Source organism: Lycorma delicatula, chromosome 2, assembly GCF_047948215.1.
Source record: "Lycorma delicatula isolate Av1 chromosome 2, ASM4794821v1, whole genome shotgun sequence".
In the NCBI taxonomy this organism is placed as follows: Eukaryota; Metazoa; Arthropoda; class Insecta; order Hemiptera; family Fulgoridae; genus Lycorma; species Lycorma delicatula.
The window spans coordinates 16,922,496-16,985,799 of NC_134456.1; the positions used below are offsets into that span (position 1 = coordinate 16,922,496).

The following is a 63,304-nucleotide window of genomic DNA, read 5'->3' on the forward strand; positions in this document are numbered from 1 at the left end:
TGTTATATATTATCAAATACATGCTTTACAATATTCTATTTTAAAATATCTATATCATTTTCATTTAATACTTCATAACTTTTAATAGAAACATGATAAATAAAAGAAAAGGCATTTTGAAAAGCCATGTGAGTTCACAGGCGACTGTACATTATATGCAGACAAGAGAAATTGCTCTGATCTGATTTAACTAGTCAAGAACAAATATTATAACAGAGTCCCATGTGCATGTTCAGTTTATCATTGGTGAACTTTTTTTATTTATTTATTTTTTTATTTTTATTATTATTTAATTTCTCAAATTACATATAGTACATTTATATAGTACATAACACTTTTGCCAGGAATAATTTACAAACATAATACTTCTGATTAATATTTTTAAAAAATCTACAATCTAATTATAATTACAGTTTTGAACTTATCAATCCTTAAATTTTAACCTAACAAGTTTTACCCACATCTCATAATAAAATATAGGACTTAAGAGGTAAATATAAATATAGGACTAAAATAAAGTACCACATAGTAAAAATATAGGACTTTCGAGGTAAAGCCTGTTTAGTTTCATCTTCAGTAAAAAACTGGTTATAACAGCTGATATGCGTGCGCGTGCGCATACACACACACACACACACACACACACACACACTTGTGCAAATACATTCCATTATCCAAAATTAATCAAATTCCACAACAAAAATTAATTTCCTAAAGAGCAGCTGTATTCATATTACATACTACAAATGTATGAAAATTTAAAGAATGTGATCCTTTGATTAATTTAATCCGTGTGACGAATCCTCAATAATTTCTATGAAAGTTATTCTACTAAAAAATTTATACTATTTTTTTTTTTTTAAATGTATATATATTTCTTGCCTTTCTTACTCCATTTGAATGTTTATTGTAAATATTAGGTTCCAAAATGCCATACCATTTCATACAGAATATACTGTCTGGCTTAGGCACAAGCAAATAATCAGCATTCATATATCTATAGTAATTTTTCAATTTTATGTAGATTTCCACTCTTACTGTAGAATAGCTCTTCTACATTATATTCTTGTACATAAACATGAATTTTTCAGTAAAAAATAAAAGTTGTGATTATTCCATGTTCCCCTTTGTCAAGGAAAAACGTTCTTCCTTGACAACGATTGAACGTATGTTTGATTTACAGATACCTCCCCAGTATCCTAATAGCAAAAAATCTGATGTGGACTCCATGTCACTTCCTTGTACGCCTATTAAATTACATATACACATTTCTTTAAATGATAAGTACATAAAATTTTATTACATTAATAACTTCTGATATTTTTTATTTATTGTTATTATTGAATTATTATTTATCATGAAAATCTTTTTACAATCAGAGGTTAATAATACAAAAAAGTAGATGAAGTCTGATTCGAACCGATGTGCCTTCTCCTTGTAAGATCCAAATATTTCATTAATTAAAATTTTATTTGACTATAACTCTGGAAACAATGAAAATAAGTACCACTCATGATACAAGTTGAAAAGCTCTCAATGAGGGCTTATTACTGCAGTTAAAAAAATATCCAAAATTCAAATTTGTTTGGAGTTTGGGCTTTTTTGGACACTTTTGGTTCAGTTGATTGCAAAAAAAAGAGGAGGTGCACAACTAGATGTTACAACAGTCCTAAATTAAAAATTTCAACATTCTACGGCTAATCATTTTTGAGTTTTGAAAGATATAAACATACATACATACCAATGTCATGTTGAAACTACAAATTTGGATTCAGGGATGGTCAAAATAGACATTTCCGTTGAAATCTGAAAACAACAATTTTTTGCGATCATAATACTTCCTTTACTTTGTACAAGGAAGTAAAAAGATACAAAGTATCAATTGCAACCCCATTACACATATATAAAAAAAAATTAATTCATTGATTATCTAAATTACAGTCGATTATAAACTACAGTTTATATTTGTTTTTATTTTCTCGACTCGGTAACATGTATTTTTAGTAAATCAACTGAACTGGCATTAGGTGAAAATTCGTGACACTGTAAATCGTTCCATTCATCCACTACATAACACAAAGCTGTGATATCAGCAAATGATGTTTCATGTATATAGAAGTTTATATATTACATAGACCATTTATGAAAATTAAGCAAAGTATTGTTCTCAGCACTGATCCTTGCAGTATATCATGTAACATGTTCCTAATTGTTATAAAAAAATCATCTATTTTCATTCTCTGTTTTACTTGAGCATTGTGATTTACTCACTAATTCAATGACTTAAACTACAATGCATTCGAAAAGTAATATACACCTATATAAACTTCATTACATGTTGAGGGATTGTATTACTTATGAAGTGAGTAATGCTTTCTGGAAGAGTTGGTAATCCTGGGTTGTGTTCAGTTTACTTCTGCGAGGTTTGTCAGGCTGGTGACCTAGAGGGATTACCTGGTCTATATGGGTCTACTGGAAGGGGGGAAGATGCAGAACAGTAAGAACCTTTGCCTTTTAAGTCAAACCTTTAATTCAATGAAAATAGATAATCTATAAATATATACATATAAATAGAAACGATAGATAAAAAAAAAATCGGATACTATTCAGCAGAATAACTGCAAAAAAGAAAAAATATCCCATAAAGTCTTATAAACTGCATAAAACAATGGCAATATTATTAAAATTAAGCGATTAACAGCAGGCAAGGATAATAAAAACAGATACAACAAATGGTTTAAAGTGACCAAACAATTTCTTACAATAATTTTTATCAATTTTTTGATACGATTATCAATTTTTTTGATTTATCAATTTTCACAACAATTTTTACCAATTTCTTGATATGTTACTCTGTGTGACGTGTCTCTCAATGAGATTGATCAAATTAGTATATCTATTTGCTAAACTTAGGCACCTTGTGAGCGGAGAACACTCAGAAGATCTTCTTACACAAAATAATCAGAAAACTCTTACATTTTTGTCGAATCTGAACTTAATCTGCTGATTAGATTGTAAAAATTTATTAGCGAATTTCAGATCCGTGAAAGTTCATCGATTCTTATATAATTTGATGCCTAGTACATGGAGTATCAAACAAATTGCTGACAAATACTCCAGATAATCTCCATCTGAGTGTATTCAAAAACATTTTCTGGACAGCTTTTCTGCTGAGATTGCACCTCCTTAAGTTCAAACTTTAATTAGCAAGCGTAAACTTTAATTAGACAAAGAAACTTTAAAACTAAAAATTAAAGAACTTTAATTAGTAGTGTAAACTTCAGTCAGCAGCATAAGATTCTGTCCAGCCCACCAACTTCAATGGAAATCTAATGCTGTCCATTTTTGCAATTATGGTATGATGCGGTACATCTTATCAAAAGCCTTTTGAAAATTTAGGAAGACAACATCAATGTAATACTGCTTTCCCACGATTGATTCTACAGTCATAAGAAAAGTGCATAGAATTAATATTGTAGATAGATGAACTACAAAACCATACAGCTCTTGAGCTATAGTAGGTTCAATAATATGAAAGTAAGATTTTAAAAATGATGATCTCTGTTACAGCGGGAAGACTTTTAGGACAGAAACCGATCAAAAATTTGTTATTTTTGAATAGTTATCCTTCTTTGGAACTTGACAACTAGAGCTTTTTACCAACTCAAAGGAAAAATTCCAAAGCTTAGAATTGCAATAAATATATCAACCAAGACAGGCAACAAAATATTAGCGAGTTCTTTAGTTGTAAATGTTGGTATATCATCAACTCTCACTGCTGCTTTACCATTAAGATTTTTAATCGCCGGTTTTACATCTTCTGTTATAATTTTAGGTACTTATGACTAAAACATTTCAATATAATCCAGAGCACATCGATTCAAAACCAGCCAATACTTGAAAAATGGACTGGAAATATGCTCCATATTTATGGCATATTTCAAAAGGATTCACAATAAATTCATCAACTGTCACTATGCAGTGTTCATAGGTGATCAATGTTCCTTTACTTATTTCCAAAATCTGGATGGCCAAATGTAATATTATTCTTAATTTGCTTAGCCTTTATCTCTGATCAATAAGTGTCTAATATTTTCTGTAATCTATTAAATATTTCTAATAAATTTCTAAGCCATACTTCTTTTATTTCTCGTGAACAATTTTCTTCCTTTGAACTGGCTTAATTAAACCATATCTTCTGAAGGTATCTCTTCAGACAAATGTAATCCAATATGCATTTACTTTACACTTAAGTTAAATTATTCACTGCCTCTTCAAGATTCCCATTAAAGCCCATCAGGGCTAGGAACAGGGGGAGGTGCGGTGACCGGAATCGTCACAAGGTGGCTGTCTTCCCCTGCGGGGGTTGGGATGTCTCTTCAAGATCTCCCGTTAAAGCCCATCAGGGCTAGGAACTAGGAGTGTGGCAATCGGAAGCATCACAAGGCGGTTGTCTTTCTCTTCCCTACTGGATTGGTAAGTCTCTTCAAGATTCTAAAAGTCATAAAGATCAACATTTCAACTTTAAAGTAATTGTAAAGGCCAATGAAATCGCCAGCCGGATAGAAAAAAGATCTTTTATTTTCTTGCTTAATAAAGGTAAAGCTACAAATTATTATTATTGTTAGGTTTGAAGAGCAGTAGGGTGGTTAATTGGCATAAACAGGTAGCACAAATATCTAAAATAATCAATGGAGAATTTTGATTACCTAATAAAATGGTTGAAAATTTATATTAATTTTAAGAACATTTTTAAGGTTTTTCAATAATTTGATAAAAATCTATTTTCTCAGAAACAATTTAGAGTACAACTTAACTTCAAATTTTTTTTTTGCAAACAAAAAATTATTAATACTTAAATTTTCTTTAAGTCCAAATCTTTCGTGATAAATGGGAATGTTTCTTTTAAAAGGTTGTACCATAAATCTATCCTAATGATGTTTATTTATAATGAGTATGCTTTATAGAATGTCCTTGGGTTAATTTCAATATTATTTTTATTTTATAATACCGATGTACAACATCTTAGATTGCAATGATAAACATAGTTAAAAAGTTAAAAAAAGTATTGTTTATTTTAAAATGAGATATACAGAATCTTCATAAAAATATGCAAGATTCTATACCATAAATTTCTGCCTATGTTACCTATACATTTATTACATATTATCTATATACTATTCTATATATTTTGTCAAAAATTGCAAAATATGTTACACCGTTTTAGAAGTTTGATTTTTAAGATGAGCTAATTATTATAATAATATTTTACTACGTATTTTGATGTAGCTCAAGAGATTATTACATTCAATAATCATCCGACTGAATGTAATGAAAATGTTAAGATCGGCAGTTAAGAAAATCCTGTTACTGCAAAGAAGAGGCCATAATGACAGAGGAATAATATTAATATTATGATATAGCTTAAGAGAAAATATAATAATGGTAAGGAATATTTTACTAATAAAGGAAAGTATATCGAGAGACAAATGTTTCGCAATTTACTACACATGTATAAATTAAAGTGTTGGGAGAAAGTTACTGAAGAACAGAGAAGTTTCTGAAGAGAGAGGGTTTTACAAAATGGGCATAATACCTAATTGCAAAAAGCCTATATTATTGGATTTGTTGTTAAATTATACTAAAAATTACATCCTATTACAGAGGTAGCAGAGATACTGAAGGAATTAGTAAGTAATATCTCCAATTATTAAGAAAAACTGTAACTATTTATAAGATTTTCTTAAAAATTTTTTTTTAAATGTATGAATTTATAATGGCTGTACTTCAAGAGCACAAAAATTTTTGTGAAGGTAATGCTCCTGGGAGTGACATGATAGGGATGCAAACCTCTTGGAACAAACTAGATGAAACACGAATGAAAATGGTTTAAGATAAAATAGCATTTTTCCTATCTTACCAATCTCACTACAGAAGAGCTCTTAATCTGCATAGAAAGTATTTATGAAAAGCTTCAACATTTGAATATATAACTCGTATTTGAAATTGTGTAATTTAGGACCGATGTCAGAAGGAAACTATCATAGAACTTTTAATTTACAATTTCATAAGGCTAATAAATATTCATATGTTAAATGTAACATTTAAAAAATGAAAATTGGTTCACTTGAAAACACAGAAGAAAACCAAATTTGAAAAAAAACTGAAATTAGCAACTACATAAGGCAGATCTTGTTCAACAAATACTGAAGTATAAGCAAAAGATGTTTTGAAATCAAGTGTGTACGCATTCAAGTATTGATATACTATTACTTTCCAGGCTTCAGTACTCTATGGCATATTACAAATGCAATATATATGTTTACAATCTCGGGTTCCCTGAACTATTCAGAGGTAACGATTTCATATATTTTTGGGATAAAAAAGAACCATCTCATGACTTTTAAGAAATACATTCCTGAATAATTGAACACTTCAACAAAGGATCTTTGGCAACACACATAATGCGGTCATGTTCAGCTATTGCTGTGAAGGCCAAAATAAAAATATTAATCTAGCATTACTATCTTCTATACATTATATACAAAAAAAAAATAATGTTAAAAATCCTTGATTAGAAGTTCACGGTAAACGGGCAATCATTCTACCCAAACGATGCTGACTTTAAAAGCCAGAACTACATACATTACAAAAGATTGGTAATCTGATTTTTGAAAATGTAAGAAACCATTTTATTTATAGATTATGGCTCAAGAAGAATTTTTTCAATATCAATTCTTGAAAATTCCATCACAAGAAGAAAAGAATGAGATACGATATCTATTATTTTACCTTAAAATACAGCGGTTGAGATATATTTAACAACAATCCTTGAAATTCTTTTATAAGGAATCCCTCAATGATAATCGGGTGTTTGACAATCTACAAAAAGAGTATACCATCAAAAAGAGGAAGACATCCATTGGGAAGAGGAAGAATCTGTGTAACATTGAGAATGAAGAACTATATTTACGTACAACCTTGACCAGTTAAAAATAAATAAAAGAAGATATGTTAAATATCTTACTGTTTACAAAACTATAATAGTACATAGTTTGTTTTTCAACAACTGAAAGATGATAATGAGAATATATTGGCAGAGAGATTTCTTATCGCCAACAAATTTATCTGATAAAAGACTTAATATTTTAAAACAGAAGAGTTAACTGTGTTCTGTGTTATGTTACGTTATAAATATACAGTTTTTTTTTAAATTTAAAATGTTTAACATGTTATCATTTCAAAATGTGAAAACATAAATGGTACAAATAACTTTTACTCGATTATTCACAAAAAAATCCCAAAATATAAAAAATTAAATATTTACAACACGTGTAAATATCCGTTGTGGTATTGCACATAATGTCAACATTTAAAAATAATTTATTTATTTATTTATGGTATTAGTTCTAGTAAAGGCTCTGATATCTTACAAATGGAAACAAGTCTTACCCCACTTTTCTTTTCGTTAGCTCATTTATAAAATTAATATTAAATTTTAATAAAATGTAATCCTGAAATATGTAAGAACAATGTTTCTCAATCAGTTTAATTTTAATTTAAAAAAAAAATTTGTCTTGTAATACTGTGCGACTTGGAATAACAGTTTTTAGACAAATTATTAAACAAATGCTGTGATTGTTTTTTTTTTTTTTGGAAAGAAAAAACAATAACTTTTACAGAAGAATGTATATTTTATTTTAAAAGCATATTGTAAATATGATTGAAATAGAAATAAATTTAATTTAGCTTTTATAAATCATTTTACAGACGCGTCTGAGTCATCAAAACAAACTGTTTTTAATTTGTACACGAATTTTGTGTAAATTACTTATTTTGATGATTTATTTCACTCTAGAAGATCAATAATATCAGAAAATTAAAATAATTTTCTGCTGATAAATAATACTATTGTAAAATATTAAATAAATTTTTTTACAAAAGGATATTCATATCCTTACATATTCATATACACTACGCTCACGGGATACGACTAGCGCTCATGTTAGACTCCTTAGTCCTTGTTTCAAGATGGGTCGGATAAGAATCCGAAGTTGAAGCGTCGCCGACAGGTTCACGCGGGATGGACGGAGACCTTATCGCCAACAGCACTGAGGACACGAAGGCCTGAACGCGCCCATGTTCGCACAGCCACTTGCGGTCAGACCGAGCCGTGGCTCCGTTCCCGCATCTTCTCGTCATACTGTCGGGCGATCGGCCGAAGGTCGGGAGTCTCAGGCCGGCCTTCGCACGAGGCGGGGCCGGCCTGAGGACACCTTCCCTGTCCGTGATCGCCAGCCAACGGGTCGCGACGTCCTACAGGAAGAGAAGTGCGGTCCTCCGACGCCAATTGTGCTAGTGGATCCGCCCTATGCCGCGGCCGAGACCGGGCTTTAGGCGATGCCATCTTGCAGGAGACGTGCGAAGAAAATGTGAATTTTTCCTTTCGGCATTTTAGATCTTTTCCGTTTACCCCTGGGCGGTCATAAATTCTGAATTTTTTTTGGAAAATTGTATTATATTTTTCTTTCCAAAATCAACATTTTTTCCTGAATTTATAATAATTTCATTATCAAATGCTCGCCAATCTTTTAATTATTTATCTGGAAATATGCTCTTTAAGTGAATATACACGTTTAATAAACCGAATTATATCTGATATATCAATATCGTTCTGACGTTCCGATAACATTTCTCTTACAGTGTTACTCCAAAAGATTTCGTGTCCCAAATATAGAGTTTTTAGTTTGTTAATTGTAATTTTTACATACCGATGAGGATCAACAATTTAACAATTATTAAATAGCTTATTTTTAGATATTTGCATAAGGATACAAGTTCGTCTAATACATCTTTCAGGGCGAATTTTGCTACCCGATATTATAAATTAGTCAGAATTTTTTCACAATAGATCTATTTACAAATGGGATCATTGCATTCTGCTATCTCACTTTTATTATAATCGATTAATGAATGTATCGTAATCTTTTATTAAAAGCACCAACTGCGAAATACCTGGATAACCATCTAACTTTATTTAATGGTGTAAACGATATAACATTATGCTCTAACATTTGAATTAAGTTTTTTTTATGCTAGATCGGTGAAATATTGTGTACACAGTTCTAATAAAAGTTTTTGTATCCTGCATAATAGATACATTTTCACTTGCATCATCGAATCCTAAATCTCGCCATGTGCTAAACAGTGTCGTTCAGCAAATATATAATTTCTATTTTGAGAATTGCTGCTACCCCATTTTTTTCTTCCATTCCACGAACGGCTACTGTGCCTCCCTCGAAACAGTATATATATATATATATATATATATTGTATGCATAATATGTATAATATATTATGTATACATAATAATTCACTCTTCACATAATAAAGACTGGAACCAATTTTCTGGATATGTTATACTGATAATAAATAAAATATTGTTATGAAAATGAAGAAGAAAGTGCATATAAACATAGGTTCGTAAACGCTACGTTAGCGAGTATCGGTTGGCAGAGATTTCGCCCTGATTTCTGCGCCTTCGGTAAAATGAAGCCTTACTGTTATTCTTGTTTATTTATTTGTTATATGAAATCTGAAGTTCAAATTTAGAAGAATAATAGCTCCCAGAACTACAGTTTTAGTAGTTTTTGAGAAATCTGGAGTGAAAGGCAAAAGATTCGCATCGAAAAACAGACTATTTTATGATAGTGGTAAAATAAATCTGTAAATGGATAATAAATTCATAAACGTTTTAAACAAAAAACAATTTGTGGATAATTTAATTCTAGATAAAATTATATAAATTAAGTCTACCGAAACTAAACAGGCAAGAAAATATTGAACATTTATTTTCAACGACAATTAATTTGCCAGATATATTGGAAAATGTTCTTTGATAAAAAGAAGGCAAATGATTTTCCAGTACTATACAGCAACTTCACACCTTTCTGTAACAGTTAGATAACACTTAAATGCAACATTTTTAAATTAGTGGATCGGACAAGGCGGTCCTATCAAATGACTTCGAAGGAAAGCATTTTCAAAAATCGCTATTTTTTTCAATTTGCCAAGTCAGATTTCTTATAAAACCACTATATTTGCCACTTAATTTTAGTCCTAATAATTACAATCAGGTTTAATTTTACCGAAAGCGCCGAAATCAGGGCCAAATAACGAAGAATTTCGGAACCTATATTTATACGAACTTTCTTCTTTATTTTCAACAATAGAATATTTCATGAAATTTATTTATTATTTGTTACAGATTATTTTTTAATCAATCTAATATGAAAATATATATTTATGTATCTTGAATTTAAAAAAAATAAAAATTATATAGAAATTTTGAATCCCCTACCTCTCTTTTTCTGTTTAGCCTCCGGAACCACCGTAAGGTAATTACTTCAGGATGAAGATGATGTCACTCCAAACGTACGGGTAAACGGGTACTTTTTTGCTTCTCTCTCCCAAACGTATGCAAGTTTTTCACCTGGAAATAACTCAAAATAGTAGGAAATATTGATATTAGCGATAATCAGATCGGAGGAATAACAGAATATAACCATTTATATTAAAATTTTTATAACAAATTTATTTATTTTATAAATATAATCTTTATTTTTCTGTTTCCCTTCGGAACTATTGTAAGGTATTACTTTAGAAGATGATGAGGATGATATATACGGGTGTAAATGTAGTCTTGTACAATATCACGTCGACCGTTCCTGAGATGTGTAGTTAATTAAAACTCGACCACCAAAGAACACCGGTATCCACGATCTAGTATTCAAATCCGTATAAAAGTAACTGCCTTTACTAGGACTTGAACCTTAGAACACTCGACTTCGAAATCAGCTGATTTGCGATGACGAGTTGAATACCCACCTCCATCCATTTATGGGTCATGATAAATCCCTCCATCAGAAATCATACGGTTTTATTTTTCCTTTTGATTTTATAATAAAAATAATTCATCGATCCTCTTTTAGTAAAACAAATTATTTAAATAAAACGTATAATGTATTTTATTTAAATAATTTACTTAAAAATCGATGTAATACGGAACCTTTTGCAAATATATAATACTTTAATTGTTAATTATTAATTAAATTTAATTTTAATTTTTATATTAAAATTATACTTCGTTATATTAATTTTAATTTAACACAAGTATAAAAGGAAAAAAAATACATTCGTAATCATAATTTGGTAATATATTTACTAAAAACAATAAATAAAGATTTTTTTCTCTAAAAAAATATTTCATACCGTGAAATTTTAACTTTTTTATTTAATTTTTTTGTATTAGTAATATTGATGTTACCAACACTGTCTGTTGTTACTATTTTTATTTTACATTAAATACATAAATAAAATTCTACACAATAAAGTGCTTAATTTGAATTTAATACTGGTTAAAAAATGTACTGCAGTGAATTTTTTTTTAAAAGTAATTCTTGTATAAATGTTCTTTTTACATGTTTTTTTTTTTTTTTTAAGCAAATATCTGTTTTGTTTTGTTATTTAAAAAAAGAATATAGTATGAACCCGTATATTGCAATTTGTACGTTTTTAATTTTTTGCGCATTAGTTAAAATTATATTTTGGATTAGTAATATATTAGATCAACTAATTAATTACCTCGAAAGAACAGTGGTATGTAACAAATTTTTATTTTAAATTTATTTTATTTTTAATTATATTAAATATTATTATTCTAAAAATATAAATATTTTATGTTCAATTAATGCTACATATAACGGTTAATTAATATAACGGAATGTAACTCTGTTTTTGGAATCGAATCCCGGTCAGGCTTGGAATTCTCATAAGCTACGAAATTCATTTGTCATAAAGTAACTATAGTAGAATAAATAACGTATAGTAAATAACTAATTAAATAACTTATAGCAGAATAAATAACTATTCTATCGTGAACATATTTTGTAGGTTATTTCTTGTATCAGCCGCATTAAATTCCACGTCATTTAAGGGGTACTTTTGGTATCTCCCCTCCCCCTCCCTAAAATTTGCAAAATTTTTCACCTGGAAATAACTCAAAGAGAAAATATTGATATTAATGATAAAACCAGGTTAGAGAAATAATCCTATAACCATTTATATTATCATACTCCAAATAGCAGGAAATATTGATATTATCAATAACTAGGTGGGAGAAATAACACACTAAGATGCTGTTTTATACCGGTCGTTTTAAACATTCTCCATATGGACATATTTTACATATTAAAAATATAAGCATTAATGCTTATAATTATAAATATAATTAACCAAACTACGCTCGCTAACCTAGACTAATTAACAGTACTGTTTTGATCATTTAAATGGTAAATAGTAGCAATAATTACTGAATTTATTATTTAAATACTCAAAATATTACTGTTAATTAGTCAAGGTTAAGTTTGGTTAAATTATATTTATAACCTACCAGTTATAAAAATAATTATAACCGGTAGGTTATAATTATTTTTTTTTGTCTTCAGTCAAATGACTGAAGACAAAAAAACAAAAAAAAAAAACAAAAAATAACCTACCGGGTCGGTCTAGTAGTGAACTCGTCATCGCAAATCAGCTGATTTCGAAGTCGAGTGTTCTAAGGTTCAAATTTTAGTACAGGCAGTTAACCTTTATATGGATTTGAATACTAGTTCGTGGATACGATGTTCTTTGGTAGTCGGGTTTCAATTAACCACACATCTCAGGAACGGTCGACCTGAGACTGTACAAGACTACATTTGCATTCATACATATCATCCTCATCATCCTCTGAAGTAATACCTTACGGTGGTTCCGGAGGCTAAACAGAAAGGAACATATTTATAAAATAAATAAATATAAACGGTTATAAAAATTATAATATAAATGGCAGTATCGGGTTATTTCTCCTACCTGGTTATTGTTAATATCAATATTTCCTGCTATTTTTGAGTTATTACCAGGTGAAAAACTTGCAAACGTTTGGAGAGGGAGAAACAAAAAAATATCCATTTACTCGTATGTTTGGAACGATGTAAAAGTGGAGTGACCGCTGTACAAAAACTGAAAAATTCAAAATTACAAAACCTATCGGTTCTACTTTCTTAACTTTTCCAAAGATTTATTGCTATCAGTGCCCCACATTATTTTTTTTATAGTTTTAAATAAAAACATAATAAAAGGTCATAAAGACTAACTCAAAAAATGTGGTGTAAAGGGTGTAACTCGGTACAAAAAAGTAAAAAAATCATTAAAAAATTTTAGTATCTTATTTTAATAAACCGTAAAATACTTATTGGTCATAAAGAGAAATAAATATATGAAATAAGCTAAATTAGGACTCCTCGAGTTTTCAACATTTTTTTTTTGTCTTTTCAGTCGTTGATTTGTTTCTAATATAAAATAAGATTTTTTATTTAAGCCCTTCATACGAGACATGAAAGATATTATACAGCGTGTCTCATGAAAAATCTGAAAAGAATTTCAGGATTTGTTCTACAAATTAAAAAAAAAAATTCTTATAAACATCCGAAAATGTCGTTTTTGAGTTACAGCTCGCGAAAAAAATTCGCCCTGATTTCTGCTCAAAGGATAAACTGAAGCCATACTGAACTTCTTGGAACGAGTATATTTGATGGACTTTATCTGAAAATTTGAATATTAAAATATTTCTAGAAATTCTTTTAAAAAATATTCTAAAACACAAAAAACTGATGTCGTAAAAACGTTTTTTTTTTAATTTTTATTGTATAAGAACTCCGAACCGGTAGTAAAACAAATACACAATTTTTGCAACTAAATTTAAAAAAATTTAATTCTAAGGAAAATCCATTCAAGTACACCGTACCTTATGTTCAGTTATGAACATAACTAAATTTTCATTCTGTATTTCAAAAATGAGAATCATTTTTGCAATAGAGAAAAAACATCGTATCACATGTTTTTCAACGACTAATGTTTATTATAAAGTATATGAAGAAAGATTATACATACCTTTATAAATATTAATTAAAAATATTTAGTTCATTATTTAAATGCTAATACTTCCACTGGTAATTCTGACTATATTCAATGCATCGAGTAGTAGAAAATTGCAGTCGTAATAATTTACTGCTTACTATGGCTGCAATATACGGGAGAATTATTTTTAAATTCTTTTTTCCGTAACATTTCAGCGTAGCTTATTCTGTTTATAAACTGTATGTCAAAGTTATCTAAAGATAACGATATATACATCTGCTTTGTTCGAAGCATTTATGTAATCGTTAATCGGGTCTAATCCAGGGCGTTCAACTTAAAAGAGGTCCCCATCACTTAATTTCGTCCATAAATAATAATTTATCGGTAAACATTTATATAATAATCTATATAATATAATAGATTTATAATAATATATAATATAACATATAAGTTGAAAAATGGTGCCAACAACTACTATGCGCTTGTCAACACGTTTGACCATGTTTCTAGCTACTCTTGTTAGCTGTCCCCTGCCTATTTCCTGGATGGCATCGGTAATGTTTGTCTTCAATTCCTGCAGGATGTGTGGATTTTTCGTACCGACGATTTCTATTAAGTAACCCCACAGAAAGAAGTCCTGGGACTTGGTGTCCTCACTCCTTTAAAAATGATTCTTCTAACGAAAAAATCCTGTAGCATGTCCATAGTAGAGCAAGCTGTAAGGCGAGTGGCGCTTTCCTGTTGTCACGGTCATCCTCTTGCAGTAAGCCTGTGAACTGAGGGATAATTTATATTTTTACGGGTGTAGGGGAGATTCAATAAAAAAATGTGCCGGTTTAAGTAGCATATAACACACTCGCCAAGATGAAAATACGCTTCTTCAGTGAAGAACGCTTATCTAAAATGCCAATTTTGTCTCTAATGTCCAATTTGTCTCTTCAGTTTATTCACACCAGTTCTTGAACCGTGATAGTAATGAATCCTTTTACTATTATCAGCATTAGTTAGCTCACGGAAAACGTTCATTCGGTACAGAAAACATTTCAGCATTCTGCTTACATACTGTAGGCTGAACCTAGTGGAAATGTTCTTTTCAATGCTTAGTCTCCACAAAGATTTATGAGAAAATCTATCTTTTAACTGTCGCTTTAATGTCGTATACGATCTGTATCGTTAAAACTGACCTGTTTCTAATCTTAACACAGAATCTTACGAAATTGTGTAACGTACTTCTGAATAACACTTTTCAGTATTGCTTCCTTTTCAAATTTCTTCCTGAACTTTTGCCGAAACGCATGAGATTTTTTCTCTAATTCTAATTCACGATTACACGTTCTTCAACAGCTAACCGCATTTTAGCAAACAACAAGATTACCCAACCTTGTTCAAAGTCATTGCCGGACACAGACTGGCAATACCCAAACGTGCAGGTAATAAACAATTCTTGCCATTCCAGCTCCAGTCGTAGCAACATCTTCCACATTTTTTTACCTATCTCACACCAGTTTAAACATTAAAAAAAAAAAAAAAATGCATTAGTATAAACAACCGAGTGTGGGGGCCAGTTTTAAGTTGTCATTTTGTACCTTCCTTAATGCACTATTTTACCATAGTTCTATGTTATTTCATTTTTTCTATTTTTTTTTTTTTTGTTTTACTTTCATTTTATTTCTTTTAATAAATATGTAATCTTTAATATTAGTAAATTTATGCGATACTATTATTCGGTTAATAATTGTAATATGAACGATTCTAATTTGTAAATAAATTCTCTTTAGAGTATTAAGTGCCTGAAATGATATAGTAGTTTCAATAAAATTTGGAAACTTCATTTATATTATAAATGTATTTCTTAATCTTTTTTCTACAGATGAGTAAACTAGAAAAAATATTCGAAGAGAAAAAGATAAAAAGCTTGTCAAATAAACGTAAGTAAAATATACTCGTACGTATCTTTCAAATTAAAACTTAAGATAAATTTAGAAATTAAAAGAACATTTTCTAACTTAAAAAACCGAACAATTCTGTGTTTGGTGTAACAAGTAGTTAATTTGTTGGTCCCCTTAATTGTCTCTCTAGTTGTCCGTTTGAAGGAAGAAATGAAGACAACGATTGATTTTGTTTAAACAAAGGTGATAAAACTGCATGAATTATTCACTGTTAACAATAAAAAAATATAGTTTTTAAATTCAAACAGATTTTTTTTAAATTTATAAATAAATAGATACACAAAAATAAATAAATCTTTTTATTTTGATCGGTACATAATAATACATTATTATGTAAGGAACGGGTAGTTAAGCTACTCTATAGGTAATAAAAATAAAGTCTCTCTGAATTGGAGTGGATGGATCTAAGAAAACCGTGGTTATCTTAGCACCATCGCAAAATAAATCATTATTTATTTGCGAATAAAAAAAATATTATTTAAAATATATATATATAACATCTGAACACCTGAAATAATATTCAGGTAAATACATAAGATTAAATACAAAATGATCACAATTTAGATGGCGTTAATGGGAATTATATGAACATATATTCATGTACATGTTGAACATTTTAATTAATATTTACAAATTAATTGATAGAATAACAGTTTTTCTATAAAATAAAATCTTTTAATGTTAAATAAATTGATGGAATGTTTTAAAAATAGTTTTAATTAAAAATGGCAGTGGAAGCACAATAAAAAGTTCTTTCCTTGAAAGCTAAAGTATCGTTGTCGATTGACAAAAAAGTATTTCTGTTGTCTGATTTTATAGAAGTGTATAGTTTTTAGCAAAGATTTGTAAAAATATTAAAACAGTTTTTACATGTTAAATATCGGTTTACTAGATTCATATCTATGGGTGCCAAGCAATGATCTGACAGTCCATTTTTGTAACTTGAAAAGTTCTTCGATTTTGAGCGAGCCCCAAGAAATGATATTACAATTGACAAGTAAATGTAAGTATAAAAGTTATTTAATTACGATGATTAGCTTATAATTTTATTATAAGGCCCGTGAAAGCAGAACAATATCGGTTGATTTTATTGAAAAAGAAATCTAATTGATCATCTCAAGAGTAAATCAGATCTAATAGAATTACGGCAATTACGCCTTATCGACAAATGAAAAATTATTCTTATCATTAATAGGAATTCTACCTACATGATCAGAACGTGTCTAAATCACATTCTTTGTCTCTAAAGTTTACACCCGTCCATTGAATCTTTTTTTTTTTCTATAAAAAAGGATGGTACGTGGGTTTTTTTGTTTGTTGTATGCGCTCACATTTTCATTTTAGCTGCTATTGGCGCAGAGCGGATCACGTGGTGCGCCGGGCGGCTGCGCGTAGCACATGAATGTTTCATTCGTTAGAACAATTTATACTTTCCAAATTTACAATTTACCTAAATTATATTTGTGTTTTGGGGATAAAAAAGGAAAACGATGAGATATTAGAGCTGTGTTAAAAAATCACAACTCAAGAAATAGCTAAAAATTTTCACGATTTTCAAGCTTTTCGTTGTAAAGTTTTTGTTGTTGTTACGCTAAATTCATGAACGTTATTTAGTTACAGTAAAAAAAAAAGTAATAAAATCATGTGTAATGAAACATAAATCGTGCAACATATTCGCGGCGGCGAATATGTTGCACGTATTAATCTCATAAGATCGTTAACCTAATACTCAAGTCCTTTTCAATAATTATCTTCTGATAAAAATTATAGTTTTGTCATCTGTGAACAGGATAAAAATGAGTGGTTTTAAAATTTAGAAATATCTCATAGATAAAACGATATGAAAAACAAAGGACCGAAGACACTCCCCAGAGATATTTCGTGTTTTACACCTTGAAGTGAGATGAACTTTTCTTGAGATGAAGTGAAAGGCTTTTGATAAATTATAAACAATTTATGTAGATCCCTACTGAATGCGAGGCATTAAATAGTTTGCTTAATTTTGTTTTGATCTACTCAGCGGTCATCTTCTTTATTGCTATCTGTAGAGTACGGAATTTTTTAAGGTTGGGCCTAAATAGTGGCTGAAGAGAATCTACATTCAGAATCGTGAAATTAATTAAAAAATAGTGATTATAAATTTAAAACAAATGTAGGATAATATAAAGAAAATTGCATACCTAACCTTTTCTTTTTATTATTCTAATTATTACTATTATTTTTTGGAGCAGAATAGGATGGAGTTTAGTTGCCGTAAGCGGCCAGAGCACGATAAAATAAAAATGTAAATAAAGCAGTGGTGTTAATTCTTTTCTGTTATTTTTTTCCAGATAGTTTTCAATTCAACAAGGATTATTGCAATATCTCTTTATTAAAATCAGAAAGGTACGTAAGATTTATTTTGGAGTCTTATTAATGATATGTATAGAAAGTTTTAGAAAGGACGCAACCCGATTAAATGCGAATCTGTAAAATATTTTCAAAATGCATGATGATTCACGAAGAATGTAACAAACTTTCAACACATGTTCTAATGGTGAAAATAAAGAAGTAAGTTCATTAAAACATAAGTTGAGAAACACTTCGTTAATGTGTCGGCTGGTGAAAGATTTCGACCTTATTTCTGCACCTTCGTCTCGTTAACGAAGCGTTTCCGAACATATATTTATATGAACTTTCTTTTTTATTTTCACCAGTAGAAGTCATGAAATTTTCTTATATTCTTCGTAAATCACTTCGTATGACAAAAATTTTTAAATGTTAATATCGTAAGTTTCACTTCACAAAAGTTGATGGAAGTGGATTTCTCTAACCTAAATTTATGCCTTCTTAACGTCATTTGCAAACCTCTTTTCTTGATGTCTGTCAATTAATATCTGTGCAAATATTATATTTTCTTACATTTAATGCTAATCTTCAGTTTGTTAAGCAAATGTTAAAGAAAATTACGTTTTTAAAATATTTCCAAAACAAAAAATTTAGTGGAATTAGATCTCAGCAATTTCAAATCTCATGCCTTTAGCAGATGACAGGTGGAGGGATCTTTCTAAAAACCAACAATGTTCGTTTATTTAGTAACCACGCACGTACACCTTTATAAATAAAAAATAACAGGAAATAATATACCAAACACGCATCATTTATTTTGACTGCTTGCTTAGCTATTCCTAAATGAAACTAATTCCGTCACTAACAAAATAAGAACATAGTTTATAATTTATACTATTTTCATCAGAAAAAGATCGGGACCAAAAAAATAGTTCATGAACAATATCAACGCGATATAATTTTAACTATTTTAAGAATTTTGCAATTTTAGTTTTTGTGACAGTTTTATCCATAATAACTTGAGTTTTTTTTTGCGTGAGTGAATGGAATTTAAACCCTAATTAAATTTCCCAAAAAGTTAATAAGGATAATCGGCCTGATCCTTTCAATTTTTTGTTCTCTCAACTTCATGAAATTTTTATATAAACGTAAAGTTTTTGATTTATTTTGAGCTATAACTTATACCAAACTGAAAGTAATGGATATTGGAATAAGGTCTGGGTACCGCAAAATTATTTAAATAAGTTATGTGCAGCTAATTAGGTTGCTGTCTAACAGATTACACGAAATTTGCCCATGCGAAAGTTATACATCCATATCGTAAAGGTTGCGTCCTTCTTCAAACATCCTTTAGTTATAAGAGTAAAATTAGTTATTAAAATGAAAACTCGCACTTTACATCCTCAGCAGTCTGCTTACGCTAATAACTTGGCATACTGAAAACATCAAATACAGTTACAATAAATAAAGTTATGTAGGGTAAAATTGAGAATGACAAATTTTCAGCTCTGCGCTTTAAATTGTTGTCACTGGGTTGTTCACCTTTGTTCCTTTTACTCCTACAGAGCTTACAATCTGTAGGAGACATTCATTTAAGTCTTATCGAATATAAATCCTACATTTTTATTAGAATTTTTTTATTTACACCCGCTAAAACTTTGGAAGTAATTTCCCAACTTCTATAAAAAAAACTATTTATTTATTATTTATTCAATCCATAAAATTACGTTCTACGAAAAAATGTATATTTTGTAATTGGTATTAGTATCTGTGTGCTGCTATTTAACAGGACCTTCTACAGTACTGGCTCTCCGTACTTAACTATTACAAACTAATATTTTTGTATGAACATAACATCTTTCTTTCTTAATATGATGAGCAGTTTCCTTTTCGTCTTCCTCTCGCTTTCTACCACTCCTGTAGCTTCTAAGACAACCTTTAACAAACAGTCCTTCCGCAACACATTTCTAATCCGGTTTATTTTTCTATTTTATAATTAATATTGTATAAAAAGAATACAAAATCAATGAATAATGAATATTACATACCTGATAATTAATAAAAAACTATATAGGTGTTAAAAAATTAAAATAATCAGTATAAAATATTTACTGTTTAATTAACATTGATGAAATAGTATCGCAAATAAGTATCGCAAAGGAGAATTGAAGAGATGAAGTACGATCACTGAATAATGCTTCACAACTTGAAAACTAAGCGTGTTATACTTCTAAATACTTATCACAATTTATAACGTTGTATTTTGGATTCACTTTATTTATTTATTATTTTGAAAAATATACAAAGTGAGCAACATAAAATTGAACCCATAATGAAACCGCTATCCAACACTATTTGTGAAAGACTCACACAACTAGCGCGACTAGTGGATGTATATGTTACTACTGATTGTTGCTGCCGTTTATCAGGTGGTTACATATCTATGCGGTATAAGTTTTGTTGCAGTGCAGTATTGTGACTGCAGTTGTGTTTGTGTAAAATTCTAATCCAGAAGAGGATAACTATAGTTTAGGCCTATATTCGTTCTGGATCGTTTGAAGAATCACTTCAAGTATACGTAGAAAAATTTCCGAATGCCTATGTTCCCAGCGAAGAGTATTTTGTTATGATTTAGTTAAAAAATGGCGAACAACTGGTTCGATTTCAAATGCAAAAGGAAATAGGTAACCTTCCGTTAGGATTTCATAGACCATTTCCGATATTGAAAGGGGAATTACTGCCAATCCAAAAAAAATCATTACGCAAGTTTTCCAACACTCTGGTATTAAATACATATCTTGTCAACAATACACACTGTGCAACAACTGAAGGAGACGGACAAACCGAAACGACTTGATTTATTCCAACTAGCTTCTCGAGAACATTTTTGATGGACAGATGGACCTGACGAGGCATTTCATGTCAGACGAGGCATTGTGACCACACCGGTCGCCACACCACCCCTTCCATTCCTAGCACTGATGGACTTTACCGGATGTTGTCTTTTAGACTCTCTAAACCTGATACATCACAGTCCCATCAGTTTGACCTCTGTCAGGATACCACCGATGAAAATGCCTCCCCCAGATATTTCCATCTGTGTATTTACACAACTTACTATCACCTTTGTTACCGGTTTCTTCCAACCACAACCACCTACCATAACTTAGAACCCTTATCTATCCTTACAACCTTCTAACAGATTCGCAGAAGCACGATCCCCCGCCCTTTCCTCTTAACACTGAAGGTTTCACACAAAAACCCTTCCCATATCTAACTTCAATATTAGACTAATTCACTTAGATCATTACTTGATTTTGAGTCTACACCAAAAATTCTACTTTTCCCAACAAAATCTTAATAATAGGAGTAGAACTACAAAATGGCAATATTTATCGCTGTGATACATTTTGTTCTTGATTAGGTTCCAATTTGTATTATATTTCAGCCACCCCTTATACATTACTTTGACTAAAAAAGAGCTTATTTACACTTCATTCATTAACAAACTTATGTAACCATTCTTTTGAAGAATGCAGAAATTTACTCATAGTTTACACTTTCCTTAATAAACTGTGGCTTGGATCTTAGGACCAAAATAAAATTCCTTTTAAAAGAAATTTTAGTTATTCATTTGTTTAAACTCTTGCTTGTTATTTTTTCAGATTGTAAAATGTTTAAACATTTCACTTTTAGATTCGGATAAAAAATAATTATTTATAGGCAATAAACATATATTTTCTTCCACATTGAACTCACCATAAATGTAATGTCTGCTTCTACTAAAACAATTTTTAGAATTTTATAAATAAACAAATTCATAAGAAGTAAATTAAGTTCACAAAATAAGGGAAAGAGTTGCATATTAGTTAATAAATGGAAAAATTTGTTGAACGGTATTTAGTGACTTTCATAAGTAGCACCGCATCAAGAAATTCCATATTGTAACTTAGAATGGGATTGACTAACAATAAATCTTGACTTTAAAAAATAAAAATGTAAAAAATGAAACTTAAGTCCTTATGCAACTCAGTTTTTAGTTTATTAATAGATGAGTCCTATTTAGGTTTTGATCAATAATAATTTATCCTAAATGTGTACATCTTTTCAACCTACTGTATCAATACACAATTCAATACTGTTCTCAGTACATAAGAGAACAATAAATCTATCAGAAGGTTTGAACACCTTACTATTCTAAAAATCATAAATTTAGTTATCAAATTAATCAAGTTATCAAATTCAAATGCTAGTTCAACTAGCATTTGAATTTGCCCTGTTCATTTTGCCTCATGATTATCAATGATTCCAGGAAGGTTAACTCATAAAGAGAGCAAAATTATCAACAAATACTACAAGAAATACTTCAAGTCTAACAAGATAGATTAATCAGTGTTCTGCTATTTAGTAGGTCCTTACACAGCATTGGCTCTCCATTGTCTTTTATTTTCAGATAACCTTTTTGTATGAATATTACTTTCTACCTTAATATCATAAAACAGTTTCTAGCTACATCTTCCTCTCCCTCTCTCACCATTCATTGTATCCTCTAAGACTATCATTAACAAACAGTCTTTCCGTAACACATGTCCAATCCAGTTTCTTTTTCTATCTCTCAAAGTCTGCACTAGTGATGTACTCTCTCCCATTCTCAACACCTCAACATTACGAACTTTGCTGTTTACTTAATCTTCTTTATCCTTCTCCAAATTCACGTTTTAAAAGCTTAAAATTTTTTCTCATCTTCCTTGCATAAAGTTATCTCCGCCCTATGTATTGCTACACTCCACATAAAATATTTGGCGAGTCTTTTCCTCAGATGTTTATCAAGTTTACTACACAACAAGCTTTTCTTTTTATTGAAAGCTTCTTTTGCCACTATAATTCTAGGTTTTATTTTCTTTGTGCGTCTCGTATAATCATATGAGTAGATACTCCTAAGATATTTAAAGGACTCCACCTGTTTAACTTCTTCTCTTTCAAGGTTATCTTTTTCTTATCCTCGCCAACCATAAATAAATTAATCTAACAAGATATAAGACTTTGATTAAGTAGTAAGTGTGACAATGGTTTTAATGTGATTTGAAAAATTAAAAATACCCAATAGAAAGTAGTGGAAGATTCTTTTTTTTTTAATCATCACTTAGTTCATTGCTTTGATGCTATTGTCTATTGTTTCCTGTTCTGCACTAATAAATTTATCTCGATGTATTTATTTCATATTATATTTTTGATTGTGAATAAAAATTCATGATAACCTTTTTAATATTGAAATTATTTACTTCTTGTGTAGGTTTTACATTATACATGATCTTTTTCCATCGAAGGAACTAAACATGGATGTCTTAATATTGAACTAATTTGTCTCTTTAAAAGATTCTACCAAAAATTGTTCTCCTCTCCTCCCAATAGTCTATTTAAAATTTGATCAACACAATTAATCATCAGTATTCTTTATTCTTTTACTTCCTGTCTTTTCCCTGCTGGCCATGTTTCCTATAACTACTACTGTACTTGGCACAAATATTTTTACTTTGAATGAAAGCTCTCCTTGCTTGTTCCACTCTATTTTTTACATTCGTTACATTCATCCTTTGTAATTTTACTGTCTAGATAGAACAATTGACATAAGTTCTAGAATATTATCATCTTTCTTTAATAATTTATAGTACAGCTCAAGGCTGTTTGTCACAATGCAAAACGCCCATCGGTTTCATAAGTGTCTTCATCTAGCAATCCACGCTTTCCCATAACAATAACACAACATTACTCATTACGAGTCTGCATTTCGAACTTGTACATGAAACAACTTTCAAAGAAATAGGTGAAGATAATTTTCTGTCTATTTTATATTAAAAGATTCCATAAAATTAGATTTAAGAGCTTGTGATCATACTACTTTTACCAGTTTTTTCCAAAATATCAGTATCTGCCTTCCATCTCATGTTATCCAAATAATTAGAACTTTTTGTCAGATTTTTCTCTCCTGAGATATATTTTCATTACTTTATTTTTTAATTCTTCATTACTTGTCCTTCTCATCAGCTTTTTTGATCACCTTTGTTTTATTCTTATTTATTTTTTAATGGGATTCTTTTTTTAAGAAAAAATCAATGTGAAAGAAAACTAAATAGAAATATTTCAAAATAGAATTTATAAATTATTTCAATACAGGTTTTAGGGAATTTATTGTTAAAAATAAATGATATGTTAATATATGTTTGAGATAGGGAAATAGTTACCTGATTCATTATTCATCAATGGGGAGAATTCTCCTGCTTCATTGGAGAAGCTAATCATCAAAATTAATGTAGGAACTATAGAGGTCTATTTTGTTATTTTACAAAGTGTTTTCAAGGGATCATCTTTAAAAAAATTGAATTTATTACCCGAAGGACATCTACAAGAAGAGGAGTAGTGTATGTGGTATGTGGTAGTATATGTATTATATGTATATATAGTATATGATATATTTTTTATGGATTATATTTTCATTCTTAGCCGCTTGATGAAAACGTAAAAAACATAAATGAGTGTTTAATTTTCAAATTTATGGATGACATAAAAGTTTTCATATAAAAGGAAATATTCAGAAATACGGGAAATACTATAAAAAAATAGAAAGTATATTGCATCATACTAAAAGGATTATTCAGAGTACATGTAGATATACTTGGATGTGTACATTAGGATGATATGCAGAAGAGGAAAAAGCATGTTGTAAGAAATTAGAGAGGAATGTTCATTCTCCTTAACTGTTTATAGATGTGGTCTCAAACTCTATAGTAGTGTGGAACTCACCCTTGCAGGCCTAGTCATTAGAACCTCTCCCCCTCTACAACACGAGATGTCAGGTCCACCTTACTGTATTATCACAGCACCCTGTGTGTCTTGTTTCCTCCCCACCGCCATTACCATTGCTGGCCATATGCCTCAAATCAATCAGGGTCCTATGGTTTATTTTTTTATAACCTAAACTAATTTTCTTTTTTTACTTCAACCTTAGAGCCGGAACTGCTTAATATGACTGTAGCCCCCAAGGAAAAACTTGAAAGGAATCATTCACTTCTGGACTTCTTCCACTAACTAAGTTCAGGTGAACTTAACCGACATCAGTTGATGATCTTAATGACGTTCAACGAGCAACACAATCCCAATGATGATCTTTGGGATAAGCAAGCCGAATTCTTTCTTGCATGCTTCCCTTTGCTACAGAAACCGATTGCACATGAACACCACGACTTCTATTGCATTCCTTCCCTGTAATAAGTATCTGTATGCTGATGGGTGTATCTTGAAACACATGTGACTGGTAAGGAACTAGGTCAATTCATGACCCGGTTTCCCGTGTTTTAGGATCAGCTATTTCTGAAGATCTGGCATCAGTCTGTAAGTCCATCGACCTTTCCCAGACTGTTGCCATAAGTTTCATTATTAAGGATAGTACATAATTATTTATTTTAAGGTAACTGATGACTCATATAAGATCACCTAAAACCATTATGGTTCTATAGCTTGAAATTTTTTAATTTCAAAGGTTATTATTGAAAACATAATTGAATGACTCAAGAGTCATAGAATAGGCTATATATAGAATATAAGCATTATGATTTCAATAATATAGACATATTATTTTAGAATGTTGAAGGATTAAAAAATTTAGAGGAAAAAACTATTAATCTTTTTATGTAATACCTTTGTTGCAACACGGTTTTTTAATCACTTATGTGTAACGCTTAATTTTTTTAGAAGATTTTAATGTTTATTGTTTTGTTTCAGAAAAATCCGCAGGGAGAAACAGCGGGGGATCGTTGTTTTCATAAAGTAAATTTAATTATACTGTTTATTACATTTATCCAGATAAAAATATGCACCTTACATAACAGATTTCAAAAAGTAGATTTAAATCTTATAGTAATCAGTTGTCTAATTACAACTAGGTCATTCAATGATGGTACTAGGGTCATTCAATGATTAAATCGACAAATAGTAAAAGAGTAAAAACAATATAACAGTAATAATAATAATTTAATAAACTGAAACTGTCTGAAGTTAAAGACAGCAAACCCTGACAGAAGATCACAGCTATCGAAAAAATAATTCCTATTACTATTAACTTGCTTATTTCAAAATCTTGGCTCCATTTGAAACATTTATTGTGAAAGAACAAATTTTTTTAATAAGATTTTTATTTTTTGAAGGATAAATTTAGCTGAAAATCACTCGCGGATATTAAAATAGTACGGTAAAAAATGTATTAAATGCGAATTGTTCTGCAAGATAGAATTGTTGCAAAATTTCATTAATTATGTTATTCGCAAGGAAATACGCATAAAATAAGTTGATTACTAGAAAATCGTTAGAGGTCTGAGCTTCTACTGGATTTCCAGCCGTATTGGAATTTCAGGCAATGAGCACGCTGATAGTGCGACAAAAAAGGGTTTGTTTCCAGTCTTCTTTTACTAATCGCGTTGTTTCGGACGTTCTTGTCTGTTTTCTGAAGAGGGGGTGGTTCGTGATGAGTGGCAAAGAGAATAAAATGCTACCGTCAATAATAAACTTCGTCCGGTTAAAAACGTTCACCGGTAGATTTCTTCGTGCAGGAGTAATCACCGAGAGGAGGTTATTATTTGCCGTTTGCGGATAGGGACTAGACTCGCTCATGGACATCGCATGACCCAGACCGATGGACTCAACCCACCGGGTTGGTCTAGTGGTTAACGCATCTTCCCAAATCAGCTGATTTGGAAGTCGAGAGTTACAGCGTTCAAGTCCTAGTAAAGCCACTTATTTTTACACGGATTTGAATACTAGATCGTGGATACCGGTGTTCTTCGGCGGTTGGGTTTCAATTAACCACATATGTGTGGTTAATTGAGAATGTACAAGACTACGCTCATACATATCATCCTCATTCATCCTCTGAAGTATTATCTAAACGGTAGTTACCGGAGGCTAAACAGGAAAAAGGAAGACCGATGGACTCGTTTGTGTTCGCTGTACCTGCCAACTAACGGTACACCACATACTTGTGGACTGTATCTGTTGTGCAGCATTGCGTCGGAAAGTTTAAACTAAGTTCTAAAATCCCAGATAATTTAGGAAAAAATATGTTATCGAATGTCTTACTGTTTCTTAAGGCCGTCCGTTTTTATTCAATTACTTGATCACTACTATAGTGTATTTGTCTAGTTATGCAATTTGGCGTATGTCAGGTGATGTTCTAAGATAATTTTTAATATTGTATTTCACTGTGTGTCATTTCGCCTTTAGCATACGGGATTTTTACATCTATATTTTACTGTACGAGGAATATTTTTCGTTATGATTTTGCCCGTTATAATTGTTGACTTTGTTTTACGTTATACTGTAATTTCATTTTCAAGTTTGGTGTTGTTAACTTAAATTGTTTACTGTAGTAATATTGCGTCCGGGCGCTGATAACGACACTTCGTTGTGCGCTCAGAAAAAAGGACCTAGACTGTAGACTCAAAAATCACAGACACCCGAATTAACATTTATACAGAACTTATACGACGTTTTTTAGAGGAAGGTAATATTTTTTTTAGATCGTATAAAAATTTACGATGAGACTTTGGATTCATCATTTTGATGGAATGGAAACATCAGAGAAATTCAAAACCTACGTAACAGCCGGTAAGGTATGTTAATAATGGTGTTTGGAGACTACAAAGCTCCAATTTATTGCAATTATTTGGAAGAACATAAAATTAACAGCAAGTATTACTGCGCAGTAATAAAAAATAAACTAAATTGTACCGATTCTCTTTCAAAAGGCATAATTCTTTTGCATAAAAATTCCGCCCCTAATTCATTCAAAAGATAAGGAAAGCTATTCAAAAGGGGTGGAAAATTGTTGCCACTTCCACGTTACCGTGGAAATTACTGAACAGCTATGCGTTGCTGGGCGATTCGCCGATCACTTTTAAGCAAATCGTCCACTTCCTTTCGACCCAAAAATGAGCAAAAACGTTCTTATTGACATAAGTCCTATTTTGCTTTGTTTTCCTTCTGGAAGCACAAAGCGGCTTCCAAAAGGAAACAAAAAAATTATTTCTCAGGAACGGATAAACCTACTTTAATTAGATTTGGAAAATCTAAGACAGTCGAATTTTACAAAAAAAAAAAAAATGTTGAAAACATCACCTTCAAAAGTTTTAAAATGGCGGCCATCTTAATTTTCTAATTTTCAGTATCTTTGTACTTATTTGTTTCATTAAATGTTTACTTATTACAAAATGTATTATGCATTTTATTATGAACAAATGACACCTCATTTGTGAAAATCCATCGACAAACTATCGAGTTATTGGAGACATTTAACCCGACAGTACGATTTCGCACCGTAATGCAAGGTGATAAATTTTATTATTTATTATTAATAATTTTTATTACATTAAGTGGAGGAAATAAAAACAGGCAAAAAATTATCAGCTTTCATTACGGCGGGAAAGCGTACCGCCGGGTTAATTATCTTCAATAATTCGATAGTTTGTCAACGGATTTTTACAAATAAGGTGTCATTTTGTTCATAATAAAATGCTTAATAAGTTTTGTAAAAGTAAAAATTTTATCAAGCAAATAATTACAAAGATAATAAAGATTAAAAAATTAAAATTGCCGCCATTTTTAAATCTAAGGTGACGTTTTCAAAACCTTTTAATTTGTAGAATAAGACGCTAATCTTAGGTATTGCCAAATTTAATTAAAGTAGGTCTACCTGTTCCTGAGAAATAATTTTTTTGTTAACTAACACAAAGTGGCTTCCAGAAGGAAAACAAAGCAAAAATAGTGCTTATGTCGATATGAACTTTTTTGTTCGTTTGTTGTCCTGAATCGGTTCCTGAACTTCGGCGAATACGTCCCGGAACACACTATGCACAATTAAAAAAAGCAAGAGTTGTAGTTTTTGTCAATTTTAATCTTTGACTTTTGTATAACGGTCGTAGAAAATTGAGCTTAAGTAATTTAAAATGTCAAATTTTTAAGTTAATCGGATTACGGGTGAGGAGGGATATTCAGCATTATCTCTAAACAGTTTTTGCCTCATCTCGAAAACTCGTTAATTAAAAAAGTTTAAATTTGACCTGACGGTAACCTTTCTTTCTTTTTCCTGTTCAGCCTCCGGTAACTACCGTTTAGATAATTCTTCAGAAGATGAATGAGGATGATATGTATGAGTGTAAATGAAGTGTAGTCTTGTACATTCTCAGTTCGACCGTTCCTGAGATATGTGGTTAATTGAAACCCAACCCACCAAAGAACACCGGTATTTACGATCTAGTATTCAAATCCGTGTAAAAATAACTGGCTTTACTAGGACTTGAACCCTGGAACTCTCGGCTTCCAAATCAGCTGATTTGGGAAGACGCGTTCACCACTAGACCAACCCGGTGGTCCACCCTGACAGTAACCTATATTTTGGTAAGTAAACTGAATTTTTTTTTACCCTAATGAAAACATTCCACCAAATCCATGCCGACTTATTGAAATAAATTATTATTCAGATACATAAGTTTCATACTAAGAGGACTGAATGGGACTCGCTTAAAATACCAATTTTTTTTAAACTTTAATTATTTTTAAAACTGAAAATCCAACTATAGTATTAATGTAAATGACATGAAAACATTTTTTTTTAAAGTGTCCCTCGGGACCAGACTTTAAAATTTTATATAATTCCTATAGTTTAGATGTTTTCTTGTTATGGCTGTTGTTAATATTGTTTATTTGAAGTAGTTGTTGAGCTACGGGCTCAAATAGGACCGATATATTTTTTAATAATTTTAGCATTCATATCCTAAAAAGGAGTACAATATAATTTTGATTATAAAAAAGTCATATTATCAATAAAGTCGATCGGAATCCAAAACTTTTGCCAAGATTTTTTATTTTTTCTCAATTACAATTTTAATACCGGATAATTTTTTAGGTATATTTGAACAAGGCGTTCAAATCGGACCAATGTTTTAACCGAATATTCTGATGATTTTTTACGCGATTGTACTCTGTATGCTACATAGTTAAGTCAATATTTAAAATATCTATGGTGTATGTGAAATCAAAATCTTGTCAAGGTCAAACCTTAGAAAGTTACGCTATTAAAAGCATTTACCCGGCTTTGTTAATCGTTTTACTTTATTGTTAATACTGAAAAATTGTTTTATTTAAAAAGTATACTCGATTCCTTTCTAACACAAGCTAAAATACAAATAAAAACTTGGCTTGACTTTATTATTACTCGACAAAAAACATACGATTTGTTTTAAATAAAACTTTCTAATTATCTTACAAAAAATGTTCTATTGATGCGTATTTACTTATTTTATTTTCCTAATGTGTACGTTGCAATTCGTTCAACTAGTGAAATATAAGTAACCCGCTCCCCACGGCACAATGAGATGAGGTTGATAACGAATGACATGTAAGTTAGGTTTACTCTTGTACAGATTAGGCCGACCACCTCATAGACATGTGGTTAATCGAACTCTAACTGACGAAGTACGCCGGTATTCCACTGTCTAGCATTCAAATCCATATAAAACACACTGTTACTTAAACTTTCATCTAGATATTGAAATTTAGCTGTTATTTTTTTATTTTCGCAATACCTAAATTCATTTCAAGCGTACTGTTCATTTAAACATAGTGATTTTTAGAAAAACTTTTATGAATTTTTTTTAATACGTGTGAATAATTGTCTTTTGCTGTAGGTGGTTGTGGTGGTCCGATTTTGTTAAAAAATATAATAAATTCACGTTTAACTTATTGTCAGTATAATAAATAATAACGCAACACATTATTTACGCCTACTTATTTATTAAATTAAAACTTAAAAAAGTGAATAACGGCAGTAATCCGTGGTGAACAAACAGTTCAACAAATATATCAGTGCTCAGTACGTGTAACTCCTTTGACTGACTTGTCACCACATTTTTTTCTAGCGCAAGGGCGCTACTACTAACCGTTGCACTTCTATACCTATAAAGGTGCAACTAACTACTAGTTGTTTTTTTTGTGAAGTGCAATTCATACGTCTTTTGATTAATTACTTATTTTATAAAAATAAGTCTTCTAAAGTTGTGTAGAATAAACGTGTTCAGAAAGATTAATTAAATTACATTATTTGGTAATTTTTTAACTCACAATACTCATGACTTACCGTAAGACGACATCCCGAGGCAAGCCATAGTTAAACTTATTGCTATCCCTTAGTGAAACACTTAATTATACGACCACGAAATAGCACTTCAGTAAATAAAGGACCCCACTACACACGTACTAACCGATATAAGTAACTTTTACTAGGATTTGAACCTTCGACTTCGAAAATCAGTTGTGAAACAACCGATTTGGCACGACGAGTTTTATCACTAGACCGTCCTGGTGGGCTATTTATATGTAATGAATAAATATTTTTCAGTTTCATATTCTGTAGACTTGAAACCGTTATTATTTCTCTTTAATACGGGTTTATTATTGTTATTAGGTTAGTGCGCAACGGAAACCCTTCATATTCTGAACAAGTTTGAGATTGTTTTACCGCTCTTTTAATCTACCGGTGTGAAATTTTACTTTATTTATTTTTTAATCTTAATGTTATCATATTGGAAACTCTTTATGTTAGCGGTAAAAGGTACTTTTTTTTAAATAATTTTTTATTCAGATATTAACACGTTCTTGTATTTAAATATTTTCTAATTATTATTATTTTTTTCTAATCGATATCAGTTTGTGTAGAACCACAATAAATAATTCCACTTACTGGAGTATCTTTTTTTCCAGTAGTTTTTCATTTTGCGTAAGAGTGATTTTCTTTATTAGGACCATTCTATTCTTGTTGTTTTTTCTGGAATCCTTTTGAAGTTTTCTAAGAACGCGTCTCTGTTTGTCATTTCATCCGTTTCTATCTTTCCATCTTTTAAATCTTCTTCGACCTGTTTGAACCATTTGGTAGTTGTCGTTCTGTGTCTCCTTAGTCGGTTTGTTTTCGTCCAATTTCATAGTATCCGTAGAAGCCAAAGTCTGCATTTCCTAATCGCCTCTAATAGTTTTTCTACTTTCCGGTAAAGCTAATTGCTTTTCCGTACTTTATAACGATCTTCTGCTTTTCTGAGACCTAGCATTTCCTTCGGTATTTTCCTTTCTATGTTTTCAAGATTGTTTATTTCTCCGTGGTCTGAGATTGCGTACTGGCTAAATATAATACCTCTAGTCTTACCGCTTGTGTAATACCTCAGTTTCCCCATCCCTTCACATTCGTATATATATCGGTTGTAATTTCATAAGCTTTTGTGATCCTGGTTTTATTACCCGCGGGCCAATTCCTTATCTAGCGCATCGAATTGTAAGCTGAATTACTTCTTTAAGGTACTTGAAGCTGTTATCTTTTTATTTTACTATATCTTGTGGTAAAGTATTTGGTTGCATTTTTACGCTTGATTTGAACTATTTAAAAAAAATATTCGTAGGCCAGATTTTTCAGCCTTTCCCTTAAATATGTTGATTTATTCATCGGTTGTTTTTAAATTTTCTGCTAAAATTACAAGATTGTTTATAAATCCCAAGAAATTTAACGATAGTCCTTTTTTCTTTACTCCTAAATCTACTTTTTCGATTTTCTTATTTTTCTCGGTTTTCGTCGTTCACTAATTATCTTTTTAGTACTGTATTAAACAAAATGGCTATAAACCATCTGCTTGTCTATCTACCTTTTGGATTTTGAGCGCTTCTGACAGTTCCCCTTCAAACTTTACTTTGAATTTCTTTCCTGTTAATATTTGCTTTGTAAAATTGCCGTTACTCAAAATCCTGCAAGAATGGCTATAAACCATCTGCTTGTCTATCTACCTTTTGGATTTTGAGCGCTTCTGACAGTTCCCCTTCAAACTTTACTTTGAATTTCTTTCCTGTTAATATTTGCTTTGTAAAATTGCCGTTACTCAAAATCCTGCAAGAATGGCTATAAACCATCTGCTTGTCTATCTACCTTTTGGATTTTGAGCGCTTCTGACAGTTCCCCTTCAAACTTTACTTTGAATTTCTTTCCTGTTAATATTTGCTTTGTAAAATTGCCGTTACTCAAAATCCTGCAAGAATGGCTATAAACCATCTGCTTGTCTTACTACCTTTTGGATTTTGAGCGCTTCTGACAGTTCCCCTTCAAACTTTACTTTGAATTTCTTTCCTGTTAATATTTGCTTTGTAAAATTGTCGTTACTCAAAATCCTGCAAGAATATCGAAAAGGTTTGCCTGTCTATTGAGTAGTATGCATTCTTAAGTCTACAACGGTTACTGCAACATTTTTATTTGATCGTGCATTCGGAAGATTGTTTTTAGATCGTGTCTCTTCTGCGTAACACTTGAGCTGAAAGTTTGCCCCTCGCCAACGGCTGTGTCTAGTGTATTAGTCGTTTTATTGTGCTAGTCTACTGCGTTTACATTTTATAAGAAAATGTCATGTTGTTATATTAGTTATCTGATGATGTCATCTGGTTAGATAATGCAACAAATCCCGCTCGCCCGTCCCGCCAAAGCCAGCCGACAATTCGGTTGACAGACGGGGGCAAACCCTCAGCTCACTTAGCGTACATGACCTGCCTTTTCTAAAGCCGATTTGATATTCATGTGTTTCTGGATCTAGTGGTTTCTTTAAGCGGTTTAGCACCATTTTTTTTTTATAATGAAAGAAAAATCATTTCGCTATGGATTTTTGTTATTTTTGATTTAGAAGATTATGAATAAAAGATAACAAAGTAAATAAAAATAAAAGATTAATAATTTTCAAATTATCACTGATCTTATCACAAAGAAAAATATTTAATCTTATTCTCTATTCCGGAATAGTTTAAAAATGTAGACTTATTACGTACACAGACCAAACGTAACACATAAGCATGATGAGGTGTTCTACAATAGAATACTCATTTTAGGTTAATCTTTTTTGTTCAGTTAAGGTATTCTAAATTACGATTATAATGTAGTATTCCTGAATTGTTAAACCTATTAATTTAAAAACCTTTATTTTTGCAGGCCAGTATTCAGATTAAAATATAAAGATTCGTCAACAAAAGAATCTATAACTCTTGATTTTCGTGAGTATTTTAAATAATTCATTATACAACATACAAACACAATGATTCATGAAGAATGTAATAAAATTTCAGGGCATGTTCTACTGGCAAAAATAAAGAAGAAAACTCATATAAACATTGCTAGCGAAAGATCTCGCACTGATTTGTGCGCCTTCGAAAAAACTAAGCCAGACTATAATTCTTGGAACGCAAATTTAGAAGTTTTATATGATCTGACAATTTTTTTTTAAGTTAGGTCTCATAACTGTATTTTTTTGTAGTTTTTGAAAAACCTGGGATAAAAGGCACATGATTGGGGTCGAGAAACACAATATTTTATGTTTAGCATAAAATAACTTCGTTAAATGGATAATAGAAACGTAAAATATTTAAATAAAACTGTAGAGAATTCGATTCTCAGTAAAACTGTATGAATAAAATTTATAGAAATTAAATACAAACTTAAGAATTTGAAGTTTGTTAAAAATAAGCATCAAAACGTGGCACAGGTATTAAACGAAACACTTTTCAATATTACATAACAAATTTAAAAAAAATAAGCAATCTAAATTTAAAAAAAAATAAAAAATCTGTTGAAACAAATCATTAAAGCTAATAAAAAATTAATTTTCTCTAAATTTGTTTGAAACTGTTTATTACACATTCTTCTTGAATCAGTCTGTATATATATATATATATATATATATATATATATATATATATATAGTGTATACAATTATTTTTTTCATTTATTAATCGACTTAATGACATTTTTGGTCGCCATTTTGATTTTAATTGTCTGATATTTAATCTTTTTGATACCGTTTTGTTTGTCTTTCAGAGAACTTTAAAACAGAGTACCACGTGACCTTATGTTACGTTTAAGATGTTTAAGGCGCTTCTGCGTCCTCCGCCGATACCCCTGAGGGTCAAATACTTTAAACTGGGTTTTACTGAATTAGCCTCTCTTATCAAGGAAAATTTCCAAAGAGAGTATCGTGATACCTTAAATAAAAAAAAAAAAAAAAAATGTATACGATTGAGCATACGACCGTAGTTCTAGCTATCTGAAACTAAAATCGTTGTTATCCGCAATTTTGTATCGGACGATCAGAATTTACGTTTAATTGAATCGTTTTTTCTCGTCTCCTCGAGCTCTTCAAATCAAATGACCGTTGGTCTCATTTGAAATTTTTGGGTTGCTCTCCTCCTGCCACCCAAAAATCAAAAAGAGTGAAATATACGCTCATCGAAGTAGGCCCTCGGTAGAAGAAAGAATGCCGCAAATCGCATTCAGTTACCTTATTTATAAAAAAAGTTAGTTTTCCGCCACCCAGTATAGAATGTGTTAATAGGTATAGAAAGTATGGGAATCCTTAAAAAAACGTTTCACTAGTTACATAACTTGTAATATAGAAAACGACTTTATTAAAATTTTTAACTTTGTTAAAACGTCAACGTATCATATATATACATAATAGCCTATGACACTACCGGTAACGTGTAAGAATTTCAAGACGGGGTCATAGTTAAATCGGTTCAACCGTTGAGATGCTACGAAAGAACAAACATACATACATACATACACTAAAGACAGTGCACTGCTTTTTTGGCAGTCATTTAAAAAAATGCTTGAGTGTCAAAACGATTAATTTGTCGGTATAAGAACATCGCTTGGGGTGATTGTGTATTGTAAGCCAGTTTTGAAAATAACTATAAAAAATGTTAGAGTTATTTTCGATAGGGTTTTCGTAGAATTTAAGTTTATATTATATGAATATTTTTTGTTTTTACAATGCCCTTTAAAGTAGTATTATGTTACAATCCTGATCTTTCCATTTCAAATTTTTGAGTTGCCCCTTTTTGGCGGCTTGGGGGAATGTTGGTCTCATATCGAAAAGTTGTATCGTTTTTTGGTAGGAACACCATTTAAAATAATTTTCTAAAATTATTTGTAAAAACAAAAATATTCATATAATATAAACTTAGTTATTTTCGAAAGGATTTTTTATAGTTATTTTCAAAACTGGCTTACAATACACAATCACCCCAAGCGATGTTCTTATACCGACAAATTAATCGTTTTGACACTAAAGCATTTTTTGAATGACTACCAAAAAAGCAGTGCAATGTATTTAGTGTATGTATGTTTGTTCTTTCATAGAATCTCAACGGTTGAACCGATTTAATGTATGACCCCGTCTTGAAATTCTTATGTTATCGGTAGTGTCATAGGCTATTATGTATATATATGATATGTTGACATTTTAACAAAGTTAAAAATCAAGTCATATTTTGGCATAAATCCTTTATGGATCTAACGGCAATGATCTAACTGTAGGGGGGCTCCGCACTTATACATTACACTTTCGTGTAATGATCTGTACTGGCTGGACATTTTTTTTTGCAGTCGTCTGTTTTTTTCATTTTTAAGTTGTTTAATTTTAACTTGTTAAATGATTTATGTTTGTTTAATCGTTCATATTTGAGATATAATAATATTTTTGCCCGCTTCTGAAACTAGTTGTGAAAAAACATGAAATGGGTAGTCACATCCCAAAAAGCTTGTTTTTTAATGGAATTTAAAATGGTTTTTCACACAATCCTACCCTTTTTATTTATAATATTTGAAATGTCCCTCTTTGGAAGCCCTCTTATATAGACTTACTCCTCTAAAAATGTAATATAATGTAAATCAATAAAAAAAAAACACAGTTAATTTTTTTAATTTCTTATTGTTTTAACTAATTGTTTTTTTGTTTTTTTTTTTGCAGATAGAACTCCAACTAAATCACGCAATAAAAAACATAGTAATAATATTAAATTCAAAACAAGTGAAAGTTTATGCAAAAATTGTTTATCAAATGTATATTTATCCAATTTTAACAAAGACAATTGTACTATGTTATCGCAAACAAATAATAATTGTATTCGATACAAAGGAAAGAGAGAAGAAAAAAAAGTAAAATTACAATCAAAAAACGACAAAATTGAAAATAATAATATTAATTTAATAAATATAAATTGTAAAGATACAAATGATAATAAAAATACTGGAGAAAAACAAAAAAATAATTTAAATGTTAATATTACTAAAAGAAATTCATTTACACAAAGTAAAGAACGTAATTTAAAAAAAAATTTCAACCACGGAATTTTTAAAAGCACTAGCAAAATTATTAATATCGTACGATTATTTACAACTGAGAAAATGTTAAATATGAATAATTATTTAAAACGAAGAAATCAAGACGTCTTTAAAAATAAATATATCGGTTGTAAAACATTTAGTATAATACATTTAATAAAGAAATATTCGTCCTTATTTACTGAAAATGAAAAAAATAAACTTTTAAATGGTTTTATAACTCGTAGGATAAAAGAAAGATTAAATAATCGTCGTGCCAGTAATATTAGAAAAATATTAAGAAAAAAGAATCTGTATTTTAATAATACTGAACATGATAAATTAAGAAAACGTCTTAAATTAATGGATTATAAAATTAAATCCAATACTTGTATGCAACTATTTTACTATTTTTATAACAATAATTACAATAAACTAAATAGAAATAGAAAACATTTATTAGTAATTTGGGATATATTAAGGAATATTAAATTTAATTTAATAAATAACAGAAGATTATGTTGTACATTATCGAATCGAGATATTAATAATCGATCTGCGATAAATTTAAATTCAAACCAATCGAAAAATGATGTTTATCCGACTTTTAAAAGAAATGTTTTTAATAAAAAAATTATTAAAAAAAGTTGTTCTTTGCCGAATATCTATAATACAATAAATACCGATAATTATCATGTAACAAATTATATATCAAACGAAAAATTTAAAAGATTTATTAGAACAAATAATAAAAGTAGTACAGATTTAACAAACAATAAATATCAATTAGGATCATTTATAAGAGAAAAAGTTCAAACTTTTCCTAGAAGTAAATCTTTATTAAATTTTTATAACGATATAAAAGTTAAAAATATATATAAAAATGAATATTTTTCAAAAGAAAAACAAGTAAATAATGTATTAATAAAAAATAAACCAAATATTATTAATATACCACCAAATAAAAGTATCGATAATAAATTAAATAATAAATACAAACATATCAGATCTTATACATCAAGTACTGATTTTAAAAATCAAAAAACACAGTTTGAATATAAAAGAATGAATTCATTACCGATAGTTAACGAAACTAAATTTAACTATGTCGTTGGATTAAAGATGTTTGAATTGCAAGAAAGAATTAAAAAATCTAAAGCGATAAAAAATCCCATTAAATCAACAATAACAGACTTTGTTATAGAAAATAATATTAAAAAAAATAACGCAGATAATAATAAAAAATTAAATAATTTACTAGATTGTAATTTAAAAATATCTAATGATAATAATAATGAATTTGACAGAGGATTAAGATGTATGGAACAGATATATGAAAATCCTAATTTTAATGATGAATATAATAAAGAAATAAATCAAAATAATAATGAATTAATAATAAAAAAATATAATAATAATAATAAATTATATTTGATAAAAAATGAAACACAAAAAGACCTAATAGATAAAAAGGGAATGAAACGCGTCGAAAAAGAAACATATTTAAGAAAATCAAATGAAAACAATGTAATCAATAAAAAAAATATTAATGAAAATTTTAAATCTTCTGAAAATAAATTTATAATAAATTTAGAATTAAAAAATAAAGATGATAAACTTACGAAAAGCGGAATCATTTTAGACGAGCTAAATAATTCATTACCACAAGTAATTTCCAAATTATACTCATTAGAAGATAATAGCGACGGTACGTTAAATGCGAATCAGAATGAAATCAAAATTTGTAATGTAAATAAATCTTATAATATACCGAAAAAAAATAATAATACAAAAAAGAAATTTGTATTGTTTAGTTTTAATGAAAATAATTCAGAAGAAGAGGTTACCGATCTAGAATCGTTTAATGAAATAAATTTATTAAAAAAATGTAATAAAAATATACGTAATGAAATAAATTTAATAAATGAAAATTATAAAAAAAATTGTGACGAATTAAGTACGGAAAAAATTTTGAAAAGAATTGAAGAACAATGTAAATATTTCCAAAAGTTGAACGATGATGAAATATGTCTTGGAAGTGTATTGTTAAATAAATATAAATCAAAAATAAAAAAATCTCAAGAAAATATTGAAAATACATATTTTTGTTACAAATATGAAAAATGGCCCGGTAATGAAATATTTGAAACTAATATATTATTTAAAAATTCAGAATATTATAATAATAATGAAAATAAAATCGATGGCGATAATTTAAATGATAATTATATACGTAATGGTTGGTTACTTCATGAAGTATTTAATGTAAATATATGCGATCATATTTTTAAAAGTAATACAAAGACGAGACACCATTGTATACCTAAAAAAAGAACACCGTTACAAGAATATTTAAAAATGTATGATATTAATAAAGAAGAGTTAGATCATTCAGATAATGATGGACATAAAGATGGATATAAAAAAATATCAATTTATCCAACATTAATCGAAGAAAAAACATAGATTTCTTTTTCATGAAAAATGCAATAAAAAAAATATTGACTTTTTTTATTATTGCAGAAGTTTTTAAATTAAAATTATTGTTTTACATGCTGTGTAATAATAATTGTCAAATAAAGATAGTAATAAAGGATTTTTCGTTGAAAGGTGTGATTTAAATTAATAAAGAAATAATTTTGTTTTCAAGGAAATTACTTTAAAATATTTTCTGTTTATACATGACTGAAAGAAAAGCGTGGGACGCGCTCTTATAAAATGGTTAAATATAGAACGCGCCCCGCGCTTTCTAGCCTTGGATAAATAGAAAATCTTTTTAAAAGTATTTTTCTTGAAAACAAAATTATTTTTTTATTTTCTAGTAAGAATTGTTTTTCAACTCTTTTCTCTCTCTCTCTCTCTCTCTCTCTCTCTCTCTCTCTCTCTCTCTCTCTCTTAACAGCAAGGTATTTATAAATTGAATAAATTGTTATTATATAATTAGATTCACTTCTATTTACATTTTTCTATTATTTACATTTTTTTTTCTCTTAATAATAAAAAAAACTTCTGTATAGAAGTAATATTACTAATTTTGTTAATTACAAGCTGTATAAAGCTTTCTGAATTTACGTGACCGTAAATTTTCTTAAATTATAAAATCTCTTCTAAAGTGAACTGAAAAGTTTTTACTTTTAGTTCTTTTAATTCTTTACAAAACCAAAAAATACTTAAATGCAGTTTTATTCTACATTATAATCTGGATAATTAGTTTTCATTATTATCAATGAATACGCATATCATATAATTTGCGTACATATATTTTATTGGATAAATTTACACTAGTTTAAATTTACACTGAATCTTATCGATTCAGCTCCCTTCCTCAAGATGTTCCCATTGTAACTACTTCAACTTTTGTATAAGATGCTCTTTATATAAAATATATGAAATTAACAATGGAATATTGTATTGTCATCGTCGCTATGTAAAATCTCACCGTTGTCTGCGTCGGAAATAAGTTTTATTAAGCTTGTAAGATTTGAGAAACAATTAAACCATTGCAAGTTAAAGAAAAGCATTAAAAATATAATATTTAAAAAAAAAATTATCATCTTTATTTCAAACTAAAGAAAAATGAATAATTAAATGTAGAACGTAACATTAACCAAACTGATTTCTATAAAATAAACCGAAGGAAAGATGAGAAAAAAGTAACAAAAGTGTAGGAAATGAAAATGTTTTTCTGACAATATTTTTTTTTTTTGTTTTTTTTGGAGGGCGGTTTACGAAGTAGGAGGCAAAAAATCTGCTCTCAGATACCACAACGCGTCCGAATGTGGTTATTTCGGATTCGCGCTGTGGCGATATCGAACCAGTGAAGTTCATCTGACGTACGATTATTGCTACTTGAAAATTTTGCCGACAATACTGCTCTTAAAATAAGAATATGTATCGATTTATCTAGACAAGAACATATAAATCGATTAATTTCTAAAAAGAATGAAATCCAGTTCGATAGTATATAATAATAAAACATAGTATTTTAAATGAGATAGGAAATCGGGATAACGATTAATTAAGCTAAATATTTGCTGTATGGAATCGGTTGACGAAAGGAAGTTAGACCCACAGACTTCCAGTGATGATTGGATTGCAATCAGGGTCATCTGGAGAATAAGATGACACAGTTCCTTACATGTCAAGGGTGTATACAGGTGTGTGTGTGCGCGCGCGCGCGGGCGTGGACGCTGAGAGACTCAGCGGATTTTGATTATTGCGAGGGGGAGAATACCGCAAGACACACGGTGTTATTGTGCGATTCGGTTCCTGCAGCATAGGAAAGCACGCCTAAGATATTCCGGGGAGCTTACCTCAGAGAACATCATTGGAATTAATTTGCAGACCAAGCGATCGTGGCGTAAGATGTCCCACGATGTTTGGTTAAGATTTTCCAGACAAAGATGGCGGAAGAAGTGCAGGAGTGAGGGATTTCTCCTGAATACCTCTTGCGGCTGTGTTCATATCGAAGCAGGTCCGGCCCTAAGGTAGAAAAACCAAAATATAAATATGTTTCCGTGAAAGACCGAAATTAGAGAACGTTAATATTCTCCGGTGAATGTTGACACATAACAAATACGTCGTTCAAAGACCGAAGTATCTGCTTATATTATTATACATTCGGGTCTTCGCCAGTATATGGCGACAAACACAGATAAGCTTTAGTAGGAATCGAAACAATAACTAGAAATTAAAAAAAAAATCGTGTAATACCAATCTCTAAGGTAAACAGATTACGAGAAACCCTCGTAAAAAAAGGAACTTTAAATTTAAGCCACACATAACCTACGCTCGCTTCCCTCGCTAATCTCGTCTAATTAAATTTAAAATATACAAATTATATATGTTCAACATTGGAGGCGATTAATCAAATTCACTACATTCAGCACGCAGTGATGGTGAAAGTTAAATAAAAATATTTTTATAAAAAAATTGAACAAAGGGCAAACCATCTGACCATTTATTTGTATCGTTATCGTTCATCCATGCAGTTATCATATTCTGTATAATCTGATTGGCCCTCTCAATTTATAAAATGCTGAAAATTTGATTAAATATTTTAATAAATGCGGTGAACTGAAATGCTGTATTATACTCCCTATAGATTTTAAAAGTACGGTATTCTGCTTGGTAAGATATTGAACTTATCATTAGAGGCGGTTAAATTTATGTGTAATCTTCGATACGCAAGGATGACTGTATATTCATTAGTTAATTTTTTATCGAGTTTTCTTTGGGAGGATTAGCAATGTGTTTGTTTCACGTTTGTAGTGTTTTTACGCACGTTTGGTTATTTTTATGAAGGGGCAGAAGTTAATTAAATTTTTATCAAATTCCACTATTATTAAAAACAACGCATGCCGGTATCTTAACCTTTTACCTGTTCTTACATTAGCATCTGACATTGGAGACAATTAAATGATTAATGTTGGAGAACATATATAATTTGTATATTTAACGTTACCGAGATAACGAGCAAAGATTAGCGAGCGTAGGTGTTATGTTTGACTTAAATTTAAACTTCATTTCTTTACGAGGATTTCTAGTAATTTATTTTCGTTTGAGACTGGTATTAGATTAACTGCGCATCTTCTTTTTCTTCCGAACAAGAAGATCCAAACGCACAAGTCTGGCCAATACGCAGGCAGCATTGCGTGAGATCCCGGCAGAATTCTTCTGCTAGTATCTCTGTAACGTGACGTTCTTGTCTATCTACACTCTAAGGTAAGTAAAGTCAGACTTACACTCAAAGAATTGTTAATAGGGAAGATTAGATCAAGGATAAGGAGTGGATAATAATGTTCTATGACATGTTCTGATAGATGATATCTTTTTAGTAATTTCGATTTATACGAGATGATTTTTAAAGTTTAATAATTCTGGTGAAATGTGTAATATATTTGTAAGAGGTATTGAAGTCAGAGAGATGTGCACCCAATAAATAAATAGAAAATGAATATAAATGATTTTCTTAATGTCAAAACAGGACCTCATTTCAAATGAAATGAGGTCCTGTTTTGACTCAACCTTTCTGTAAATCATTTATTTGCTTTGTAATGGATACAGGACAAATTTTGAAGCAAGATTCCTAGGAAATGAGCAAAGTGAAGTACGTGTAACAATTTTTCATAAAAAATGTCTGTTTCAAAATGACAGCTAGTACAGCTGCTTGGAAAAGCATCAACTATGAATCCTGTCACTGAATTGCCGCCAGGTAGGTAATTCTTTGTACATACTTTTTGTGAAATGTTAACTTGTTACACGTCTTTCGTAAATTGTAGTTAAAAAATTAGAAAATACATGAAAAAACATGGAGTTATATTTCAACATTCATCAGTTAGTAAAACGTCTGGTATCATTGAACAGGTTTTTTTCTCATTATTTTAACAATACTTATAGTTACTTATTTACATCCTACTTATTTCGTTTCATAAGCACATTTATATCCTCCGCATTTCTTATAAACAACATTTTTCAAGAAAGATTTTTCAAACGGGCTGAATTTTTTGTAATACTATTTATATTTTAAATAAAAATATGTAAAACAAAATAAATTTAAAAGGAGGAAACCAATTTTAAAATAAAATAATGTAAGAATAGTTGTTGTTTCTTAAATTGCTATTTAAAATTCAATGTTTAGATAGGCACAAGCAAAAATAAAAAAAAATTCATATTAAGGAGAAATAATTAAGTAGACCTTTAAAATACTTTTCATAGGTTCAAATTTCCTTCTCGATTCTGATTACCTAATAATTTTTTTCCAAAAACCTCTTTCTAAATTTTATTTTGAAAATGATCCCCAAACATTACTGATAATAAATATAGAATATCAATATACTGGCATGAGATGCATCCTGACCCCAGATTCACTGGAAATAGCACACAGTAAATAAGAAATTATGTTCCAAACTTGTTATTATTTTTTCTTATAATTTTTTAATATATTTAAAAAAATTTTTTTTAATGTATATTTTGATTACATATAAAATTTAACAATTACCAAAAATTTTTAACCAAAATAGATTGTAACCAGTAAGAAACAAGACCCATGCAATAGGACACTACATTCAAAACTGATTGAAAAGAAGTTATTTGTCTGTTGCTATAGACGCAAGAAATCTTAGGGAATTATAACAAAATAAAATTTCCAATGTTCATTTGAAAAAAAATGAAAGAAATATATGGCTACATTACCCTAACAACTTGTTATCTCTATCTTATCTCAGAAACAATAACATTTTAATTTAAATTCCTAGAAACACAGAATACTAAACAAACTTTTAACAACATTTATTTATTAGTACTTACTACATATACAAATTCATCTTTTAAATAATAAGCTGATTTAATAGCTGATTATCGAAGTCAAAGTTTTTGTGGTTCAAATGCTAGTAAAAGTTAGTTATATTTTTATGATTTTAATTCTAGGCAATGGATACATTTTACCCTGGGAGCACAATGAAGTGTCGGTATCAGCATCCGGACACGATATCTATATAGTACGTAAATAAATGTTAAAAATTAAATTAAAAACTTTATACCCAACAAGCGAAATCAATCCATAACGAAGTATTACATCAATACTCTAAATTAAGACAATAAAATTACCATCTGCCATACGTCAAATGGTGTATAAGTAGCTGAAAATTACTACTGAATACTCAGAAATTTGAATATACACGGACAGCCTTGAAAAATCATAAAAGATTAGATAATATTGTTTCATTGTTTTCCAACATACTTCGCATGTGAGCCCGTAGTATAAACTTGTGACACAATGCCAAATAACATATACAATCCTCAAGTAAGTGGTGCACTGTTATTTGGCAGTCACATAGAGCACAAACAACTGAATCTGTTTGAGTCATCAGATACCCATGAGTGAGCTTAGTGTGCCCTATTTGCAAACGACAAATAATAACCTCCTCTCGACGATTATTTCTGCATGAGAAGCTCCATGGTGACACAGAGCTCTTAAATAGGTGAAGTTTATTGTTTATGATTGATTGTTCCTGAAGAGAACCTCTTCAGAAAACAGACAAGATAGTTCGAAGCAATGTGATTGGTGAAAGAAGGCTGGAAACAGGTCTCTTTTGCTGCACTATCAGTGCGCTCATTGCCTGAAATTCTAACATGGTTGGGGATCCAGGAGAAGTTCACAGTTGTGTTACATTAAGTCATTAGTGAAAAACCACACTGAATAGGGTCTCTTGAGGGGTGTCTTGAGTATATGCCACTAATTGCCTGTAAGGCAATCATGGAATCTGAGCAGACAAGTACATGTGGAAATATTGGGATAATTATATTTAAGACTTTATTGATAGCATGCAGCTCCATAACGAAAATACTGATGATGCTGAGAAGGCCAAACATGAATGTTCTGTTGCCAACCACAAAAACACAACCAATAAAATTAAAGTTTTTAGAGTTGTGAAAATGATACTATAAACTATAGTATCAGGATTCATGGTATTTATAAGATTATAGAATTTTTCTCGTAATTTAACCAATTTTTATTTTTATGATACTGACAAAGAATACAGCAGTAATTTACTACAGAAGGCCACCAAGGAGGGAGTAACATGGAGCAACAGTAAGAACTGGGGGTAATTGTACGTTTAGAGCTAAGAAAAGCCACTGACCTCTGATGCCTAGCGGTGTAGTAGATGATGACCATTCCTCAACAAATAACATGCTGGTTGGAGAATACCGCATCAAAGGTTGAATGATTTGTTTGTGCTTTAATTCGAGCTACATAAGAGCAAAACATTTGGTTTAGTCTACTCCAATGAGGTAACGGTGCAGACAAATTATCATACAGTCGTAATCCGTGTATTAACTATAAAGGCTGTGTAATTGGCCGAGTTCGAGTTCATAAGTGCCTAGGTGTTTTGTTTGATGAGAAGTTGCTGTTTAGCAATCACATTAGGCAAGTAGCGGTGGACGATAACCTGTGGGGTATTATGTATCTTTACCAGGTTTCAGTACGGGTATCACCAGTGCTTCTGACCAAGAATCTGAAAACACTTGATCAGAGAATATTCTATTATTGATACACAAAAGATGTCATAGTGCACTATGTGGGAGATATGATAACATACTGAATCTGATATTAAAATTTCTAGGGGAAATGTCACGAGAATTATTCAAGGCATACCTTAGCTCATTATAAGAAAAAGGTAATTTTAATTCATTTTGCAAGTCTCCAATCACAAACGAGATATTTTTTACCTGTAACTTATATCACACAAACTCAGGGCAGTATGATAATATAAGTGAAACTGTTCTAAACGACCTTCCAAATGTGTTCGCCACATCAATTGACACGATAAAAAGGATTCAGCTGCTTTCCAGTCCAATCGGCTACTGTGATTGTACTGATGTCAACTTGGTCTTTTTATTATTGAAAAGTATAATATTTAATTGATTTGAGTGTTATTTTTTGTCCTGCCAAGCATTGTCATTCTAACTTCATAGTTGATGCATTTTGGAGTATTTCCATACTCAAAAAGACTTTTAGCTCACTATGTGCTAGGGCATAATACTCAAATTAATTCTAATTCTAGTGGAAACATGAAATATTGTAAAAATTTGCAATATATAATCTTATACTACTTTTTATTTTACTTCCATCAGTTCATTCATTCATTTTTATCTTTATTTTCTAAGTGCGTATTTGTGTGTACATAATTGAAGGTGCATTTAAATATGTTCTTTTATGATTCTTTTGTTTTTCGTTGCAGGTGGGAAAACATTTTATAGGCATTAAGTACTCTAAAAAACTAAAAAAAATTGAATTTTATTTCACACTACAAAACCAAAATTATTTTCTTGATAATATCTCTGCTGGTGAAGAAGTATCAGTAGAGTTACAGCCGGGAAAGTAAAAATAAAATATTTCATAGTATAAATATAACAAAATATTAAAAATAAAAATCTCTTTCAGCACGCCGGAGGACGGAGGTAGATTTCACCGATGCTAAGTAGGGAATAAAAAAGGATTTTTACCTTAAAGTTAAGAAAAGTTTCAAATTTACTCAATACGACAATGGTATCATGTGAAAAAAGTTTCACAGGTTTAACGTACAAGCCCTTCCCAAGTTTCTTACAATATTAGCAACATTTTGGTCATCCCTTGTCGTACGGGTTGGTCATATCCAAAATTGTTTCAGACAAAAGTTTTATATAATGTTTCGTGGACTAATGACCACTTTAAACCGATTCGATACTGCGCCTATTAAGGAAGGTATGAATGTTTTTGTCTTCGAAACCTCATTTTTCCACCCCGTGGGCCAATGGTGTGATATCAAAATAAACTTTACTTATATAAGTTTTAGGCCCTTATCCAAAGAATAGTAGGAAGTTTAAACGAATTCGATATTTTACTTAAAAAGAAAGTTATAGCGATATTTTTTTTTCGAAAAAGCCCCCATCGCAACTCCCATGGTCCGATTTTGTCCATTAACGAAATCGATCGAGATTTTGGATCTTATATTTTATGTATTAATTTGAAAGAGATTGGCGCAAAACTACGGCAGTTATCGTCTTCACAAGAAGGCGATTATATATATATATATATATATATATATATATATATATATAAATGTAATTATAAACTTTTGAACTGCCGGTGGTTTTGGGGTCTGGTGGGTGTAAAAGTGAAGATATGTCGAAATTTTCCGTAAGTCGAATCATGGTACCCATTACAATAGGTAGCTTTCTTATGAAATCTATCTAATAAGTTGTTTATTTATTTAATAATAAATTCAATAATATTTTTTGATTACGATAGGAATTAAAGTTGTTTTCAACTTATTTTCTAACAAATAATATATATTTCAAAAAGAATAATAATAAACAATTATAATATATATATATATATATATATATATATAAATTCAAGATGCTTTACATAACACAATTATCTTTTTAAACTTAGTTACAGGCGAAAACAAACAACATGTTTTTCACAAAGTATAAAATTTCTCATTAAAAAAATTTGCAACCCATGTTATTGTAAGTATGTTATGTATTTTATATATATATATATATATATATATATATATATAATTCTGTAAATGCTTTTAAATAATGTTATCTCAATTGCTGTTTATTTTATTATTTGTTAGGGTGAGATTGCTTTCTTGTTTTTAAGAAAACAACAAAAATTATTATAAATATACCTCTGTATACAAACTACATTGGATATTTTTCTTATCAATTAAAAGTAAAATTATATTATTTATGTTATCTCTTTTTGTTTTTCAGTTAAGTAGATAAAATTGGTATATATATACATGAATAAACTGAAATAATTTTATGTTTCATAATAGTTTTATTTATTGTGTTTATTTTACTAGCTTATTGTGATTATTTTTAAAAAATAGTGGAAATGAGTGGTGAAATTATTAAGGAACATGACACTGAAACGAAATATGTTATATATAGTAATACATCATTTGGAGATACGTGTGTATTTTACATTGTTTATTTATTTTAATTTTTATATATGTATATATCGTAAACGTGTAAATTACGTTTGTTATGTGTATATAAATAATATATATATATATATATATATATATACGAAGAGAAGTAATAATAATGATGCCCAGAAAATAATTTCAGTTTTGTAATGTGAAATAAAACTCAACTTTTTTTTTGTACAAAGAATGAACTTTAATCAGCAATATATATTTTCCATTTTGTCTAATAACCTTTTACCATCTTTCTTGCAAACTTCATGATTCCGCGCTCATAGGACTTCTGGCTCTTATCAGCAAAAAACTGAACCGTGTGCGATTTCAGATCATCATTATCAGTGAAAGTTTTATCAATCAAAGACTTTTGCAAACTTCAAAATAAATGATAATATGATGGTGCAATATCAGGGCCAAATGGGGGATTAGACGTCACTTCCCGATCGATCTCAAATAATTTTTCAGAACCCACCAAAAATGTGTGAGGTCTTGCATCGTCCTGATGGAACACGATTCCTTTTTGATTGGACAATTCTGGTCGTTTTTCTTCGTTTGTTTGCTCCGGTTTCATTAGTTGTTGGCAGTAGACATCTAAATTGATCATTTGGTTCCTTGGAAACGGTCAAAATACACTACACCTTTGTAATCCTATCGAATTGTAGCATGATTTTTTTTTTTATGCGATTCACCTTTCGATGAGGCTTGAAGCCGGTTCATCACACTTGGACTTACTTGGATCACTTTCAATTGATGTTATTTTAGACAATTCATTTTTCATCACCAGTGATTATTCGTTACAAAAAAGGGTCGATTTCCCTGCGTTGAAATACAAATATTGATTCGTTGTGTTAAGAAAATCACATTCGATTCATTGCGAAACCCAAATATCAAACTTCTTAACGAGTCCTAGATATTTGATGTGATTTTCAATTGTTACGAGTAATACATTTAACCTTTTTTGTAATCTCTCGCACAATTATATGACGATCCGATTCAATTATGGCTTTGATTTACTCATCATAGACTTCAGTAGGTCCACCAGAACGTCGGCCATCTTTAATTAAAAATTCTCTAGAACGGTATTTTTTTAAACCGATTCTGACACGTGCGTTCTGTTTGAAAATCATCACGGTAAACTTCACATATTTCTTTGTGGGCCTCAGCAGCTTTCTTGCTTTGAAGGAAATAAAAAAGTAAAATATGTCGAAAATGTTCGATTTTGCACTCCATGTTAAAATTGACCTTAAACTATGGTGCAAACGAGAATGCGTGCAATTTATTTCTAAGGAATGCTAAAATTAACAACTAGCAGATGCCAAAACAAAAAACATCATAGCATTAACAGAAGTCTTTCAAAACTAATATAAAACTATATAATTGTGAAATCCGAAATTACTTTCCTGCAAACCCAAAAATAATAATAGTAATTGCCTGAATTGAAAAAATTCTTACAATATAAAAAATTAGAAAATACAATTCTTAGAGACAAAACTCCTGGTCGCATGACCAACAGAGGAGTTGTAGAATATAAAAATTCATTAATTAAAAAGCCGGCAATGAATTGCATAACTTTCCTCGCTACACCGGTCAGATTGTATAATTTACTACTTTTTAAATTTTAAAGGTGTAAAAATTTTAATGTTAATATTTTAGTTTAATCGCATTAAATATAAAATTACTTGTTTGATTATATTATTTAAATCTTTTAACTTCTGAAACCAAGACACTCAACAAAATAAACCGATAATCAAAACTTTTAATATTTGAATAATTAGCATCACAACTTCGAAAAATATGTTTTTTACTTTTTGAAAATTTGGGGGCTCATGTGTCATGTGGCGTTTTTAATGATTAAAGAATTCACAAATTTTGCTTTAAAAGAAATTAAAATCGAAATTATTTTTTTTTAAATTTCGATTTTATTTTAGATTAGGCAGCTTTCTCATTAGGGAAGGGGTAGTAACTTATTGTAATGACTTTCTTGTCTTTTCTGTTAAAAAAAGTTTTTTGAGCATTAAAACTTCGATCGAAATTGAGTAATTTTTTTTTTTCATTTTGAGGGCTCCCATAGTTAAGAGGAAGTATTCGGGTAAAATTAAAGAAAGTAATCTATACGCACGCACATAACAAGCGGGAGTCTATAGCTTCCGACGAAATTGTAAGGTGATGGGGACTGCGGCCCCCAATTATTAGACTTTATTATTCAGGGGTTAAATCTAGTAATCTGAGTCCAAAAAACCCATTTTTAGCATTTTACATTTTCGTATTGTATGAAACCTAAAAAGTGCTTTCTAAAAATTTGAGCTAAATCGGTACATAATCACCTTCCTAGTCATTAATCCTCTCCTATATATCTTAACCCGCCGTTCCTCGATCATGCAAGAGTAACGCTGTTACTCGACGAGTAAGCGCCGCGGTTACTCTGATGCAATACTAATAGAAATAATTGATTAGTGGGGATTTCCCGCAAGTCAGAAATACAACACTTGCTTGTCGCATTCCAAACACATGCGTTCCAAACTAGACGACGTTTCAAGAATTGTTAAAATTTTTCAAGTTCTTTTTCCAGGTTCAGCTAATCCTAGTAAAGTGCGTGAACTAAAAATCTTGCGATGTATTACGATAATAAATGTTTTGAATCTGTCCTCCAAGTGGAATATTTTATTTGGTGCGAGGAGATAAAGTCATAAAATATGAAATGCGATTTAGAAGCGAGTGAAATGTTGGATCGCCGTAATAAAGACTATTTACCGAATATCCGTTATCTCTTGCAAGTTTTAGCGAATCCTCCGGTAACAACATGTGCTAATGAACGCTTGTTCTCCACAATGAAGAGAGTCAAAACGATTGCGTGTAACAAGTCGGGGATGGAAGATTAAGTTCATTAGTTTCTTTGTCGGTGCATAGAGATATTACTGTTAATCCTGATGAAGTTTTAGATATTATAACGATAAAGAAAAATGGACGACTAGCTTTCTAATAATTCATAACTTTTATTGGAGTGTAAATGTGTGAGTGGGAAGTATAAATGTAGATTATGAAAAAATTATATATTAACATTATGATTCTTATTTGCGTAGTAGATGATGTATTAAATCTACGCGTATTACCTTTAGATTTAATACATCAAAAAAAATACGATAACAGTATTTTTAAATGCAATAAAATATAAAAATGCCGTCTCAGTATAAAATTATTTTCATTACTATTATTATTTAATCGGCTTCAACAACTACCTTAGCCCCCCGAAAAAAAGTCCTAGCTACGTGCTTGATAAGTAGTGATAATAAATTTAAAAAAGAATTTGCAAGATTGTTTAAAACTGACAACACAGTTGTAGGGGCTACAGCCGCGTTCCGGGAAAGTCCTACAACTATGGGTTGTTTCTGATGCACGGCTTACAAACAACTTAATTAAAAATATTTATCATTTTACGTAAATATAATATTTTTTCTTTTATTTAATTCAATGATTCTAACTAAATCGTGCGAGCTCATCGTGTATTTAATCCGCGCTGATATGGCGGAACTAGCATTCCAACCCCGAAGGGAGAAGACACCCATCTTGTGATGTTAACAGTCGCCCCCCCGCACCGCCACCAGGTCCCATCATGGTGTCTCGCGTGGCATTACCAAGTCACGTTCAGGACCGCCACCGGCGGAGGGAAGCCACAACCCCGATCGCACAGGCTACCATACCCCGGCGGCGCGACTAACCCCACCAGCGGAAGCCCAAATCGAATCACAAGCAATACCAATATAGCCGTGGTACGATGCCAATGCGCCTACCTCCAACCAATCCAATGCCTAAGCCGGAACCCTAGCCACCCAGGATCCTACCACGATCGAGTACCTCGATCAAACTCCCTCTGCAGACCTACACATCGCAAGGGCGCAAAGAAAACCAGCAACTATAGACCATTCCTCGCGGATCATCCGGTCGGTACGGAGATCCAGAAAGGAATGTATTCTCTCAAGTTCCCTAATAGCTCGTGAACTTTCGACCTCGTATCGGGGACAGACGTAGAGGACGTGGTCCACTGTATCATCAGTCCTGCAATCCGTGCATCGACTCGGATCCACCAAAAGAAACCTAGCCGAACTCGCCCGAAAGGCACCATGACCGGAGAGAAACTGTGCCATATACCGATCGGGAGAGACCCATCCAATCGCACCTAAATCAGACACTATAGGAAATATACCACGCGTGTAGCGACCTGTGAGGGATTCGTCCCACCTGACCTGCCAAGACGCAAGGTTCCAGTCTTCAATCTCCTGCTTTCGCTCTAACGTCAATAGGTTATTTACCTTGGAAATGTAGGGTTCTTTACGCTCATCAGTCAAGATATCTATCGGTTTGACTCCGGCTATAACGTAGACTGACTCCCGCGAGACTGTTCTGTAACCGCCTATTACAGCCGTCAAGAGGAGTCGCTGGGCCCGCACCAAAATGTCCGCGCAATACCTAAAAGCCATGCGTGAGCCCAGACAGGCGCAGCATACAGCATACTAGCTTCGCTGACACCTTTGTAAAGGTGGTGGTACTAGCAGTAGCGGTCGATAATAACTAAACTATTGTAAGTTCACAACTTACATAGAACAAATTTTGCTTGTACGGTCGGCGGACACCAGTCCGCCGACCGTAGGTTTAACGCGAGGTTTAGCGAGCGAGGTTTAACGCACCAGGTACCGAGTCAACCGGGCGATCGCGTTTGAGACCCAGCCAGACCGAGTTACTTTCTTATACTTTAAATATTATTCATTTACTTAATTATACCGCTCACCTGTGACGTCACAACAAAGCAGACGACTACAACAGCATTTTTTTGGTGGGGGGGGGGGCGATTTTGCAAAAAATATTCTTTTTGAAAATATTATTATTTTTTAATCGTTAACAAATGTTCTTAGGAAAAATATTACTTTAATTGGGCAAAATCTCGAGATACTGAGGATGACCTTGCTCTATAATCTCACCCCCTTGACCTTTTAACTTGAAAACTTAATGCCATCAATGCCCCGTATATAGAAGTAATTTGACTTCGTTTTTACAAAATCGGTCCAGTAGTTTTGGAAATATAAGGCGATTTAGAGACAAACACCAAACAAACACGCGTACATACGAACATTAACATCCAGAAAATTTGTTTGGGTTCCTTTGGTGTCAAAACATCAAGATTCGGTGAAAACCGCATATGCCCAAATTGGATCGATTACAATACTTTCCCTTAACTTTAGCGTTATCTAAACGGTAAAGTAGAATACCAAGATACAGTCATAATTCTAAATAAACAAAGTTGTAATTTTCTCGGGTGAAAATTTTAGGGTAAATTTGTTTTCAAAAAATACTAAATATTAAAGTTATCCATTGCAATGGATAACTTGCGAGATGGACTAAAATTTAAAATAAATTAAAATTAGAATTTTGTTATGAAAAAAATATTCTTTATTACAGACACCGTTGGAGTGGGACGGTCAACGATTTTTATAATAGTTTGAAGGCCTATTTATGTAGAAAATAAAGATGCATAAAATGCCTATTACAGTAACTCCTTTTCTGAAGCGAGATATAGATAAAAAAGAAAAATTATATAAAGCCATTTTTTGGAGAGGAAGTGAATATTAAATAAAAATGTTTGGTAATTTGTGATCTCGATTAAAAATTTTCAACTTTTGTAAGAAAATTCTGTACTTAAAAACTCCAGTAAAAATTTGAAATGTTATTTCATCCAAACCACTCCAATCCTTTTTTTCAATTTTCGCAAAAATTTAATGTATTCTTTCCCCCCGAAGATCAATCGCTTCCCAAAAATCATAAATTATATTTTAATGTTATAAAATAATAGTTGATTTTTGCAAAATAAATTTCATTTGTAAAATAAGTTTGTCATTTAGGTCGACAAAGAAGTTAAGAACCGGTATCGGAGATAAGTTATGTATATGCTCCTGGACTATTTCTTTTTTTATCTCTATTAGATCAAAATAATTGTAAATGAACAAAGCTTGTAAATAGCGTACTAAAATTCTTTTAAATATTTTTTTAAAATTGCTACTTTCATTAGAAATATTTATTTTTTTCCACGTCAAAATTACTTTTGAATTATGTTTTAATAGAGTGATGTTTTAATAGAGTGTTGTGTGTTTTAATAGAGTGTTTTAATAGATAAAAAAACCCGAGCGGGATAAAAAATTGGATGTAACGTTTTTTCCATATCCGTTATCAGCTATAAAAACCTATATTCTTAGATTTCATTACTTCGGAGGACTGAAATAGGTTTTTTCTTTCCAAACAAAACAATATATATTAAGGTGCTAATGACCAAAGTAGTCGATGTTCCTAAAAAAAAATATACATATATTCTTATTATAAGACCCTTATTTTTTGTCTCAATGGTTGATCTTTTTTCTTCGAGGCAATTTGTGTCTCACTCTTTAGTTATTTTTATTAAAATTATAAAAAATTTAAAGTAGAATAAAAATTTGTTAAGTAGAATAAAAAATATATTTATAAAAAAAATATTGGCGAAATAATTCTCTATAGTAGTGTAATGTTTTCAGCGTAGCAATAGAACTGTTATTGTTAAAATAAAATCATCGAATTCCTTTTTAATATAAATACTGATTTACGTAAGTAAAGATGCTTAAAATATACATAAATATACTTAAAGATACATAAATATGCTTAAAAAATATTACAATCGTAAAAAATATATTAAATATAATTTTAAAAATTAAATTCTAATCTGTTGCAGTATTCATCAAAATTATAATTTATCCAAATTTGGTTACGGTAAAAATGCTGTAAAAGTGCTTTATATAAAACGAGATGGTGCTCTGCATACGATTCGTGAATGTGAAGTCGATGTAAGATTACGTTTAAGTTCAAAGGATGATTATTTATCTGGCGATAATTCACATATCATTGCGACAGATTCACAGAAGAATACCGTCTATGTTCTAGCTAGAAAGTATGGGGTAAGCGTTAAAACAGTTATAAATTTTAAATATTTACTAGCAGACCCGGCAATGCTTCGTTATTGCTAAATTTGAGTATATATAGGTATAGATTAAATGAGCAATTGTAAGTGTAATAAAGCATTAAAAAATTGAACGTTATGGAACTTCATAAAATTTAACCTTTCAGATATAAATAAATCCAATTTCAAAACAACAGCACTACCTATCGGATTTAATTCAAACCACTCTCTAAATACAGTAGTGGAAAATAACTTAAGAAAAACAGATGTGGTTGCAAAATCATCACAATTAATACTGAACATTAAGAAACTTACTACAAAACATTACGGAACTTCACAAAATTTAACCTTTCACTTTATAAAAGTCAGAATACAAATAAATTCAATTGTTAAAACAGCATACCTATCGAATTTAATTCAAACTACTCTCTAAACGCAATAGTCGGTTCAAAATATTCCTAACTTTCTATTGGTCAGATCGAAGATTTCAATAGTTTTTAACCTTGTTCGGACAACGCAGATCATTTTGCAAAAACCTGCGATTAAATCGGACCAATAGTCTTTTAGTCTATAGCTGATACATATGAACATTGCCTCGACACCGGCGCCACCTAACGGGTATAGTTTAAGCAAAATTTTTTATTTTATCGTAACTAATATATGTTCTGCATACGAGCCAAATCGGACCATAAATACAATTTTTCGAAACATTTCGACCCCACCGCCACCTAGAGGATCCAAATTAATTCAGAAACCTTCGCGGGCGAGCGCAAAACAACTCACCATCATCGCAACGGAAATAATGGTATAGGAACGCATACGGGAAAACAAACAAACGAACATACATTTTTATATTTATAGAAGATTTATATTGTTCTACTATATAATTTGATAATATAATATCAGGAAACAAAAGTTTTGCTTCAATTCAGGCATGATGGAATTCGCAAATTACTGGGAGCTCTCTGGTTTTAAAATTCCCTAATATCCTCAATCCTGTAAAATTTTTCTACTTCAATTTTAAGTTTTTTTTCATATGCTGACATACTGACATATAAATGTTTGTTTACTATTAAATTATCGCTAAATAACAAATACAATTATTCAACTTTAAAGTTTTCTATTAAATGTTCAAATAATTTGCGTTATAATTGACGTTCCAAATGAAACTACGCATCACTGTTAACAAACAACTGGAATACAATACTGGAACAACAATGATAGAAACACTAACAAAATTCACCCGGAGGTCCTGGGTTCGATCCCGGTCAGGCAAGGCATTTTTCATACGCCACAAATTTCCATTCGGGTTAAATGATCATAGCAGTCGATGCCCGCACTCTCATTAAATAAAAAAAAAGTATTTACTACAGAAGATGATATATGTTGTCACTATTTGCCTATAGGCATGCCTGAACAAGTTTCAATATGTTTGAAAATACACGTTGAAGCACCAAAGGAGTAACAGCATTACAAATCCAGTTACATTAGTTTTCATTTTATTCAAGGTATCAGGATTATTCCTAAAAAAAAATCTGATGTGGACACCACACGACTTCGTTGTACGCCTATTAAATTACACATACACCTTTTTTTTTTTAAATGAAAAGTACATAAAATCTTTATTTCATTAATAACTTCTGATACTTTTAAGATTTATTTTTTTTTACTGTTATTGAATTTATCGCAATTTTTTTTACAATCAGAAGTTAATAATTATTAATAAAACAATATATTTCAATTAAAAAAAAAAAAAAGTTAAAAAAAAGGAGATTAAGTAGGATTCCAACCGATGTGCGATCTTCCCCCAGTAAGATCCAAATATTTCATTAATTAAATCTTATTTGGATGTAACTGTAACCAATGAAAGTAAGTACCACATATGATATATCGTTGAAAAGCTCTCAATGAGGGCTTATTACTACAGTTAAGAAAAAGTCAAAAATCCAAATTGTTTTGGGCACTTTTGGCCCAGTCGATTGCAATCAAAATGGGAGGTGCACAACTAGAAGTTAACAGTCCTAAAATCCAAAATTTCAACATCCTACGACTAATCGTTTTTGAGTTATGCGAGACACATACGTACAGACGTCACGCCGAAACTAGTCAAAATGGATTCAGAGATGGTCAAAATAAATATTTCTGTTGAAATCTGAAACCGAGATTTTTCGCGATCACAATACTTCCTTTACTTCGTCCAACAAAGTAAAAACAAATTTTTTCATCGTTCCCCATTAGTAAAAATTTGTAGATGTAAGATTTGGGCATCTAAATGATGTGCTTTGAAAAACCTATCTCCTAAAACTTCACGAAACACTGGTGATGTGCGCTTTCGCTCTATCATATTAAAGATGGAATACCTTGAGTACAGGAGACACAAAAATGAAAAAAAAAAATTTCGCAGTTTCAGATTTTTAATGCTCAAAATGTATTTTATTAATAAATTCTCAAACACTAACTGTACTCGAAAAAGTAGGAATTAAAAGTACGATTCGTAAAATGGAAACAGCTTAATAGACTGACTACGGATGTTTACAATAAGAAATTCTTAAACTACGACACCACAAAACAGTAATTGAAAAACCGGAAATCTTATATGCAAGCGAGTGTTTAGGAAATTTTAATGTAAGAAATCATTTAAAAGAAGAAAGAAAAATCTTAAGGAAGATTTTCGGGCCCAAAAAAAGAGAGGAAGGTTACAGGCTAAAATCTAAAAAATAAATCTATCAAGAAATAAAAAAATTATAAACGGAAATGAGGAAAAGAAGAATGAGCTTTTTTGGCCATATTTATAAAACGAGTGACAATAGACTTACAAAAAGCTAATTTAGCTTTTATAAAGATAGAGAAACAAAAATAGGGTAGTAAAACTAGACCTAGAAAAACAAAATAAAGATTAGAAAAAATAGCAGAATAGAATTTCAAAAAAACAATGTGGATTTCAGACTAGATGAAAAGAAATAAACTAGATGAAAAGAAATAAAGAAATAGACCAAAGAAATAGCTCTATAAAATTTACAGAACAAAAACAAGCACTCTCGGAAAGAATGACAAAGTACTGGGAAGAAAATGAAAAGTTAAAGGAAATATAACGAGACCTAAAAAGTTAATCGAAAAAGAAAGTCTTTAAATTAACGTTATCAAAAATTTATTTAGAATATATTTTGCTATAAACTGGCTGTTTCATTTTAATCGCCCCCAAGTGATTTTCTCGTAAACTACACACGATACAAAAAAAATTACCTAAACAAAAGTTACTAAAATTTGAGGGTGACACACATAGTAGACTTTGAATTTGACCTTGACTTTATTTCAAGGTAAAACAATTTTTTTCAAATGGAATCACCACCTATTTTTGACTCCCCCCCCCCCCCCCAATGAAAGAGCAGAGAATTTTACATTGTAATATGTGGTCACACATATGACCTTAGTACCTATTTGAAGGTCATCCGGCTAACCATCAGAGATAGTGGTTACACGTTTTTGAAGGTTATACAATATTTATATTCCAGAACATTTATATCGTAAGCTATGAGAAAGAACATACAAATGACATTACATTAGTTATGTGGATAGGAAGGGGTTATCCGACGGTGTCCTTGGCCATGACCTTGAGATTCTTATTAGGAAAACAAGGGTATCAAAATTATGGTAATAATACATAAAACATTTTCTTTGCAAAAAATTCTATCGGTAACTTTGGCAGTAGAAGTTTTAAAAAAACAATAATAAAAAAATCACATACATTTTTATTATTATTTTTACCAGATTAAATTATTTAGTTATCTTTCGTTACTATTTCACAGACTGTCTTTATCACGTGCTATTTTTATAAAAATGTATGCATTTATAGTACTTATATGTAATTCTGTTATCATTAAATGAAAACGTTACAATAACCAGGTGGGAGATAACAGTTACAATAACCCGATAACACACTAAGATAGTGTTGTATACTAGTCATTTTAAAGAGTCTCCATATTAACATATTTTATATATTACAAATATAAGCATTATTGCTTACAATCTATGTAAATTGTTTGTTTGTTCAAATTCTTAAATCTCCGAAAGTTCTTCACAGATTACTTTGAAATTTTGACACAATGTTGCATTCGAATACGCGCGTGTTTTATATACATACTATTTTATATCTAACATGCCACACCTGTGACAGGTAAAAACATGTTTTTTTTTAAAAAACAGCGCTATCTGTTGTACGTAAAAGCAAAACACGCTATACTAAATATTTTACGATTCCATTTCAATGGTTCCAGTATGTGTCCGCTATAGACTAAAAAACTAGTGGACCGATTTACGAGCGGGGAAAGAGGGAAAAAATGAAAAAGTTAAAAGAGATGAAAGGGAAAATTGAAAAAAGAAAAAGTAAAGGAAATGGAAAGGGGAAAGGAGAAAAAAGAAAAGGGAGCAAGGGGAAGATAAATAAATAGGTGAAAGATAAAGGGGAAGTATGTAGAAAGGGGAGGGGGAATGGGGAAGGGAAGGTGAATATGGTAAAAATGAAAATGGGAAGAGGAAAAGGAGAAAAAGGAAAGGGAGAAAGAAAAGGGAAAGGTTAAATTTTGTGAAGTTCAAAAATGTTCATTTTGTTAATATTTACCAAACTTTCAATTGTGTTTTCACAATTTTATTGGTTTTTTAATATCATTAAATAAATTTTATATTAAAGCGAAAAATTTAACTTAAAAGTTTCGTAAAAAGGAATCATAATTTTACATGAGGTAAATACTGGTACACTCGACACCTTATCATTCTGTGAAAAATCGCCAGAACCTTTAGAAACATTCTGTAGAGATTAATTTATAAAATTATTTATTATATTCATATCTAAAATGAATTTTTATTTTGCATTTTATATTTTACTTTGTATTATAGCCCACCGGGCTGGTTTAGTGGTTAATTCATTGCCGCAAATCAGTTGTTTAACAGCTGATTTTCGAAGTCGAAGGTTCTGAGATTCAAATCCTAGTAAAGGTTAGTTGCTTTTATATGAATTTGAATACTGGACAGTGGATACTGGTGTACTTTGATGGTTGGGGGTTCAATTAGCCATACGTCTAAGGAATGGTCAGCCTGAGTCTGTAAAAAACTACACCTCATTTACATGTCATATATATCATATTCATCTCACTAAACTGTGGGGAGGAGGAGTTTGCTTATTGTTCACTAGTTGAACAGATTCCAACATACATAATAGGAAAATAAATTTTGTATTTTATAATTTAATCGATACGATTATTGAAAGTAAAGGTGGAGGTAGATTTCACCAGTGCTAAGTAGGAAATAAAAAAGATTTCTACCTTAAAGTTAAGAAAAACTTCAAATTTACTCTATACAACAATGGTTACATGTGAAAAAAGTTTAACATACGACAAGCCCCATCTTCTTACAATTTCAGCAATATTTTGGTCATCCCTTGCCGTAAGGGTTGGTCACATCAAAAATTGTTTAAGACAAACGTTTTAGGTAATTTTTAGAGGATTAACGATTACTTTAAATTGATTTGATACTGTGTCTATTAAGGGAGGTATTATTTTTGTTTTGTCTTTGAAAACCCATTTTTCCACCCCCTGGACAAATGGTTGGTGATACCAAAAATCTTTTCTTAGTTAAGTTTTATGCCTTTATCCAAAGAATAGTAGGAACTTTAAACGAATTCGATATTTTACTAAACTTCCTGGGACACTCTGAATAGCTATTATTGAGGGAAAAAATAAATAAACACCATTGATACCGTGAAGTCCCTAGACTGATAAGATCAAAAATCAAGCCAAATCTGGGATATATATATATTCTTTTTGAATATATATATATATATATATATATACATACACACACAGCAAAATATTTGTATATCTGGCAAAAACTGTTTAAAATAATGTTGAATATCCCCCACTCTAAATTTGACTGACATAAATTTTTAAAATATATTCATAGAATTAAATTCATAGAAAATTTTCTATGACCATTAAACATAAACTCAAAAATTAAAAATGGTGAGAACTACTCATTTGTTTTGAGCCATTTTCAAGTAATTTTATTCGGATTGGCTCCATTTTGAACCAATCTGGTGATAATCAAAATAGAGACTAACACATGTACTCACATCTTATAGGAAATTTATATAAATTTTTCTGTAGTTTTTTTTAACTAAAAGGATCTTAAAACATAGACATTAACAAACAACCCAAAGTTTAGCCTGATCACTGTACTTTCCCTTTATAGCTGTGCTGCTGTAGTAGCAATAGAGATATAGCCAGGAAAGTAAATATTAGAGTCAGTTGACCCTGAGACAGTGTTGATGATATTAACTCACCAGGTTGGTCTAGTGTTGAACTCATCAGTGGTGGCTCATGTATAGGCACTGTGGAACTGCAGCACCCCTATTTCCACTTGATGTTATCAATAACATTTAATATAATGAGTTCTTTTTTCTTTAATTCTTTCTTTATGCTTGTAGCCATCCCCCAGTTTATGAAAAAGATACAAAAATCTTTGTATGTAGCTGTGTGCTTCACAGTTACAGCAGCATGGTGTTTGACTGTTGTGCGCATATGCACATAGGAAGCTGCACATGAGGCTGCAAGGCAGAGAGAGCACTGTCGCTCTTGCAGTGCCGACCCTGGCATACTGGTGCACGGTAGTTTTTTTTTTTACTCTGTGTGTATGTATGGAACATTCCTTGTTCGTTCCCTTTCCTAGTTTAGGCAGTGGAAGAAATATGAAAGCGGTTTAGTAGTTTCTGCAGTACTAATCAGTACTAAGAAGATGGCAGAAAGCAAAGGCTCTTTGATTGCCAAATCTGTTCAAAAACACGCCGGAAGGGCGAAAGAGAAGGTAATTAGTAAAAAATAATTATGTATTTGTTTCTTTGTGCATAGAAATTTAAATTAAGCATAACTGGACTATAGTGTTTTTAAGCGGACATTTTATTAAGTTATTCTAACTAACTAAAAAAAATTATATGTATTAACATTTTATTATGTATTCAGTTAAACTGAATACAGTTTTTAAGCACAATGTGCTTGAATGTGACTGTGACTGTATTCTTGAATGTGACAAAGTGTAGAATTATTATCCTGCTTCCTGCTATTCTATTTGATTCATTTTTTGTTCAGTTTTTTGATTTTACAGAAAACTTTAATCATAGCCTTGAAAAGGCCCAGAAAAGAATTTTCTAAAGCAGCACCCCTATTAATTTTAGCTTTGAGCCGTTAATGGAACTCATCATCACACATCAGCAGCTGATTTTGAAGTCAAGAATTTTAAGATTCAAATCCTAATAAAGGCAGTTACTTTTATACGTATTTGAATACTAGATTGTGGATACCTATGTTCTAAGGTGACTGGGCTTCAATTAACCAAACATCTCAGT

General features: G+C 30.5%; 1 protein-coding gene and 1 pseudogene across 1 annotated transcript; both read left to right on the top strand.

Moving 5' to 3' along the window:
• The first annotated feature begins 41,247 nt into the window (after positions 1–41,247).
• Positions 41,248–41,366, top strand: LOC142320682 (U4 spliceosomal RNA; annotated as a pseudogene).
• Positions 41,367–48,772: 7,406 nt separating this feature from the next.
• Positions 48,773–55,990, top strand: Uro (Urate oxidase). The gene is made up of 2 exons (XM_075357813.1): positions 48,773–48,927; positions 55,687–55,990. The coding sequence occupies exons 1-2, from the start codon at positions 48,851–48,853 to the stop codon at positions 55,976–55,978; spliced, it is 369 nt and encodes a 122-aa protein (XP_075213928.1). The 5' UTR covers positions 48,773–48,850; the 3' UTR covers positions 55,979–55,990.
• Positions 55,991–63,304: the final 7,314 nt, after the last annotated feature.

Coding starts and splice junctions, on each gene's coding strand:
- Uro (XM_075357813.1), top strand. CDS start 48,851: ATGAGTGGTGAAATTATTAAGGAACATGACACTGAAACGAAATATGTT. Junction 48,928..55,686: donor AATACATCATTTGGAGATAC/GTGTGTATTTTA, acceptor AATCTGTTGCAG/TATTCATCAAAATTATAATT.